Source organism: Vicia villosa, unplaced genomic scaffold (genome assembly GCF_029867415.1).
Source record: "Vicia villosa cultivar HV-30 ecotype Madison, WI unplaced genomic scaffold, Vvil1.0 ctg.000775F_1_1, whole genome shotgun sequence".
Taxonomy (NCBI): domain Eukaryota; kingdom Viridiplantae; phylum Streptophyta; class Magnoliopsida; order Fabales; family Fabaceae; genus Vicia; species Vicia villosa.
This window is the reverse complement of record NW_026705347.1, coordinates 595982-668070: the sequence shown is the minus strand read 5'-3', so window position 1 is coordinate 668070 and position 72089 is coordinate 595982. Positions and strand designations below refer to the sequence as shown.

At 35.9% G+C, this 72089-nt stretch overlaps 2 protein-coding genes across 2 annotated transcripts; both read left to right on the top strand.

The window, feature by feature from the left end:
* The first annotated feature begins 44293 nt into the window (after positions 1-44293).
* Positions 44294-48010, top strand: LOC131631122 (uncharacterized). Its single transcript, XM_058901900.1, has 3 exons — positions 44294-45065; positions 45244-45397; positions 47373-48010. Exons 1-3 carry the CDS (start codon positions 44331-44333, stop codon positions 47831-47833), a joined length of 1350 nt encoding a protein of 449 aa, XP_058757883.1. The 5' UTR covers positions 44294-44330; the 3' UTR covers positions 47834-48010.
* A 1498-nt stretch (positions 48011-49508) lies between these two features.
* Positions 49509-50156, top strand: LOC131631117 (uncharacterized). The gene has a single exon (XM_058901894.1). The coding sequence runs from the start codon at positions 49509-49511 to the stop codon at positions 50154-50156; it is 648 nt and encodes a 215-aa protein (XP_058757877.1).
* Positions 50157-72089: the final 21933 nt, after the last annotated feature.

Sequence of the window (72089 nt, the reverse complement as noted above, 5' to 3'; positions counted from 1 at the left end):
ACTCGTTCACCTAAAAAACACAAAACAAACAGAAATTAGTTAGCCGAGCTACGGTAGCTCTGATTCTGCAAAACAGATACGTAGGCAGCGGGGTAGGGCCCGTGCGAGCATAACTCTTTCTTTTCCCTACATTCTGCATTCATTTTAATCCAGATTAGCGCATTTTGCTTACACACCCATAGGTTTAGACACTAGCGTGGATACCATCGAGTACGATGGGCGCGAGGGGTGCTAATACCTTCCCCTCGCGTAACTGACTCCCTTACCCTTTTTCTCTGGTCGTGAGACCGTTGTTTTGTTTTGTGGTTTGCTGGCATTCCCTTCCTTTTCAGGATAAATATGTTAGTGGCGACTCTGTTAATTTTCGCGGTAGCGACAGCTGGCGACTCTGCTGGGGACGTCTTGACCTGTTGCTGGTCCGGACCTAGCGAGTCGATCCTAGCGCTTGTGTGTTTATCATTGGGTGTTTTTACTGCTTTGCATATTTACCTGTTTGCATTGCATTCTATGTGCGCTTTTACTTTTCTGCATCATATTCTGGACTGGCTGGATATCTGTCTGTTGGGTGGGTGTTTCAAGAGGTAAAAGGCCCAATACCCAGGCTATGTGTGAACCATAGGAACCCTAGGATAGAGTGGGAGCATGGTTTGTCTCGAGGTGTACGTCTCGGGATGAATTATGTGACCACGAGCAGAGTAGTGGTTTCAAACGGAGGTATTATCGTCACCCGCATCCGCGCTGTGATGATGCTTACCTTCGGGCGGACCGTATACTGCGTTTCATGACCTTACCTTGGCCTAGATTTTACCCGTGAGTGGGGCGGGAATCAATGATTATATAACAGGTACATTGTTGGTGACCGCTGTTCTTGTTCGTGGGTTACCGTTGTTCTTGTTCGAGGGTTACTATGGTTCTTGTTCGAGTGGTTTTGTTCCTGTTATGATGACTATGGTTCTGTTTCTATTGATTATGGCCCGTGATCTACGGGGAGTTCTGAATTGGTGTCGAACCTTTGAACCTGGATCGTATAACTTTGAGGATATCCAGACATGTCCGGTGGGAGACATCCAAAATCCCACCACCTTGCATCATTGCATGTTTACTTTCCAAAAAATGATGTACAAAAAAAATAACTAGCATACTAGCATGCATGTTCCTTCCATTTTCAAGGAATCATATCTTTAAGCCTCGTGTCAAGCTCTTTCATCTCTTGCTAAAAATCAAAACATGAGAATTCCTTGGAAATCGAATGAACATGGCATTGTATTCATACCATGCATCTCATACATTTCATGCATAACAGGTGTTCAAGCTCGAGGATCTCTTATTCAGACTTGGTACTCTCTTCAGGCTCACACACTTGACTTGTTACTGTTGTGAGCTCAAAGATTGGTCATGGAACAACTTTATGGGGATTTTATCCAAGGTGAAAACTCAATTGGGTTTCTTTTTGAAGACAGGTCTTATTCTCATTTGCTTCCACGGATGCTTTATTTGCAACTGGTTAAGTTTCGTACTGTATTGATGTTTGCAAGTTCTCTGCTTGATGATGATGACACTAGGTGTGAATTCTATCCTTGAGCACCTGGTCGTGATGTTAGGATCTACAAGTCTTTGAAATTGCTTGGGGCTCCCGCACGAGGGATAAGCAAGACACTGTCTATCTTGAGTATTGCACCATTTGCATTGCTCGAATCCCTAAAGCATTACAAATTCCGTGTGACTTCAACTTAATTTTCTGCCAGACAGTAATTAAGAGTGATCTGCAAGGGCACACCTCTCATTCTCAAGGTTCTGCTTCACATCCTGAGTCATCTCCTCCTAGAGTTTCCTTTTCAGCAACCTTTACTTGTCAACAGAGACGGAAGGTGTATAAGAAATAAGCTGATGTGATCCTAGTGCCATTATGTTCAGTTGCTTCTGTGCTTGATGGAATTTCAGTTGGTTAAAGATTCGTGCTTTGGGTGTTTCTCACCACAAATAGATCTCCTGATTTCGATGACAATACTCGGTGTTTTCCATTCTGAGGCACCTGATCATAATGTCAAGCCTTACAAGGTGTTGAGGTACAAAGAGTCCAGACTTGCTCGATACAGAGATGTTTGAGTTTATTCATAATGGTTTCTACTGGTCAACCTCATTTCATCTGCTGCAACTAGAATGTTTGTTCTTCCTCAAGGAAGTAACTCATGAGAATCACTTGCAATCTCTAACTCCAGAGGCTTCCTTCCCAACAACCATTGTGTGTTCCAAGTAACGACTTTGATGGCCAGACGGCAGAGGTTATGGTTGTTCACCAATAGTAATACAAAGTTTCTCCATTCATAATGGTGTTTTCTGTTTCAGCAACTATATTTGGGGCTCCCGACCGAGGGATAAGCAAGACACCTTGTATCTTGAGTCTGTGCACCATGTGCATGGCTCAAATCCCTGAAATCTGGACACTTGCAACTTCTGTATGACTTTGCCGAAATCTTCTTCCAAGAAGTGATCTAAAGTGTTCTGACGTAGTGCTTGGTGTGCTTTCCACCCTGGAGGCACTTGGTTATCTGATTGAAGGCTGTCAGCCATTCAAAGACAAGGTTCAAGACCTGATTGACATTGAGACTATCACATTCGCACTTGAGGTCCAGAATTGAAGTTTTCCTCCGACTCAGTGGATCTTCTGAAGCAATAAGTCCATACGGAGAGAATCTCCTCAACATTGGCAATTCCTAATTCATCATGCATGTTCATGTTTAAGCTTTCTTGCTTTGTTCAATACTGTTGCATGCAAAACTTGTTTATTTTTGAACTATAATCATAATGCATTGGATATGTTTGTCTTAAAAAAAAAATCCATTCGCTTTTGCTCTTATATGTTTTTTATGCTTTTTGTGATACTTAACTCTTGCTACATAAAGCACGATAACTCCGTAGGGAGAATGATGAACATAATACCAATAACCTCAAATGGTATGCTTTTGAGTAAAACCCTGTTGATGATGTACAGGCATTGTTTCAAATTCCCAAACACTGGAGATATAAGGGAGTGAAACCCTCGTTAACCCCTCTGAGCCTTCGAAGTAGGAGTTTCTTTTCTAAAAAAAAAACCCTTATTTTAACCCTGGGGCAGGGTAGTATTCAGTTAACCTGATCAAGCATTCAAAATTCATCAGGAGCACACATCTAAGGATACAATAATGGCTATCTTTCAAAAGAATGAGGAAAGTCAAATCCGCAACATTTATCCCTCACCTCATGAGGTCGAGACATCAAAATTATCCCTCACATCAGGAGGTCAAGACCAACATCCAAGCCGTTGTGGTTTATCCCTCACACCAGGAGGTCAAAATATGACGATACCACAATGGTAATTCTTCAACAATCAATGACTCAGGCAGTCACAATCACATCCAACAAATCTGAGATTCAGGATCACACGACTTGTTCAAAAGAAAAGAATGAAAAAAAAAGGAAAAGAAAGCCCGCTAAGTCAACAACTTGAAAACATGTGACTTAGGCAAAAATTAGGGCATCCCGCTGGACATCCAAATCAAAATTCAAAAGAATTTGTCCAGGCAAAAGTTAGGGAAATAAAAAGAAAAGCAAAAGTGAAAAACAAGGATTACAAAATAAGAATCCTCATCAAAAGAACAAAGTCGTGTGATCATACACCAAAAACAAAAGGTAAAGTGACTGCCGTGTCCAGAAGACCTCTTTGATTCCTCAATCATCTCGACCTCCTCTTGAAAGATGAATGCTCGTGTCAAGTTAACCGAACTTAGGACTGGAGAACATCACGAAGGGGGTGGGAACCAAATAATTTGAGCCTAAAAATCCTTTTTTCTAAAACCGTGAACCTGACCACGTTACAACCCTGAAAAGTCCTAACTGTGTGGTGTCGTTTTCTTTACCTCCCCGTTTCACTTGGGAGGACGGCACGCTAAACCCTTCACGCGAAATTTGGAAGGAGAATGCGCCCGTGGTGGGATGAATTTTATTTCAGTTCTTCCTACGATATCACACGAACTTTCTTATTTGTCCTACTAGTAGAAAAGGGGAAAAAAGATCTCAACTAAACCCTAGGAGTTTGCTAAGTGTGGGGATTTCACCTAGACTAGAAATTCTGGAGTCCGGGGGGTCGGTTATACATAGGGAAGTGTTTAAACACCCTACATATCTGTAGTACTCTACAGGAACCTTCTCTGTGTCATTTGTGATTGTGTTTGCTGCTAATGATTGGGAAAGTTTCTCCTTTGTGTTAGGAGAAGGAATTGAATTGATTTGAAAAGACAGACAGATAGACAGACTGACTATTTTTGGTGTTTTATTAGCTCGCTGAGATTCCTTGTGAACCTCATGCCTACATATCCCTAGTGGAAGTCAGAGCTTAATGTAGTTCAGGGAACTAACTAGGGAAATTAATTGTTTTTGATGCCTTGCTCGAAGCTCAAGGTTGAAGCTTGAATTAAATCTCTGTTTACAGTAAAGAGACATGAAATCATCTCTACAGAGAGGTATTTGTACTATTCTACCACAAACATTTTGAAAGAGTGACAGAATAACTGGATTCATTTCATTTAAGAGGGGAGTCTACTTGGTTGATCAAGTATGACAGCCATCGTGCCTCTAAAATGAAAGAAAAGATGCTCGTCCAAATTAAGGAAAGTGTACAAGTCTGGGGATGTGCCAGAGCATGTCTTTCAGAGTCCTAAATGGGAGACTTTGAATGAAATTGAAATTGAAATGTTTGTTTGTTTGAATGTGGTAGAGTAGTAAAAATATCTCTCTATAGAGATAAGCTATGTCTATCTACTGTATAAAAGATTGGACTTTAGCTGGCTTGTATGAGGCCCAAGCTTGAGGCTTTTTGATTGATTTATTAATATTATTGACTCTGGGAGATGACTCCACTGGGGATTAATTACAGGGTATTTTTGTGTTCTGTACAAAGCCCAGAATTGAGGCTGACTCTGTTTAGGGAGACTCTATTTATGTGCCTTGTATAAAGCCCAAGGTTGTGGCTGACTGCTGAGGATAATTGAATGAATGACTCTATTTTGTGTGCCTTGTACAAAGCCCAAGGTTGTGGCTGACTCTAGCTAGGGAAAACATTATTTTCTGCCTTGTACAAAGCCCAAGGTTGTGGCAGACTCTTAAATAAACTGAGTATGGATGACTCTATGGGGAAAAGATCCTAGGTGTTAGGAATCTTTGACACATGAAAGTATGGTTTATCTGCCTTGTACAAAGCCCAAGGTTGTGGCTACTGAGTGATGAAGAACTCACTGGGGAGACTCTATTATCTGCCTTGTACAATGCCCAAGGTTGAGGCTGACTCTTGACAGGGGAGTTTTATTGTTTGGGTGCCTTGTATGAAGCCCAAGGTTGAGGCTAACTGTTTTTGTTGGTTTTGACTCTACTGAGGAGATTTTATTTATTGAAAGACTGTTTTTCTTTGGAAGCTAACCCTTTCCAGGGATTTTGACTCAGCTGGTGAATTTGTCTACTAAAAGACTGATTTTATCATGTTTTTTGGAGGCTGACCCTTTCCAGGGGTTTTGACTCTTTTGGGGAAATTATCTCCTAAGAGAAATGAATCTTCATTTTTTTTGACATTTTTATTAATTGACTTTGGAGGCTAACCCTTTCCAGGGGTTTTGTTTGCATGAAGGAATGATTTTAATTGACTTTGGAGGCTAACCCTTTCCAGGGGTTTTGATTGAAAATGATAGAATGTGTGGAAGCTAACCCTTTCCAGGGATTTTGATGTTAAAATGAATGGCAGAAAGATTATCTAATGGAGACTTCTTGTTTAAAGCCCAAGATGAAGGCTGACTCAATGCTGAGGATCACCCAAAACATGGATCCTAGACTCTGCTAAGGAAGATTGATGAAGATAAGGGTGACAGAGACTGTCCATGTCTCTCATTCCAAAAATGTACTCAATGTAGAATTGAGACAAACTTAGCTTGTTTAAAGTCTGGTTTAAATTGGAAGAAACTCACCAGGGTATGTTAAAAGGTGACTAAAGACCTGTTCCTATGTTTATAAGAAACCTGATGGGTCCTTGTATACAAGCTCAAGAGGAAGCTGGAAATGCTTTTAAGAAGCCTGTGGGTCCTTGTACAAAGCCCAAGAGGAGGCTAATCGAGGGTCCTTGTTATAGCACAAGAGAAAGCTATGTGGTTTTGAACTTATTTTGGCTTTAAGCAAATGGGTAAGAGGTTTCACCGGGAATAATTCCTCTTTGGGTGGATGTGTCCTATTATCTTTGGATTCTAAGGTTTTTGCCAAGATGTTTCACCGGGAATAATTCATCTTGGGGGTTTGAACTACAGATCTCTAATTAGGAAAGAGCCTTCACCGGGAAGACATTCTCAATCCTAGGTCATATTCCTATAATATATATATAGTTTAACTGTCCTAGGGTTTATACTCAAACGTAGTTCTAAACTAATATATGCACAATTTATATTTGACAGTAATTTAAATAAAGACTGTAAATTGAAAGCTTGTAAAGCCTAACCTGGATGGAGTGGAGGCCTTTGGAGAAGTATGTACAGAGCCTCAACAATATTTTTGTTGTTTTGTTGATAACAGTTGAATATTTATTATAAACAGTTAATGGTTTTTTGAAAACAGAAGAAGTGAAGATGGACAAAGGTCACATAGGTATCTGAAGAGTTTCACCGGGAATAATGCCCTTCAAATACCAGAAGAATGTTTTGAAAACAGAAAGAAGATTTTGAAAATACAGTTTTGAAAACAAGCTAAGAAGAGAAGGTTTTTGGGACTTACACTCTATTAGAGGCCCAGTACTTTACAGTACTGGTGTAAAAGCAATTTGAAAATGATTTGGAATGATACAAGGTTTTGTTGTTTGAAAACCTTAATCATTTGATTTAATCAGAGATTGAAAACAGTTTTGAGAAATGACAAAAGTCAACTTAATTAAAGTAAAAATAAAGATTTTTTACTTAATTAAGACCTAAACAATTAGGGTTTTATCATAAACTTTATTTACAAAATGATTTAGGTTAAAACAAAGTGAAAATATGTATTAAAGTATTTAAGAAAACACCTAAAACATACTATTTTAAACCTAATAAAAATACATGAAATAAATAATATTTTTATGATTTTTTTGATTATTCACAAAATAGATATGTTAAATAAAAAGTGTGTGAAAAATGAAGTGAAAATGATTTAATTTGATAAGTGAATTAATTATGTGAAGTTGTGAAGAAAATGAAAAGGAAAAGTGATAAAAAATAATATTTTGGCCTCACCATGGTTTGAACCCACGCCCTTGAAGCCAACAATCAAAACACACACCAACCAGCCAACGCGCGCATGGTGTTATAGAGGGCATTTCATTGCAATATGTGTGTTGTCTAGTGCATAGAGTGGAAAAAAGAAAATAAAATCAAAAGGTCTGAGGCGAGGGGGATTCGAACCCCAGACCTTGGGCATGAGGAGACTAAGAGCGCATGTGTGGCCACTAGGGCAAGTTATTCATTCGTTAAGGAAACGCCTATCATTAAAAATAAAACAAACTTCGCTCAGAGATTTGAAAAATGGCGCCACCCTCCATCTTCGTCTTCAACCTCAAGCTCCATCAATTCAAATTTCTGAACTCTCTCAACTCTCAACCATTTGCAATGATGTAAACATGAAACTTGCTATAAATTCACTCACGATTCTAAATATGTAACTAACATGAATTAATATTAACTACATCTAACTAATTTACCAGAAATCGTGAAGAACCCTAAAATTTCAAAATCAAATTAAATGACTATACTGAAAGATAAATGGATGATGATAGAGGGTTTTCAATCCTCTGATGATGCTGAACAAGATAGAATCGAGCTATTTCACAAAGAGTACTTAAATTAGAGAAGTGAGGTTCAGAAACTTACCTCTGAAAATGGAGGTCGTGAGGATGATAGAGACCACCTGGGCTTGATTGAATGATCTCAATAGCTTCCCTGAGACTCAATGATGCTAACTGGATGCTTATTGTAGCCTGAATCCTTCTGAATTGTTCTATGGACCTCCCTCGATTTGAGCTTCAAGTGGACATGGAGGTTGTCGAATCCTGAGTTACAGGTGAGCTGCAGCCATCTGGTTAGCTTCACTATGACCTGAGGAGTGTGTCTGGATGATTGGCTTGGCTTGGAACCTCCTGAATTACTCCATGGACCTCCAACTGCAAATGCTCCAAAGTGAGAGCAACAATGGTGTTCCTCCACTTACAGAAATGATCCAGGTGCTTGGATCACCTCAAATGACCTCCCTTGAGATGTTAGAATGTTCACTTCCCAAAGATGAGCTCTGGTTTGAAGAAATCGATTCTTCTTGCCAAAGAACTTTGAAAAACAATGAACATGAGAAGAGAAAGAGAAAGCAAGGAATATGGTTGCTTTGGTGTGTTTTTTGAATGAGAATGAGGCCTCTATTTATAGGCAAATGGATGCAGATCAATTGGCTGTGGTGAGCTTGCTTAGTGTAGTGAGTTTGGTTTCTTAGCCATGAAGAAATTCAAAGAATCTCCAAAATGCAATGACGCATTTTCGGGCTAGCTTCCCCTATCCATTGATTCTATCTGATCTTAGGGGACATTTCAGATGCAAAGTGAGCTCTAATTGGTTGATGAGAAGATTCCTTGGGTGATTCATCAATTTGCCATAAATTCACAAATGTAATCATTACATAATCACATGTTCTTGTTTTTAGAATCTTCTTCAATTCTTATGGCATGGTGAAAATGAATGCATGGTATTGTTTCAGACATGTTATGGGTCGTGTAGCATCCATTCATGAAGCAAAATGCACAAAATTGCAAAGTTCCAAATTGCACATGACCTATAATTTTACTTCATGAGGCCAACTTTGAACAAGCATAACTCCTAGCTCAAATTGAATTTGGAGAAGGTTGAACACAATTTGGAAAGCCCTAAACATCTACTTCAAATCATTAGTTTATGTCTTCTTCAGAATCATTTGGGAAATTTGTGAAAAATGAGCCCAAAGTTGGATGAAAACTAGGTTAAAACACTTAGAAAAATTTCTAAGTGTTTATGACCTAAACTTCAAAATTTCCAAAACTTCATAAATGGTTGATCTTTTGAAAAAAGTTCCCTTGTAAGATGTTGTTTTATTTTGCAAGATCTACAACTTTCATGTTGGAAGTTTTTTGAGTTGTGTAGGTGAAATTTTGAGTTCTCACCATGCCTTCAAAAACCCTAATTCCCGACTTTTTGTTCCTTGATGAATTTCTTTGAATTTCTTTGGTCAAATGACTTTGACATCCATATATTGATGATATTGATCTTTGAAAGTCATTATTTGACCAAAAACCTTAAAAGTCAATGATGATCCTTCACAGTTGACTTTTCCCTGACAAAGTGAATTTTTGGGCTTTTGTGTAGAAACAAGATCTTCTCCTCAAATGAATGATGTAAATGGATTATATTGAGGTAGTAGAGATTTTTGAATCATGTCTTGAGTTTTGGATTCATGCCCTGATTAAAAGTCCACTATCTTGGTGAATTAGGTCAAAACCCTAATTTGTCGACCATGTGAAAATAATGACTGTAGACTTTGAATTGAAGTGTGATGTCTAGTGGATCTTGTCATATGAGTTATTTGAAGATGATTGATGTCTTTGAATGGTTTCCTGGGGCTTTTTAGGGTTTCCCAAAGGTGATCCCTGATTTTAGTCCTTGATAGGCTCAAAACCCTAGTCTGGCGACCTGAGTAAACCTGTACTCAGATGACTGGATGTCTAATCAATCATAGATGAGAAAAATGAAGTCCTTGAGCCCCATGATTGTATTAGGGACTAATCCTTGTATTGATTGATCCTTTGCCTGAGCTTTCTTGTCTTTGAGCATCCTCGATTAGATACCAGATGGAGAAGTAAATGCTCTGGGAACTTGTCTTGACCTGATGAAAAATCCTGAAGATATGCCATCTCAGGGGGGTCAAAAATTAGGGTATGACAAACTGAAGCATGGGTTAATTCGAAAGCAGACTATACACGAGAATACGGTAAGCTGACTCCTAGGAGATCCGCTAAACGCTTGGGTTGGTATCACACCATCTTTCTTAAAAACTCGATGTTACGACATCCTTTCATAAAGTTTCTTTAAACTTCAAGACAAACATACTCTTTGCATTAGAATTATATTTCTCATAATAAACATTCTTTGCATATGAACAAGTGCTCGACATCAAGAAAGTTTCCATCATGAACTTCAGATGAAAAGTTTATTCCTCCCGAAGGGCAAGTTGTCTTCAGAACTCCGTTGAGTTGAAGCAAGAATATCTCAAAGTCCGATCACCCTCAGGGGCACAAAAGCGTTTGAATACTCTATCGAGCAAGTTTTCAATCAATCTGAGGCAATCAGGTCAAGATTCGAAGATTCTCTCAAAATGCTAAGCAATCAGGGACATTCACCCAAGTGCATTTGAAGCTACCTCCAACACAGGCCATGCAGGGGCATGATTCCAAAATTCATGATACTGGGGCAAGACACTATGCATCGGCATTTTATCCTCATCAGGAGGTGTTCAGTTTAAAGTTCGGGTGTGAGCTAAACAAGTTATGAGCTTGAGAACCGTCAGGGTCGTCATCCTCAACAGTCAGAACCTGAAAGTCCATTACTTGATTGGCATCTTTAAAATCAATACGAATATGCAGAACACTATGAAAGCCAATGCCTGTTTGGTACCTTTGAAGTCAACACTTGCTTGACCTCTTTAGCCCACTTCCTGGTGGCACTCTCTCGGAAAACCAATGCATGTTTGATACTCCGGCCTATGCATGTTTGGTGTTCTAATCATTGCTTGCCTATCAGCTCATTGAATCCATTGCTTGTTTGGAAAGTTTCAAAGCCAGGATGTCTCATAATCTGTTTGCTCTTACATTTGCCCATTGTGGGTGAGAATCACTATCCTCTGCCATGTGAGGAAATCCCGTGGATGTCATGCTATATCTTGAGGCATTTTCATATGTTTATCTTGCGGGTACATCCTTTTGAGCGCACTATGTCAACGCCTCGGTGGATCTAGTCAAGTGATTGATCCTCATTCCCCAGCTAAGTGCATTTAGATGAGGTTTTCTTTGTTCCAAGATTCTCATCTCCTTAGCAAAGCACATCTCAATGCAATCTTCGTGCTCCAGGAGCCCTTCTCCCCGGTAGAATGTCTTATCCCCAGTTGAATCATGATTGAATGGTATCTGATTCCCCAGCAAGCTCTTAATGAGGTTCCTTGCCCGAGTTCCTCATTCTCCCCAGTAGAGCATTTATCTCCTCAACAGATTGACCTATTTCCCCCAGGAGAGTCATCTTATTCCCCAGTGGAGTTGTCTTAACATGAGATTCTTATGCCGAGTTCCTTATCCCCAGCGGATTCCTTATCTCATCAGTGGATCGCTATGTAGAAGTATTCATCTTCCCCACTGAATTCTTTCCTCAGCAGAGATTCATGTGCATCCTCAGTGGAATTTGCGTCCTTCAAGGATTTCCCCAGCGGAATGCTTCATGCACCAGCAAGTTTGTCACTCCCCATCAGAGTTGTCTTCATGACTTGCTCACATCTCCATATCCCCAGAGTGTCGAGAATTTGCTTCTCCAGTGAAGTTGTCTGGGTATCCCCAAGCAGGATTTATTCCCCAGTTAGAGCTCGCATCTAGATTTGATCGTCTCCAGCAGATTTCTGATCCATCTTTGCCAGCTCGTAGTTTGTGACTTCTAGTCACTCATCTTGTCCTCCCCGCAGAGTTCTATACTCTCTCCAGGACTGCTTCAGCAATTCAGTGCTCTTCCGTTGTTGATCGCGACTTTGCGTGTCTATTAGTCGGGATAACTGCAAGTGCACAGTCGTGTCGTGTAGTTTTAAAAGATATCGAATCCACAGGGACTATAAATCGACCTACCGTTATCTAAAGTTACTATGTAAAGCTAAGGCTAATGATATTTGGGTTTTTTTATAAATGGGGAAACTAAAATCTTAAATCTAGGTAAAATATAATAACAAACAGATATCAGTATGTATTTCATCTAACTTAGGTGATCCGAAATTCCATTGTCCAGATTCTAATTAAATCAAAGATCTTTACTAACTATGTTATTTAAAAGTCCTCCTCTCAAACTCTCGCTCTATTAATTCAGACTACGATCCTAACTCTTAATGTACGCTTTCGCCATCCCACCAGATTTAAAAACTCTTTTTGAAAACAACGTAATTAATAAAATGCTCGTTTTATGAAGTTGTTATCTATTTAAATCTCCTAATCTCAAACTTTCGCTCTGTTGACTCGGAACATGCTAATATCCCTAACGTACGCTTTCGCCATCCCGCTCGGGTGTAAAAACATTTTTTTGAAAGTAAATAAGTTCTAATTAGTTTTAATACGCTTTCGCCATCCTTAAAACTAATGTCCTATGTCTACTATCCAGTTAAAGATCTCAAACTTTCGCTCTATTGATTTTAACCTTTGACCGTCTTAAGACCTCAAACTTTCGCTCTATTGGTTTTAAGACTTACTAATTAAATTAGACATACAAACCAAAAACAAGTGATATTTAATAAAACATAATTAAGCCAATTTATTTCGGATCCCTACGGTTAAATTACTCTACATACCGACATCTAAATAAATTAGCCAGACATACTTAAAGGAACAAACATGAAATTATAATTACTAAACATGAAATTATAATTATTAAACATGAACAAGCGCATATTTAGATTTGTAATGATAAAACAATATTATAAGAACAATAAACTAAAATAATTGCAAATAAATAAACCTGGAAGTAAAGCGGACAAAATGGACTTGAATTAAATTACGAACAAAACAAATCTTGAAACTTGAATGAAGCTTTGAAATAATGTCGGCAAGATTGTGATCCAAGAGTACATAAATTGTAGGCCTAAAACTAATGGTGTGGTAGTTCCTCAATGTGAGAAACTACCACTTTTACAATGTGATAATTTATGCCTAAAACTATGAACAGCGCTTCCGCGCCTAAAACTTGGATGCCTTCAAATGAATGCTAAGACCCTTTATATAGTGAATGGCAATGGAAGTTACATTCAGCATCACGTGAGAAGTAGTGGAGATAGTGGAGTGAGAAGTTGAGAAAATATAGGAAGACTTGGTTGGTGGAGTATAGAACGGAGACGTGGGCCTTCAAATTTAAACTATCTTTGAACGAGTCTTGAGACGTGGGTCTCAAAGTGGCTGGATTGTTGGAGACGGACGTCTCCTTCATGTGATGTGGCCTATGAACGTGGGTGAGCTTGGGAGACGGACGTCTCCTTTGATGACGTGGCCCTAGAACTTTGGAGACGGGCGTCTCCATGCAATTGGGCCCTTAGACGGGCGTCTCAGCTTCTTCATAGTGGGAGCTTCAGCTCCTTCGTGGGCTGGGCTTCCACACTTGATCCATCGTATTTTCACCCTTCACATTTGATTCATTCCATTTGCACCTCCACTTCACTACAGTACCTCTTTTCCATCTTTTAGGCACAAATAGTAGTGATTTTAGCTCAATTTCTTTCCTTTTCACAAATAGTCTCAATATGAGCGTAAAACTTGAAACAATAGAAATACCAGCATAAAACCAACATAAAACAACATAATTAAGATAAAATAAGGAAATAATTGATATAAGTCGAGCCAAATAAACGATACATTTTTGTGTTATCAGTTGTCTCCCTAAGCAACGTCCGAATCATGCATCATTCGCATTGCATTCTCTAAGCGTGTAGCGTCTTCCTTCTCGGAAACGTTATTCCATACACATTCATACATGTATCATGCATAAATCATATCATATCTGTTTCTTTCTGCAGGAAAGTCATCAAGATATTCTAAATGCTCCCTAGAGAGCAATATTCGCCTAGTCATTACGGGCGCTTATCCTGATGTTTTGAATCAGAAGAGGATTGTTCTACTTATTTTCTGGCATAGCTCAGATCAGTTCAAAGACATTCCTATTCCCGATGCCCCCAGATCGGTGGAAGATATTTGTTCCTATCCTGATATCCAGCTCAGTTGAAGGAACCGCCTCCGGATCTCCCAAGATCTTCCGAAGGAGCAAGCCCTCTGATACATCAGATCAGTTGGAAATATCTACTCCCTGACGATTTAGTTCGTTCAGAAGAAGAAATTCGTTTGCCCAGTCCTGATGCCTAACCATCAGTTGAGGACGTTTTCTTTACCCGGCGTACACAGTTCGGAAGAAACATCTGTTCCTATCCTAATATTCAGATTCAGATTAGTTGAAGGAACCGCCTCCGGATCCTCGTGGTCTTACGAAGGAGCAAGCCACTGATATCATCAGATCAGATGGAGATGTTTGGCTGATTGACTTTTTCATTCAGATGAAGATTGTCCTACTTATTTTCTAGCATCATGTCCAGATCAGTTTAAAGGCATTCTTTCCCCGGCGTACACAGTTCGGAAGAGATATTGTTCCTATCCCGATTACCAGTTCAGTTGAAGGAACCGCCTCCGGATCCCCGTGGTCTTACGAAGGAGCTAGCCGCTAATTCCCAGATTAGTTGGAATATCTACCTGATGATTTAATTGCATCAGAAGAGATGTCTGCCCAGATTCCCAGATCATGATTCCCAGATCAGAGATACCTATTACCCGTTGATTTTCGATTTAACCGATGTATCTCCCTCAATTCCCAGATCAACTTAAGACATCTATCCCGATGCATGTTCGGAGACATCTGCTACGTCTGATACTCAAATCATTCGAGATGTTCCTTCTCTTGATGCCCAGATCATTTGAAGTGTTTTCCCCTGCCTGTGGGTGCCTGTTCCTTCTTATCGCAAGTTGGAGCTTATTTAATTATCCAGATCAATCGAAGTTTTTTCTCTCTGCCTGCGGGGTGGTACATTCCTTCTTATTGCAAGATGGAATCTTCTATTGATCAAGAGCGCAAATTTTCGAGTTCATTCTGGTATTCAATCTCCTTCCACCTTAACGGTTCGAAACTTATGTTTCTCACTCGTCAGGTTCAAGAAGTTTGAATAGGGGCAGCTGTTGCACCCCAAAATTTGCCCTCTTTCTCTGTGCTATAAGTTATGGGTGACGTTTATTTCGTCAATTGAAAATCGAAGAAAAATAACAAAGAAGTTTCTCTATGGTCTGAAGCATGTCTTTCGTCTCAACATTTATGATCAGTAATGCAAGGGTCCAGGTTGCAAATATCATCCATTTCTATTCAAGGATCCAAGTTTACGGGTTGTCATTGTTGGCATTACAAATTTATCACCGGATTCAAGTTGGCGTTACAAATTTATCACCGGATTCAAGTTAAGGGTTTGAGATTTGTATTTGAGCATTGGAAAGAGGAATTGAATTTCAAGCTTCATTTGAAAAAAAAGATAACCTTACGATTTTCAAAGTCGAGAAAGGGTGCTATTACAAGAATTCATCTCACGACCAAATATTCACTATGAAAATCACTTGTCCATTATTTTTCAAATACTCATTCAAAATTCCAAATTTAAATGTTCAAGTTCATCATAAAATCTCAAAGTCCAAGCCCTTTGTTAATTACAACCCATGTTCAAATTACAAAAGCCATAACATCATTCCAAAATCCATACATTCTAATATCCAAATTTCCTTTTAAATATCCATTACACATTCATTCAAAAGTTCCAAATATTCAATACCCATATTATACAAAAGTTCATGTCCATTACAAAAAACCTATATCATATTCATTACAATCCATTAACTTGCAAATACAAACATTCAAGACAAAATCCAATTCAAAGTGAACAAAGGTCACCGACCCTGCATTTCAAAGCCCATGAATCGGTTCAAGAAGTTTGACAAGAACCGAGCTGCACCGCAAAAACTCTCGCAAACCGGTTCAAACCTGCAACTATAATCAAAACTACAGCAAGAGGAAAAGGTTGAACCGCTTCGGTGAACCACAACTAAACCGACCCTACACTTCTCCAAAAAACGGTAGCAGCAATAGATTCAAGAGATCCCTGCATAACAAAAAGAAAACAGGAGGAATTCAGAACAGAAGGGAGAAAAACCGAAAAAGACTTCATAACAGAACCTAACAAACTTTTTCTCCAATCTTCACCCATCTTCTTCATCTTCTTCACGAAACCATTGCTAACCTTCCTCCATTCACCACAATCATTCAAAAAGAAAATTCAGAATCGAAAGAACTCTTGAATCTACCATAACCTCAATCTTCACACTGCAACAGAAAAGATTGGGAACTGAACCTGAACAAACTTCTAACCGAATTGCACTCTTCTCTCTATCTTCAACCTCATTGCTCATCTCTCTTCCCACTGGATTCACTGGTTTTTGATTCTCCAAACCCTCCACTCTCAAGAATTCACATAGAAGCTTCTTCAACCTCTTCATTCAAGATAACCTTTTCCAATTCAATTGCAAGAAATCAGGACAGAAATTCACAGAAGAGATTAGCAGAAAAAGGAGGGGATAACAGAAAACCAAAAATGTAACAAACCTTCTCTCTGAATCGCCATCATCTCCATACCTCTTCATCCAAAAATCTGCAGAAAACTCTTCATCAATCACCTTCAGAATCCTTCAATCCTCTCTTGAATTTTCTCTGCACATAACCACGATAATCTTCTTCAAACCTTCAATCATTTGTGTAACAGAAATTTCGATTTTCATCTTCAACGCTTCATTCACACGTTCGCCTTGCATCTCAACAACGCTTCTGCATCATCAGCTTCATCACGCACAACTTTAACACTGTAAGCCTCAAATCTTCGCCTCACCTTCGCGCACAAGAACCATCACAGCAATTTCAACCTTCATCATCTTCTTCCGCAACATTAACATCAGCGCTATCGTGTCAGAATTACCTGAAGCACATCGCACTCGCCGCTACCTCAACGGATCTGCAATTCAGATTGCAGTTGTTCATCAATCGTCACCGTCACTGAGCAACAACAACAATAATTCATTGAACGGAGAAGATATGAGTGGAAGAGAGTGGCCGGTTGGTGCTATGAACTTGATCAGAGAGGGTGAGGATTTCCGCCGGCAACGTTGCATCGATCGGAGAGTTTAAGGACGAAATCAAAACGAAGAGGTGAGAGTTGAATCGGGGAAGTATGTGATGGCGGAGACGGAGGAGTTTTCGCCGGAAAAGGAGGTACGGCCGCCGTCTATGCATTCACGAGAAGGAGGTCTGAGCTTCACGTAAGAAGGTGATTAGCCCCAAATGTTAACCCTAATTCCCTTTTGTATTAATCCTTTATCTTAATTGAATGTAAATTGTTTGTCTAATGGATAGTTAATTGAGAATCTGAATGTTTAATGGATTGATTAGCACTAATTGAGATTAACAACACCTGATGCAAATTGGATCAAATAAAAACTGGGCTAACTCCCTTTGGGCCTTTGCGCCTTAATTTCTATTTGAACCACCGGATTTCAGAATAAACCCCCTGTGTGTATAGCTTTCTATTTTAGATTTGTTCTTTTATCTAGTTTGTTTTCTATCATTTTTTAGTATAACAAAAACCTAAAAATCGGATAGTTTTGTTAGCTATTTGCATAATAAAAAAATAATCAAAAACATGTAATATTTTCTTTGTTAGATTTTAAATGCTTTTGTTACATAGTTTTGTTCTATTTTTTTTTAGATGAAAATGTCATAAAAAACAATTTAATCTTGTTAGATTTTGTTTTAGAATTTACTTAGAATTTAACTTCTATTATTTTATATGGCGGGTGCGTGTCTCCTTGTTATTACTGATTTGTTTGTTGAGATGTGCGAGGTACTTTGAGAGGATTTGATTGTGATTTGATTGCTTCGTGTTCCACTTTATTTGTGGGACACAAATTCACTTCTGATGCGACTTGATTTGCATCGTGTTCTACTTTATTTGTGGGACACGAACTTATTCCCGAGGCGATTCATCCGATCTCTCATTCATTGAGATGTATACTCCTGTATTGTCTGGATTGTATTTCTTGCAGGTTGCTTGTGTGGTTGTGTTTTATACGCACCACATAGCGGTTGTGATTTATTTTCACACCGCATCGCTTTGACGCTTATGCTGGGCTCCTGGCTTTGATGGATGTTAGATTACGTGAAGTTTCTTCTCTACTTACGCCTGCTAGCTCATTGCGGATTTGCTATCCGTTCGGTATTGTCTCCCGTTTCATTTTATTTCTCTTGCACTTTATCGCTTTCTCGCATCATCCTTTAACATGAGAAGTAGGACTTAGACATACATCTGGCCAAGCCCTCGATAGAGGCTCTGTTTTTGTTGGTGTGTTTACATTTGTGCTTTGCGGCAGGGAGTCACGGTGTAATAAGTCCTATATGGCACTCCGTTAAGTCCTCATGGAAGGCATGCGGTCAAGGGTTCGTAATCAACCCCCGCCTAGTCTCATCGAGTCTGTTTGGTATGCGCACGCCTCGCGTTGCTCGCTTCCGAACGTGCAAAAGATCTTGTTATCGAGTATGTCAGGAAAAGGGTTCATGTAGCCGGACCCCCGCCTTTCCTATAGCTCATGTCACTCGACGTTGATGCTCGGTGTACGCACGCACCGTTTTCCTTTACGATTTGTGACGGCTTGGTTGCTGAGAAGGGTCCGCCTTCTTGTCTATGGCCCGATCATTTTCGCGAGGTCTAATGCTTGGTTGACTTGGGTTGAGCTGCTCCCCTTGGCTATGGCGGGACCGCTTTTCTACCATTCGGTCAGTACCGTTGGTTTGTTTGCTTTACGAGTGGATGCTCGTTTGTGTGATTATTGTGTGCTTCCCCGTTTCTCATAGGTTGTTAGTTTAGTTTAGATTTGCACCCTTTGTATGATAACATTAGGTAGCAAGCTTTCCCCCTTAGCTTAGGTCTTCCTCATGCATTCTTTTAAAACACAAACCACACTCTTTGATTTTCTTTTCTTAAGAGCTTGTTATTTCCGCTCCATTCCCAAGCATAAGCCTCCAAAGGTCGAGCAGCGGAGTGTGAATGTAACTCGTTCACCTAAAAAACACAAAACAAACAGAAATTAGTTAGCCGAGCTACGGTAGCTCTGATTCTGCAAAACAGATACGTAGGCAGCGGGGTAGGGCCCGTGCGAGCATAACTCTTTCTTTTCCCTACATTATGCATTCATTTTAGTCCAGATTAGCGCATTTTGCTTACACACCCATAGGTTTAGACACTAGCGTGGATACCATCGAGTACGATGGGCGCGAGGGGTGCTAATACCTTCCCCTCGCGTAACTGACTCCCTTACCCTTTTTCTCTGGTCGTGAGACCGTTGTTTTGTTTTGTGGTTTGCTGGCATTCCCTTCCTTTTCAGGATAAATATGTTAGTGGCGACTCTGTTAATTTTCGCGGTAGCGACAGAAGGTCACTGTAGTCCTCGAAGCCTGTAGGTAAGAAGAGTATGTATTGTTCTTGGGGGAAGCTTTGGAGTAACTCCAAGGTAGTGTTCATAGTCAAGAGTCTTGGATAGGGATTGTCATGGAATTGTGTCTTCCAAACTGTTTGTCTGTGTGATTAGAATGTGTTGGGTATCAGGTCGTTTCTACAGCCCTTGAGACTGGAGAACTATACAACATCACCGCGGTGATTGGAAGTGGGATGGGGATATTCCATATTGAAGGATAGAAAAACACTTAGAAAGGGGGGGTTTGAATAAGTGTAGCTTTAAAAAACTTGACAGATAAAAATAAATTGCACAGTTATTTTTATCCTGGTTCGTTGTTAACTAAACTACTCCAGTCCACCCCCGCAGAGATGATTTACCTCAACTGAGGATTTAATCCACTAATCGCACGGATTACAATGGTTCTCCACTTAGTCAGCAACTAAGTCTTCCAGAGTCTTCTGATCACACACTGATCACTCTAGGAACAACTGCTTAGATACCCTCTAAGACTTTCTAGAGTATACTGATCCACACGATCACTCTAGTTACAACCTGCTTAGATAACCTCTAAGACTTCCTAGAGTATACTGATCCACACGATCACTCTAGTTCCTTACAACTTAATGTAATCAATTCTAAGAGTTTTACAATTGCTTCTTAAAAGCTATAATCACAAACTGTGATATTTCTCTTAACGTTTAAGCTTAATCTCACTAATATATTACAACAGCAATGTAGTGAGCTTTGATGAAGATGAAGATTCTGAGCTTTTGGTTTAACAACGTTTCAGCAAGTCTTTTTGAATAATCTTGTTCAGAGTCGTTAACCTTGCTTCTCATCAGAACTTCATATTTATAGGCGTTGGAGAAGATGACCGTTGAGTGCATTTAATGCTTTGCGTGTTCCGTACAGCATCGCATTTAATGTTATACGCTTTTGTCAACTACCTCGAGCCTTGTTCACGCTGTGTCTACTGACGTAGCCTTTAATAGCTTTTAACGTTCCTTTTGTCAGTCAGCGTAGCCTGCCACTTGTACTTCCTTCTGATCTGATGTTTGTGAATACAACGTTTGTATATCATCAGAGTCAAACAGCTTGGTGCATAGCATCTTCTGATCTTCTGACCTTGAAGTGCTTCTGAGCGTGATACCATCAGACCTTCAGTGCTTCTGATCTCATGTTCTTCTGATGCTTCCATAGACCCATGTTCTGATTCTGCTTCGACCATCTTCTGATGTCTTGCCAGACCATGTTCTGATGTTGCATGTTGAACCCTTGAGACAAAGCTTCTGAGCGCTGAATTATGCATACTCTTTATATATTTCCTGAAAAGGAAATTGCATTGGATTAGAGTACCATATTATCTTAAGCAAAATTCATATTATTGTTATCATCAAAACTAAGATAATTGATCAGAACAAATCTTGTTCTAACAATCTCCCCCTTTTTGATGATGACAAAAACATATATAGATGATATGAATTTGCGATCAGAAAGAGCAGACGGCAAAAGACAAATTACACAGCTATAACATAAGCATATGAATATGTATCCCCCTGAGATTAACAATCTCCCCCTGAGATAAATAATCTCCCCCTGAAATAAATACTAGAAGAACTTTAATAAAAGACTTCCCTGATTATTTCGGTAGAGACGATCACATAAGCTTCTGTCTTTAGAGAATTCATAGCTTCTGACTTCTGCTTCCATTGGACAGCTTCAGAACTAGAATTTCTTTAGATCCCTAGAACACTCACAACTTCTGATTCCTGCTTCCATCTAGGACAGCTTCAAAACTTGAATTTCTTTGATCTTCAGAACATTCACAGCTTCTGATTTCTGCTTCCATTTAGGACAGCTTCAGAACTTGAGTTTTCTGGATCTTTAGAACATTCACAGCTTCTGACTTCTGCTTCCCTCGGATAGCTTCAGAGCTTGAATTTCTACCAACCTCACTTCATGCTAGATTTGTATCAGAACATTGTTGAATGTACCAGAGCATCATCAGAGCATCTCTACATCCTGAAATGTTACAGAACAAAAACTAAACGACAAAAGTCAGCATGAACGAGTCAGAACATAAAATGTATATTAAAACACATGATATGTATCAGAGCCATATAGGCTAAAATAATGTTATCAGAGCAAATAGAATTTTGTCAGAGCAAATAGACAAATATGGATCAAATTCTATTATCAGTGCTTCTGATTCATTCTTCTTTCTTGCTTCTGATTTCTGAAGCTTGACAGCACTCAGCTTGCTTCAGTTTCCATGAGTTTATTCTTTTCAGAATAACACTTCTTATGGTTTTGCTTCTTGTGTTTGCTTTGAAGATTCTCTTCACTTCTTTATACCTGCAAAACACTTAAACCATATAGAACTTGCAGTTCTTGTTAGTAAATGTGTGGGAGCTTTACCCAGCAAATCATTTATCATTTATCTTTCTCCCCCTTTTTGTCATAACATCAAAAAGAATATTTCAAAAGATTCAGATGAATAAAACGACAAATAAAAGCACTGGAATGTAAAACCAAGAAACTTTCCATTGTTAAAAAAAAATTACAAGAGAGGAATGCAGGAAAACAGATGCAACAAGGAAAGAAAACTACAAAGACCAAAAGACTAAGATCCTAGCCTACGCAAAATCCGCGCCAGAACATCATGAATCCCGTCAGTGCTTGTAGCTTGCCTTTCCATGAAGGAGCGAAACTCAGCATTGGCTACTTCTTGCGCGTCCAAACGAGAAGCCAGCATAGCTTGATTCTGATGAAGGGCTTCCAAGGTCTCCATCAGAGCTGAGGTTTCACCAGAAGAAGAGGCACCTGAATTTCTGCCAAAAGAGACAGCAACCTCAGCAGGGTGATCTTCTGGGAGATCTTCAGCTTGTGCATCTTCCATTTCCTCATCTGAGTCTGACTCAGAAGTAGCCTTAGCATATTCTGGTTCAGGCAGCTCAGAAGTTCCATCTTCCAACGCTTGAAGAATAGCTGCTAGGTTTGTTGGAGGAGTAGGACCAGCAACTTCAGCAGGATAAACCACTACTGGAAAGACCATGTGAGGTGCTTTGATAGAGGGGTTCATTCTGAACCAGTTAAACAACCACTGAAAATCTCCAGTCAGCACAGGGAACCATGGTTTCCACACCACGATGTCTCTGCAGAGATTTTCTTCTTCCAACTCATCTGCAGGTATCTTCTTCTCAAGAACACTTCTGTTCCTGATGAGATGGTGATAGCTGCTTTCACCAGCTTCCAACCGAAGACCACGAATACCAGGAGCTTCAGACATGATCCTTCTCTGAGTGTCTGTAGCCCTAACCAGAAAATCCTGACGAAAGGTATCCCAAAGGTTGCTTGTAGCATACTCATCCAGATGGTTAAGGTGAGCAGCACCCAGAATCTCCAGCCAGCCATTTACATCAAATTGTAAAAGCTCCAGATATGATTGAGTGGTAGGGGTTGGAGGGTTGACAGTGAACCTGGAGTCGGGAAGAACAACACTATAGGGATTAGGTGTTCTGGTGGGAAAAGGGTGTGAGAGAGATGAAGAAATATCTGATGGATGGGTTGAAGGAGAGGAGATATCAGATGGTGAAGAAGGTGGTTCCGAGAGGATGAATGAGGAGGAAGAGGTGGTGGAGGTCTTTGAAGAGAACGGGTTCACTTTGAGAGGGTCATAGGTGATCCTTACTCTTTTAGGTTTGGTTTCTGGTTCAGCAGTTGCCTTTCTCTTTTGTTTCCGATCATTATCTTGATTTCCAGAGCTTGACGATGGATTCATGATGAAGTTGTAGATATTGGAAACTGCTAGGGTTTATGATATGAGTGCAAAGAGAGAGAGCGAAAAAGAAACTTAATGCAAAGTGAGAGAAATATAAGAGGGAAAAGAAACGTTTGAAGAATATAAAAAGAAAACTGAAAGAGAGTAAATGATGAAAAGCATTTAATGTTACGTGACGTGAGGAGAGATAATAATGACAAAAGACGTGATTTGCACAGTTACCTAAGTAGACGTCCCCTCAACTGCACGCACGCTTGTTCAGGAATAGTGAACATGTGTTTACCATCTGGATAGCCAGTTACAGCTGTTTTGCTTTTAAAGAGATTCTGAATCAACTTAGACAATGAAACGTTAGTAATAACTGAATCACAAATTTCTAATTGATTTCAATCAGAACTTCTTAAAACAAATTTTATTTCAGAAGATACCCATACATAAGAACTTCTCATCTTCACATTCTGGGCTTGTTTCTGAAGACCCATTTTGTACCTATTATATTGAATCCATCTGGTCTAGGAACAAGATCCCAAACATCATTCCTTGTAAACTGATTCAGTTCTTCTTGCATAGCAATTATCCAGTCTGGATCTTCTAGAGCATGATCAACAGAAGTTGGCTCGATCAAAGATACAAGACCTAATTGACAGTCTGCATTGTTCTTAAGGAATGCTCTTGTTCTGATTGGATCATCCTTCTTTCCAAGAATGACATCTTCTGAATGACCAGAAATGAGTCTGGATGATCTTCTGACAGATGGTTCTTCAGAAATGCTTAGATTGTCCAGAGAAGCTGATACTTGATCTTCAGATTCTTTGCTTCTGAGAAGCTCTGCTTCTGATGCGTTGCTTCTTGGCTCAACAACTTCTGATATATCAATATCACAATCTGCAAAATTATCAAACTGCTTTGGTTTTTCAGAACCAAGCTTATCATCAAACCTGATATTGATTGATTCTTCCACAATCAATGTTTCAGTATTGTATACTCTGTAGCCTTTTGAGCGTTCAGAATATCCAAGAAGGAAACATTTTTTAGCTTTGGAATCAAACTTACCAAGACGATCTTTAGTGTTCAGAATAAAGCATACACATCCAAAAGGATGGAAATATGAAATGTTGGGCTTTTTATTCTTCCACAATTCATAAGGAGTCTTATTTAGAATAGGTCTGATAGAGATTCTATTCTGAATATAGCATGCAGTGTTTATTGCTTCTGCCCAGAAATGCTTAGCCATATTGGTTTCATTGATCATGGTTCTGGCCATTTCTTGCAGAGTCCTATTCTTTCGTTCTACAACTCCATTTTGCTGTGGAGTTCTAGGACAAGAGAAATCATGGGCAATACCATTTTCTTTGAAGAATTCTTCAAAGAATCTGTTCTCAAATTCACCACCATGATCACTTCTGACCTTTATGATTTTACACTCTTTTTCAGATTGGATCTGAATGCAGAAATCAAAGAACACTGAATGAGTCTCATCCTTGTGTTTCAAGAATTTTACCCACGTCCAGCGGCTATAATCATCTACGATGACTAATCCATATTTCTTCCCTCTGACAGATGCTGTTTTGACTGGGCCAAACAGATCAATGTGCAAGAGTTCTAATGGCCTTGAGGTAGAAACAACATTCTTGGACTTGAATGCAGGTTTGGAGAGCTTGCCCTTCTGACATGCTTCACAAAGAGCATCTGATTTGAATTTCAGATTAGGGAGTCCTCTGACAAGATCCAGTTTGTTAATCTGAGAAATCTTTCTCAAACTAGCATGACCTAATCTTCTGTGCCAGACCCACTGCTCTTCAGAAACAGACATAAGACAAGTCACCTTCTGACTCATAAGATCTTGCAGATCTGTCTTATAAATGTTGTTCTTCCTCTTGCCTGTAAATAGGATTGAGCCATCCTTCTGATTTACAGCCTTGCAAGACTTTTGATTAAAGATTATATCATAACCATTGTCACTCAATTGACTGATAGATAAGAGGTTATGTGATAATCCTTCTACAAGAAGTACATTAGAAATGGAAGGAGAGTTACCAGACTTTATAGTTCCAGAGCCAATTATCTTGCCCTTCTGATCTCCTCCAAACTTGACTTCTCCTCCAGACTTAAGCACCAGGTCTTGGAACATAGACCTTCTTCCTGTCATGTGTCGTGAGCATCCAGAGTCCAGGTACCATGACATGTTGTGCTTTGTCCTTTTTGCAGCCAAGGATATCTGCAATAGGAATAATCTTTTTCTTTGGTACCCACATCTTCTTGGGTCCTTTCTTGTTAGTTCTCCTCAAGTTCTGATTGAACTTGGGTTTAACATTGTAAGCAATAGGAGGAACAGCATGATAATTTTTAATGTGAGTTTCATGATATTTCCTAGGTTGTGTCACATGCTTTTTGGTGTGTGTTATGTGAAAACTTTGGGCATGTGAAGTGTGCCTAATATCATGGGAGTGGCCATACTTGAACTGATCATACAATGGCTTGTATGTGAATTTCATTTCATCAACAGGTTCAAGTTTGTATGGGGTTTCACCCTCAAAACCAATGCCGACTCTTTTGTTTCCAGACACAGCATATATCATAGAAGCTAGCTGACTTCTGCCAATACTTCTAGATAAGAACTTCCTGAAATTTAATTCATATTCTTTCAGAATATGGTTTAGACTAGGAGTGGATTTTTCTGAATCAGAAGGAGATCCAACATTATTGGATAATTTTAAAAGTTTTTCTTTTAATTCAGAATTTTCCAACTCAAGCTTCTTTGTTTCAAATTCAAATAGCTTTTTCAGCTTTTTGTATTTGAGACTAATCTGAGACTTGAATTCCAGAAGTTCTGTTAGACCGGAAACTAACTCATCTCTAGTAAGTTCAGAAAATACCTCTTCAGAATCTGATTCTGATGTAGATTCTGATCTGTCATCTTCTGTCGCCATCAGCGCACAGTTAGCCTGCTCATCTTCAGAGTCTGAATCATCTTCTGATTCATCCCAGGTTGCCATAAGACCTTTCTTCTTATGAAACTTCTTCTTGGGATTTTCCTTCTGAAGTTTTGAACATTCATTCTTGAAGTGTCCTGGCTCATTGCATTCATAGCACATGACCTTCTTCTTGTCAAATCTTCTGTCATCAGAAGATTCTCCACGTTCAAATTTCTTTGAACTTCTGACGCCTCTGAACTTCTTTTGCTTGTTCTTCCAGAGTTGATTTAGCCTTCTGGAGATCAAGGACAGTTCATTTTCTTCTTCAGATTCTGATTCTTCAGGATCTTCTTCTCTAGCCTGAAAAGCGTTAGTGCATTTCTTGATATTGGATTTTAATGCAATAGACTTACCTTTCTTTTGAGGCTCGTTTGCATCCAGTTCAATTTCATGGCTTCTCAAGGCACTGATAAGCTCTTCCAGAGAAACTTCATTCAGATTCTTTGCAATCTTGAATGCAGTCACCATAGGACCCCATCTTCTGGGTAAGCTTCTGATGATCTTCTTTACGTGATCAGCCTTTGTGTATCCCTTGTCAAGAACTCTCAATCCAGCAGTAAGAGTTTGAAATCTTGAAAACATCTTTTCAATGTCTTCATCATCCTCCATCTTGAAGGCTTCATACTTTTGGATTAAGGCGAGAGCTTTAGTCTCCTTGACTTGAGCATTTCCTTCATGAGTCATTTTCAAGGACTCATATATATCATAGGCCGTTTCTCTGTTAGATATCTTCTCATACTCAGCATGAGAGATAGCATTCAGCAAAACAGTTCTGCATTTATGATGATTCCTGAAAAGCTTCTTTTGATCATCACTCATTTCTTGCCTTGTCAGCTTTACGCCACTGGCATTTACTGGATGTTTGTAACCATCCATCAGAAGATCCCATAGATCACCATCTAGACCAAGAAAGTAACTTTCCAGTTTATCTTTCCAGTATTCAAAGTTTTCACCATCAAATACCGGCGGTCTAGTATAACCATTGTTACCGTTGTGTTGCTCAGTAGAGCCAGATGTAGATGCAGGTGTAGACTTTGCAATTTCATCAGCCATCTTTTACTGAAGCGTTTTTCTCTTCCTGAATCTTTTCTAAACACGGTTAAGTGCTTGCACCTTAGAACCGGCGCTCTGATGCCAATTGAAGGATAGAAAAACACTTAGAAAGGGGGGGTTTGAATAAGTGTAGCTTTAAAAAACTTGACAGATAAAAATAAATTGCACAGTTATTTTTATCCTGGTTCGTTGTTAACTAAACTACTCCAGTCCACCCCCGCAGAGATGATTTACCTCAACTGAGGATTTAATCCACTAATCGCACGGATTACAATGGTTCTCCACTTAGTCAGCAACTAAGTCTTCCAGAGTCTTCTGATCACACACTGATCACTCCAGGAACAACTGCTTAGATACCCTCTAAGACTTTCTAGAGTATACTGATCCACACGATCACTCTAGTTACAACCTGCTTAGATAACCTCTAAGACTTCCTAGAGTATACTGATCCACACGATCACTCTAGTTCCTTACAACTTAATGTAATCAATTCTAAGAGTTTTACAATTGCTTCTTAAAAGCTATAATCACAAACTGTGATATTTCTCTTAACGTTTAAGCTTAATCTCACTAATATATTACAACAGCAATGTAGTGAGCTTTGATGAAGATGAAGATTCTGAGCTTTTGGTTTAACAGCGTTTCAGCAAGTCTTTTTGAATAATCTTGTTCAGAGTCGTTAACCTTGCTTCTCATCAGAACTTCATATTTATAGGCGTTGGAGAAGATGACCGTTGAGTGCATTTAATGCTTTGCGTGTTCCGTACAGCATCGCATTTAATGTTATACGCTTTTGTCAACTACCTCGAGCCTTGTTCACGCTGTGTCTACTGACGTAGCCTTTAATAGCTTTTAACGTTCCTTTTGTCAGTCAGCGTAGCCTGCCACTTGTACTTCCTTCTGATCTGATGTTTGTGAATACAACGTTTGAATATCATCAGAGTCAAACAGCTTGGTGCATAGCATCTTCTGATCTTCTGACCTTGAAGTGCTTCTGAGCGTGATACCATCAGACCTTCAGTGCTTCTGATCTCATGTTCTTCTGATGCTTCCATAGACCCATGTTCTGATTCTGCTTCGACCATCTTCTGATGTCTTGCCAGACCATGTTCTGATGTTGCATGCTGAACCCTTGAGACAAAGCTTCTGAGCGCTGAATTATGCATACTCTTTATATATTTCCTGAAAAGGAAATTGCATTGGATTAGAGTACCATATTAGCTTAAGCAAAATTCATATTATTGTTATCATCAAAACTAAGATAATTGATCAGAACAAATCTTGTTCTAACACATATCTAGAGAGGATCTAGGTAGAAGGGTCATTGGGTAAGGATTAAGTGAGGGGTTGTAAATGGGGATGTTTAGCTCTGAATTAATACTGCTGATAGTGAACTTCATTATTTGCTTGGTATGCCCCCGTAGTAGGTGTGTCTGTCACCGAACTGGGTCAACAATTTCTGGTGTCATTTATCTTTCAGTTTGGCATAAATCTGTGTATATACCTAGCTAATGTTTCATGACAGATCACATGTCTCCACATCTCTCAAGACATCTGGATCTGTTACACCAGAATTTCAGTTATAAATTTGCATTTCAAGATCTTGGACATACAATCCATTATTCATTTGTAAAATTGCATATAATACATCATTCAAATAAATAGAGCAACAATTGTTCTTTATTATGAATGAAAAGTCAAACTTGTGCAAACAAGAAACAGAAATGATATTCCTGTTAATTACTGGTACATAATAACAGTTCTTTAACTAAATTATTAAACCACGAAGTAAAGTCAATACATAAGTTCCTATGACTAAAGTAGCAACATTTGCTCCATTTCCAACTCGTAGATCAGCCTCATTTTTTTTCCAATTCTCTACTCTTTTTTAGTCCTTGCACATTAGTACAAATGTAAGAAAGAGATCCAGTATCCAATACCCATGATGAAGAAATAGATAAATTAATTTCTATAACAAAATACCTAAGTTGAAGTCTCCTTTCGATTCTTCTTATCTTCAGGTACTTTGGGCAGTTTCTATTCCAGTGTCTAGTCTTACCACAATGGAAGCAAGTGCCTTCCTATGTTATACCTCTGCTAGGTTTTAAAGCATGAGCAGTAGGTTTAGGTCTGGAGACTTCCTTGCCTTTCTCTTTACCACCCTGCTTGGTGGGCTTTATATTATGTTTGAGGACAATCCTTAAGTTACAGTGTCGATCCAAAAAATGTATCCCAGACAATTTTTATTTGTCAAGAATTGATTGTAAAATGTTATCAAATATGTTTATTGACATAGTAATCTACATAAAAGGATTGTGAAGATATCAATATCATTAAAACATATTTAATTAGGCCTTTAAATAAATATGGTCTCACTATTTTACTCAAACCAAATGAACCTTTACCATTTAATTCGGAAAATCCCGTTGGAAAATTTTCTAAGGGATCGAGATCCATATTTCACTTTGTTTTAAGTCAGCGTTAGGCTAATTACACCAAACTTGATTATTTAGGTAGAAACTCCTTTCAATTGTATCTAATACAATTCTCGAATATTACCAGTTGGATGAATAACTCCTTATTCTAAACCATCGTATGGAGTGTTCCCAAGTCTTGCTTCTAAATGTATATAATCTTATTATAATAATGTTTTAGAAATTGGATATAACATTTATCCCATCACACCTTACTAATATAGAACATGTGACTCGCATTAGACAAAACCTCCATTATTTTATACTAGTCATAATGAGTGTTAAAGTTTAGAAAGCATAAATTTAATATTCATTTTGAGAGAATTTATAATTAGTTTGATCTCACCAACTTATTTATTATATAAATCGTCCCTCGCATGTATCAACACACATGCACAGGCATCAACAAACATAAACAAAAAGAATCAGTTATGGACCCTAGCGCAATTATTCTCTTAAGCCAATGAGAGAATCAAAGCTAAACTTATAACGATCTTCGTTTCTCCAAGCTAGATCTCCAAGGTTGTCATCATTTGATCTTGTCTGCTTATTTTCTTCATTACATTAAATTACACCAAAGAATACTCGTTTTATATACGAGGGAGTGAGATGAGAAAAGAAATTACATAAAGATATAGAGAAAGACTCGGCACGTAGGTCTTATTTAAAATTCCCAAAACAAAATAAAAGAAAACTAAGGTCATAACCGCTCACCACAAGGCAACAATTATAAACACAATTTATTATTATTATTAATTTAAATTATGTTAATTAAATAAGTTAAATTAAATTTTAGCCATTAATCATATTATGTAGAGTTAGTCAGGGTTTCCGCTGCCGATTATAGACGTATACAAATTATTTAAATAAATAAAATAATAAATTATTAATAAAATAATTAAATAATAACATGAAAAATAATTAGGGTTAAATATTATAAAAAAAACTGTAATATAGGCGAAATTCGTTTTTTTTCTCTATAATTTTTTTTCAAACATGCACCTCCCTGAAATATAAAAATACTATGTCTTTTGCCGCTAAGTGTAAAGTTTACCCCCTTGTAATATTTTTTTGTTTGATTTTTCCCCAGATTTGGTGTTAAATTTGCACGCGTAAGGGAGTAATCCAAACAAATATATATTACCAAAAAATAAAACGAATTTCGCACATATTACAAGGGTGAAGAGTAATATTAACCCAAATAATTATCATACAAAGTAACAATAACTTTCATTCCGCACAGTAGTTACCACGTTACTAATTTTTATCAATTTGCATTGCAGTAAGCCGGTAACAGTAACGTATCACTGACAATAATTGAATTTAATGTTACAGTAACATATCACTAACAATAAATAATTTGGCATTACTAGCATTGTGGTAACAACGTATACTTACGAAAATAAGTTATTTTCTTTTAAATTAGTAATTATTATTATTATATTATAAAAAGAAAACTTATAATAATAATAATAATAAAAAATTATTATTATTATTATTTTATAAAAAATTTAATCCTAAAAGTACTACTCTTGTGCCGTTATAAACTCTTGACAACACAATTTTTGTGCTGTTATTAACTCTAATACTACACATTCATCTTACAAAAACGTAATGATCGATTATTCAATTCGAATGATCGAAATATCATTGCATCACTATACAAACGTTGAATTCTAAAGTAGAATAAACATTGATCATTCATATGAAACACAATCATCACACTAACTGAATTGATGAAATAAAAGGCATATTAAATGTACCACTGTTGCATCCATATTATTCATATCTTATATGAAGTTGATCGATCACTTTTGTGTAACTTATGGATGATCAATGTAAAGCTGCTTCATCATACAGAAGTTGGATTCCAAAGCATAACCAACATCGATTCATCCAGTGGCGAAGCTAGAAAAATTATGAAGCCTGAGCAAAAAATTTAAAGACCGCAAATTCAATATTGTATAAAATTTAAAGACTGCAAATTCACATTGTCAACAAAATTATTGTTTAAAATAAAAGAGATAAAACATAACCTTACAATAGCGTGTTAAATAAAATAAGGAGTTAACTGTTCTTTCCAAGACTTCTTTGCGGTGAATGTTCGAATAATATCGACATCATCAAATAACTTGAATATCTTCCGCTCGGTGTAACATATCATTAAGTCATTGAACTACACATCCTTGATCTTATTGCACAATTTAGACTTAATAATCTTCATTGCTGAAAATGCTCTTTCAACAGATGTTGTCGACACCAGCAATATCAAAGCTAACTCAATAAACTTATAAACCAATGGAAATACCAAATATTTCTTAGTTTGAACCATCTTCGTATAAAAAAATTTAAGTCAATTGGAAATTAATGGTAAAGTCCAACACAAACTCAATTAAATTTAAATACAAACAAAAAAATTAAGTATAATAACATAACATAATAAAAATAGTAGTAAAAAAAACAAGACAAGAAAACTTGCAGCGGTGTGTAGAAATCGTGGAGTACCATAGTTCTTTTCATTCTACAGTAAAAACGCTTGTGTTTTATGAGAGAATAATTTTCAAATAATAAGAACAACAAAACAATTAATAAATAAAAAGAAGAGCACGCGGACTTTTCAACATAATATAAACACGTGACTCGAACATAAGAACAACAAAACTCTTCTTTCTCAGTATCACCACAAAACACACAACAAAGGTTTCACAAATAGGAAAATGAGAAGTCAAAAGGCCATGAGATTCAAACCTGACCGAAAAAAGCAAAGAAGAAGGAAGCGGCCCTGTGTTTTGTTGTTCTGTTATTTTTTCCCTTTTATCTTTTTTTCTCCCTTTTAACGTTTTATCTTTTTTTACTTAAACAAATATTGGGCCAGATAAAGAGCTCGGGCAGTTGCCCGGGGTGGCCATATGGTGAAACCACCCATGGATTCATCCAAATCATACACAATATGATGCCAAAATTTAATTACTCAGTTATCACATAATACATTCTGTGTTTTAATAGTATTAAATCAGAAAGTACATACAATAAACACCTATCTGATTCATGGTTTCATAAGTGGCTCTGATACCGCTGAAGGGAAATTGTGATATAACGTGCAGTAGAAAACAAAAATTTCTCTTAAGTCGATCATTACATATGAGCATGATCATTGATTGAAACAGTTACCTCTCATGGCGATTAAAACCTTTGATGCAGAATCAGATGAATGATCACAAGCAATAAACGATGATCAAGGCCTCTACTCAGTCCACACGAACAGAGTGCCTTTAATCTCACTGCTAGTTGTTACGAATGAAGACTTAGAGAGAGAGAGAGAGAGAGAGAGAGAGAGAGAGAGATTTCACAGACAAAATTTCATTAAATATCAAAGCTTCTACACAATGGTTTTATTCATAGAACCACATGTGTAGGGCCTGTGGGCAATAAACTGAAAAATCCCAACTTAAGTGCACCTTAGGTATAAACACTTTTATTATTATTATTATTACTATCGTTTTAATAATTAGTATTATTAATATTATGTAATAATTATTATTATTATTATTATATTATACGGTGTTCCATATTCCACTTAAGTACATCGTACCTTACGATGTTTCATAATTCTCACAAGTACATTGTACCTCATACTATTCCTTATTTATACTATCTCATCAATTTGTCCTTATGTGTGTGACCCTATAGGTTCTCGTGACGTTGGAAATTATATTAAATCAGACATTTAATATAATAAATAGTGAACGGTATCTAGCAACACATCACTGCTACAGAAGTAACGAAAGTGTCATGTGATCTGACAAGACCTTTTAGTAATAATGTTTGTGAATACAATTACCTTTTTTCCCTGATGTTTATATTGAACACAAGGCATAGACTGTGTCACTCTTGTCCAGTTTAATATTTGGCTCTTAGACATTTATCTTGTTACGCATGATGGACAAATTCCATCTAGGTCACTCATGTCCCTCAACATGCTTTGTGGAGTACCCATCAACTGTCTTTATAGTCATCTAGTTGCGATAATTGTTTATCAGCAATAAAGTATTTGACTCCATATCTAAGTTCCATAGTGGTTTTAGGTCAAAGGATGGTATACACCACTATCACTATGAGAATAACTTATGAAGCTTTGTATAACATTTTTTGTAGTATTCTTATAGCAGGTCAATCGTGTATAAAAATTACTCTTGATATTCATATATATATATATATATATATATATATATATATGTGTGTGTGTGTGTGTGTGTGTGTGTGTGTGTGTGTGCGTGCGTGTGCGTGTGTGTGTGTGTGTGTGTGTGTGTGTGTTAAGACTTAATAAGTCTTTATCCATTATCCATGAGATTTGATCATCAGTATATCCATAGAATAGTTTTAATGCTTTAATGTTATCCCACTTCATAGTAAAGCTCGACTATGAATACTTCAAGAATAATGTCCTTATGTTTAATGAGATTTCATGATTAAGTCACACTTAACATTTCACTAAACAGACTACCTATTTAAGGAACTTTATTATTTTGGAAAAACAAACAATAGTAAAGAAATTCCTTTTAATTATTAATAAATAATTGGATACAAGTACCAAGTTCTAGTAAAACAATTGGTCTCTAGGGTTTACACCAAGACTCTAGGTAGTAAGCACAAGTGAAAGGCTTCACAATACTGAAGACCACATTTGGAGTGTGGGAAAACCCAAGGAGGTCAATATTAGGTATCTGGTTACAGACTCAACTCTTCTTATAATATGATTATAGGACGACCAACTTTTAATCTGTTGGGTGCCGCCTTATATACTTTATATTTGTGCATGAAATACTCACTCTCTAAAGGGCGTGTCATAGTCGTCCAAGAAGACCAAAAAATAACTAAGAAATTTTATGTGGAGAGTCTTAAGTTGAAAAGAGTTCAAACTCTAGGCGTGAATACAAGGAAAGTTGATGAGAGAATAAAGCCGCTAGAAGTATCCCTATAAAGTGGAGCATCTCCCCCTCCAAATAGTGAGAAGATAGGAGACTGAAGCCTCAACGGGAGAATGCATTTTTTCTTTATCCTTTTTTGTTTGCTTCATTTTTAATGAGAATCCTAAGAGGCGAAGGTTTTTAATGAGGCTCTTCGCGCTTTTTCAATTTGTCTCGTAAAAGACAAAGATTTTTAAAGAGGCTCATTGCTTTATTATCTCTCAAATATTTTCATTTCTCTCTCCCTTTTTTATTTACAATAAACCTAAGGACGCTAAAGGAAATCACTCTTAGAGGTAATTGAAAGCTTTGAATCCCTACGAGGGATCCATGCCGTCTTTTGAGGCAATTAAAATGCAAGATCCCTACAAGGGATCCTTGTTGCCCTTTAAGGAGATTAAAATTATAGATCCCTACGAGGGATTCTCGCCGCCCCTTGAGGTGATTAAAACGGTAGATCCCATCGAGGGATCCTTGCCATTGTTTGAGGCAATAAAAAACGTTGGATCCCTAAAAAAATAATCTTTGTCACCCATCAGGGCTATCTAAAATACTCGATCCTCTTAGACGGGTCCTCACTATCCTTTAAGGTGATCAAAAGCACTATAACATCAATGAAGGGCTCAAATAGGGATCCAACGCAATCATACAAAGATGTATAAAAGAACAAACAAAACAATTAAAGTAAAGGTGCCTAAAAGGCACAATAGTTCGAGTTTTTACTAAAAGCCCCATAGGGGAAAATGTACAGGAAAAACCACAAAGTCCAAAGAAGCAAAGAACAAGAAACTCACTCATTGGCCCTCCTCCACGGGTACTTCGTCCATGTGGGAAATCGAAGACTCACCTCCCCTTGTCATCATATCATTAGGTCCATCTTGAGCGCCTGCGAATAAGGGATATCATTCATGCTCTAGCAAGGACACCTCCTCATCATCCACAAACTCGCCATCACAAATAACTTTAAAAACATCCAACATGCCCAGGTCCAATTAAGGATAAAAGAAGGACACATGTTTATTTGCACGACTGAGATAAGTACCAGAGGTTGTCACCAAGCTGTACCTAAGGTATGACACCATGTACTCTAATTACTTCTTAGAGTGGAGGGCATCCTCCAAAGATAACCTAATAGACTCTTCTTTGGCAAAGATTTCCTTGGCTTTGGTCTCCTTAATGGCCAGCTTGTTCGCCCAGGATTCTTTATCCTTTTTCAAGGTCTCTAATAGCTTCTGGCTTTTGGATATTTCTTAAGATTCTGCCTAAAATCTTTTCAACCTGGTCTTGCCTCTCTCGGTCGGCACATTCTAGCATCACCCTCCCATCAAGTGAATCTCTTTCACGTTAATAAGCCTGGAGGACGTTTTAGTTTTGAGGGTCTAGTAGTCGCCTGCAAACTTCTCAAGAAAACATGGTGAGAGACAATAAAATGGATGACGTCAAAACTAGATTCAATCCACAAAGAAGGTTAGGACGGGGGAGCCTCGCCACCAGGGAACTTCTGAGCATTCGCCTCCTCTAGGGTAGGCATAATAAATCTTCCCGTGCAAGCAAGGAAGGGCCTCTCTCATTCTTCTGGGCTTTAGCGTTGGGCATGTTAGGAAGTTGTTTTTTAGCCTGTCTTTTCTCTCCCTTGACAATAAAACCCTCACGATGGCTCTAGGGGTTATCGGTTTCCCTACACACGACCTAGATTTTATCCCATCTTTTCTCCGCTTCTCTAAGGAAATATTCCCCATATGACCTGTAAAATAATACATAAGGATCACATACCAATTGAGGATACTTATAAAAGCACCAAAGTATTCAAGCTTACTCAAATATTTATCAAGGGAGTCATCGCCGTCCTACCACCACTAAATCGTTGTACGATAATCCATGACCTCAAAATTCTCTAGGAGATAAACTATCTTAGCCTCGTTGGAAGTAAGGTACTTATAATCGACACCCATCAATGGTTGTGTGTTTTTCCTTCCAAGACAATGGGAAGAAAGGAGCGCCATCTGCCCCCATAACAATGTGAGATTGCTTAAGTGCTTAGTGAAATGCATGCAGATGCATTAAGTGCTTTTGAGATAATTTATCTCCAAATAAAAATTATTTCAAAAATTGAAAATGAGATTAATGATCTTAATAATGCTTTATACTCTTTAAAGGAAGAGCGTGCATATCTCTATGATGAACATTTTAACGTTTATGATACTTTACATGAAAAGGTAGTAAAAATGGATTGCATTACTTGTGAAATTTTGAAACTTGAAAATTAAAAACTTAAAAAACAATTAGAACAAGCTATTTCTCTATCTACTAATGGTTATACTTCTTAAAGTGAAAGAGGGACTAGTTTTAACAAAAACCCTCGCTTTGCTAGGAGAAATAGAAAGAGCACTTCATCTACAGTAACATGTCACTATTACAGTGACAAAGGTCACATTTGGCCTCTTTGCAACATAAGGAATGTCAAAGTTCCTAATGGTATCATGGCTTGGATACCCAATTGTTCTTTAACTAACCCTTCAGGACCCACTAGTTGGGTACCCAAATTACTTGTTTGATTTTCTGTAGGAACGTCTTGCCTTCACAAAAAGGTTGTGGTTCCTAGATAGCGGATGCTCAAGACACATGACGAGATATGCTTCTATGTTTATCAAGTTCGATCACAAAGAAAGCAGTCACGTCACTTGTGGAGACAAGACAAGAGGTAAAATATATAGGAAAAGGTGTTGTAGAAAATGGGAATGGTGGTGAGTTTTAAACCATCAATTTGAAAACTATTATAACAAAAATGGGATTACTCATAACTTACCATGTCCGAGAAGTCCATAATAGAATGTTATTATTAAGTGCAAAAACCATTTTTTAGAAGAATTGGCTCGGACCATGATAAGTAAAATGAGTTTTAGTAAGTACTTTTGGGAGGATACGATTAATATCGTATGCCATTTCTTAAATAGGGTGTTCATTTGACCAATCCTAGAGAAGACACCCAATGAGTTACTCAAAGGCTCGAAACCTTTACATTTCCTATTTTTTCATTTTCGGCAACAAATGTTTTATTTTAAATAACAGAATGGATAATCTTGGTAAGTTTGATGCAAAGTCTGATGAACTTATATTTCTAGGGTACTCGTTTTTCAATAAAGTATATAGAGTTTATAATCTTAGAATGTCATATGTTCAAGAGTGTGTTTGTTAAGCTTTTGATGAGCCCTCACCCAAAAAAATGGAGAAAGGTATTTGTTCTGATGTTCCAGCTGTGCAAATGGAAAACTTGATCTACTGTGACATTCCCAAAGAAGATCCTCCTCCAATAGTGGAAGAAGACATTATTTAAAATAAAGAGAAAATCAAACACGAGAAAGATAAACAAGAGATCTCGATTGAGCTACCTCCATATTAGATTATTGCAAAAGATCATTTGTTGGATCAAATACTTGATGATATGATAAATGGTGTAAGTACAAGATCTCAAATTAACAATTTATGTAAATATTATAATTTCATCTTCCAAATTGAACCTAAAACTATATATGATGCTTTACTTGACGAGGGGTGCCTCTTTTCTATGCAAGAAGATCTTATTCAATTTATACAAAATGACATTTGGAACCTTGTTCCACGTCCAATTGGTAAACTCGTCATTAGAGTTAGATGGGTGTTTAGGAACAAGTTGGTTGAAAATGGCATAAATACTATAAATAAATCTATGCCGGTGGCCAAATCTTATAGTCAAGTTGAATGAATTGACTATAAGGAGACTTATGTTCCCGTAGCTCATCTTGAAGTATTATGACTGCTTTTGATATTCGCCTGCTGCCTGGATTTTAAGTTGTATCAAATGGAAGTTAAATATTTTTTTTCTTAACGACTTTATAAATGAAGAATTTTATGTCTCTCAACCTTTTTGGTTTTGAGGATCATGAAAATTTGAATTATGTTTTTAAACTTAAAGGAGCCCTTTATGGTTTCGAACAAGCTTCTAGAGTTTGGTATGAGCGCCTTAATGGATTTTTAATTAAACAAGGATTTAATCATGGTAAAATAAACACTAATTTGTTTGTTACATGTAAAGCAAACCATATTATATTAGTTTAAATTTACGTTGATGATATTATATTTGGTTCCACTAATGAATCCCTTTCCAAGGATTTTGTAGGTTTGATGTAAGGGGAGTTCGGAATGTCTCTAGAAGAGCTTACCTACTTCTTAGGATTGCAAATAAAGAAAGTTGAAGTTCAAACTTTCATAGGCTAAACAAAATATTTCTCCGAGCTTCTAAAGAAGTTTGATATGTAGAATTGGAAAAGCATCTCAACCACATGGCTTCAAGTGTGCTGATAGATAAAGATGAGAAAGGCGTAGAGATCGACATTACCAAATATAAAGGTATAATAGGATCATTCCTCGATATAATTGCAAGCAGCCCATATATTATGTTTAGTGTAAGTGTGCTAGATTTCAGGCATCGCCTAGGGAATCCTACTTTAAGACCATAAAGAGAATTTTGAGGTATATTAGCGAAACCTCACATTACGGTCTTTGGTTTCCCAAAGGTAGCGAATGTAAATTAGAAGGTTTTCCCGATTATGATTTTGTTGGTTATAGCTTAGAACCTTGCACTAGTGGTACTTGTCATTTGTTTGGAAACTATTTAGTTTCTTGAAACAATAAGAAGCAGTATAGCATTGCTCTTTCTACCAATGTGGATGAATATATAGCCTCCGGTAATTTTTGTACACAATTCCTATGGCTAAAGGAACAATTATTTGATTATGATTTAAAACTCGATTGCATTCCAATCAAATGCGATAACACTAACGATATAAACCTTTCTAAGAATCATGTACTTTATTCTCGTACTAAACATATAGAAATTCGACACCATTTCCTTAGGGGTCGTGTTGAAAAAGGTGATGTTGTTTTTGAATATGTAGATACAAAAAATCAGTTGGCTGGCATTTTTTAGAAGATGCATATGGAATTGGGAATCTTGGATTCTTCGTGTTTTAATTAGAGTTAGACTCTTATTTCATTTTAATTCCTATTTGTATTATGTTTTACACTTACATTTCCTTGTAGCAAATTATACTCTCACCAACATTATTAGTATGATTGTACAACTCTTATCTTTTATAATACCATTTTTGTATATTATTCTATATGTTTATTTGTTTACTTCTTACATTCTTTATTTCAGTCATTTCTAAGCTAATGTATGACTGTTCGATTTTGCATTTAAAATCTTTTAAGTGCATCATGTTAATTATGTGCATTTGAGTATTGTTTTTTATTGTTCATGTATTGTTTAATCTTTCATTCATGTATGTTTTAATCACATATTTATTGTTGTGTAGTTACATGTCTATTTGCGCATGATATTGCATTTAGCAAGTCTATTTTCATATATCTAAAATATATCCCCAGATGTTGTATATTGTTCTTATTTATGTATAACAAATTTGTTTCTTTGGATTATCACTCATTTCGCTTGTTATTTTGTATTTAGGCTCATTAGAAATCTATCTCCTTTTGATCTTGTCAAGGAGGAAGAAGTTGTAATGTGAGTCTATATTTGATTTATGCTTTTTATGTTATTCGTGCTTTTGTGCAATGTTTCAGGGGGCACAGGCAAATGGGGGAAATATTAATCATGCTTTTCGTTTTCTTAAAGTCGAATCAACTCTAATTGCAAGCTTTCCAAGCATAAAAAGGGGGAGAATGAAGGTTTATTTCATGTCTCAGATACCTCAAGGGTTATTATTTTGACTGCTTGTCTTTTAAACTTTTGGTTTTGTTTATTTATGTCATTGAACCTCCTTATCAATTGCACATTTTTGGATTATAAATTCATTTTAGCATGCATTAATCAAAGTGTTTGATTATAGGTTAAGCAATATGATTGAAATCAATCTATTGAGATTTTGAATCAAGAACTATGTTTGAGAATGATTCAAGTCATGACTATAGTAGAACCTAAAAACACTTTAATATTTTAAAAAAATGATATTATGCATGTGTGATTCGAATCACACAGTTTGTATGACTCGAATCAGACTCACAGAGAGCCTAAGAACCATTTAGTTTTCATGATTCGAATAAACAGACTTCATGATTCAAATCATAACATTATTCGAATCATAAAAATTCTTGATTCGAATCACATTGAATTGAAAAATTCTACTAGTTTTTTCTTGAACTCTGATTCAAATCACCAGTTTGTATGATTCAAATCATGAGCCTCGAATCAAAGTTCTTGTGACTCTAATCACACGAATGTGTTTCATAAAGTTCTTTATTCTTGATTCAAATCACTTGGTTCTCTAACTCCAATCATACACCAATTTTCACTCATTTTTGTGCTAAATCTCTAGCACATCTACCATTTTCTCTCAAAACCTTCAACAATGTTAGAAAATATACACTTCCAATATTGATTTGAAAATTCATACCTCTCTTGATCTCTCACTTTCAAAAAGAGTTTTGAATATTTCTTAAACACTTGCAAATAATTTCTTTCATTTTCTACCACATTATTTTTTTTCATTGTCACATAGATCTAAATGTAATCTTTGAAGATTTGTGATGGTTGAAGAGATTATGTTATTATATTTAACATTTCTTTGAAGATTTGTTTAAGATTTCAGAGATTCGTAAGGTCTGTAGTGTTATGGCTGGTTTTTTACTATTCTAGTGGAAAGGAAGGAGGTTCTTCTCTCCATATTCACTTTGGTTGTGTTGTGTGGAAGCCTACAGACATGGCGGAAGTTTTTCTCAATCTTCGGTTAGACTAACACTCAATATTTGGTAGGATCGAGGAAAGATCGCGCAGAGTGGAGAATTTTCACCAGAATTGTTGGGGCTAGAAGATTCAAGATGATTTTGCGCGAAGATTTTGCAAAGAAACCAGTTCGAATATTGTATACCAATCAAGGGATCCAGATAGAAGATTTTTATATTTTTAGTGTTGTTTGGATATTTTGATTGTACTAAAACTCATGTAATTTGTCACAAATTATATTGGAAGACAAAAAATTTCAATGGAAAACCATCGGATTGTGGATTAAGTTTAGAGAGGAGATAGTTGAACCACTATAAATCCTAGTGTACATTTTTTCGCTCTCATTTTGATTTCATTGAAATTGTATGTTAGGTTATTTTATCGTTTTCATAGAATCATATGCTTTTAGGTTTTGCCTTAGTGGCGATTAATTTGTTATGTGTATGTTTTGTTAGAATCAGAATTTTCAATTTGTCTTGTTGGTGATTAAGCTGAAAATTGTGATTATATAATACATATCGTATTGATATTGCACAAATACACATGTTGTGTAGTTTGATATTGTTCTGGATTAGCCCAATTGTTCCAATTGGCCCAATCCACTCTTTGGCATGAACCGGCCTAATAAAGTGGTAGCCCAACACATAAGAGCTGATAGGAAGGACATCTCCCCTTCGACCGAGCACAACTGAGGATTAGCCGAGCACGTTGGGACCCCGTCCCCGGCAACAGCTAGTATCCTGAGCACGACTAGTCAAGACCTAGTCAACGGTCTACTATATTCTGGGTCGAAAATCGCGCACAGGCCCACAAAGATAGCGTGACCTAATCTACCTCCACGAGAACACTATAAATAGCCCTCTACCTCTAGAGGGAAATGCAATCAAAATTTTGCCCAAAACCCCATACTTTCTATTGTACATTGTTATTCTCTTACTTACTTTGACATCAGAGTGCCTTGCATGTAAACCCCTTTTTTTTCTCAACCACCACCGAAGATCAAGCCTATTGTTGCTGGCCACCTATTCTAACCGTAGCGAACAGATATAAATTCAATACAAAACATTGATTTGTTCATTTTAGTTAATTCTTCAATTCGGTCTTTATTGTATTGTGTGCCAATTAGGCCGATATGTGCAAATTTCAATTTATAAGTATAATCAATTTCAATTTATAAGTATAATCTCTTTATACGCAAAAAAAAAAGTATGCCGCACAAATCCTTTTGTTTTTCAAACTCGAATAAAACATTTTTTAAAACTATTTTCAACTAAAGTTTTATTTGGGAGGCCCATTCACCCCTCTAGACCGTTGCATACTCTGTATTCTTGCCAATAAATATTGGTGCCTTTGTTCCACAACAACGCCATAGTATATTGGTATAAGAAATTGGAACAAAGGAGCATGATGGACATGCTTGTGTTATTGTACGAGGCATCGGTCTGAGACATTATTTTGAATCATCTTCAAAGAGTAGTGCATTTTCAATTTTTCACTTCGATCAATAGTCCGAGACATTATTTTGAATCATCTTCAAAGAGTAGTGCATTTCCAATTTTTCACTTCGATCAATCATCTTCAAAGAGTAGTGCATTTTCAATTTTTCACTTCGATCAATAGTCCGAGACATTATTTTGCATCATCTTCAAAGAGTAGTGCATTTTCAATTTTCCACTTCGATCAATAGTCCGAAGAAATAATTAGTATACTTATCTCGCTCATCCAACAGACCGAGATAAATTTTCAATTTCAACGAGGCTATTTCCTTGATAGTAGTAATAGACAGTGAAGGTTCAACATGAATTAAGATATCTCGTTTATATCATAACAGCTACATACACTATACTTTCATATGAAACCAAGAGAGTTTCCAACAAATTTAACAAGAATAATTAATGAGAAACGTGTATTTAGTTAAAACATATTTTTAATTTCAAAATACTTAAATAATATGATAAGTATAAAAATTTTGATTCATTATATAAGTAATATTACTTTACATTGTTTAGGCTCCTTTACATTTATTCTCAAAATTTTGTTATAATTTTTTCCTTAAAATTGTTAGGATTCGTTTGAAACAATTTTTAAAGAGAAAATGGGTGATGCACTGACAGTGTAAAATATTTTTACACTGTCAACCAATCACCACCCATGTATCCAATTAAACCCTTTTTTTATTTAAAAAAAGAGTTAAAAGGTAGTGCACTGACGGTGTAAAAAATCTTTACACTGTCATCCAATAGAAACATTTTATTCTGCCATATCATATCAATAACTTAAAATTTACAGTATGACTTGGCGCTTAACAAGATCGTGATTGGTTGACAGTGTAAAATATTTTTACACTGTCAGTACATCATCCCTTTTCTCTTAAAAAAAACTTAATAACATGGCACATTTATGATTTTCTATTAGATGATAGTGCACTACCTTTTAACTCATTTTTAAAACATACAATAGACCAATAAATAATGGGTTAAATAAGTTTTTGGTCCCTATAAATATTGCAGTTTCATTTTTAGTCCCTCCCTGCCTTTAGGCAACGGTTTTAGTTGGTTTTGGCAACGGTTTTCTTGTAAAAACCGTTGCCTAAAGGCAGGGAGGGACTAAAAATAAAAATTGGAATATTTATAGGGACCAAAAACTTATTTAACCCATAAATAATTAATGAACAAGTGACATGTTTTTTTGCATTCGGCTCATATATATATATATATATATATATATATATATATATATATATATATATATATATATATATATATATATATATATATATATATATATATATATATATATATATATATATATAGGCATGAAAAGCAATATAAATACTTGCTCATCAAGCACCCTTTCAACCATTCATCTCTCCACCCACCATGACCGAACCCAAAGGCCGAACAGTGGGCGGCACAGAATACAGTTGGTGCAAGGCTGCTTACGGCGGCACCGGCGTCGCCGTGGTTGCATTACTCACTTTAAAACCTCCAAACACTCACCGTCTCCAAACATCCCTCCACAAACTCCAAAACTCCCACCCCATCCTCCGGTCCACTCTTCTCCATCACACTTCCACCTTCTCCTTCCTCACCTCCCCCGCACCTTTCCTCCAACTAACATCCCACGACCTCTCATCAAACCAAAACGACACCGCTTCTGTCTCTCCTCTCCAACAAGTCCTCGAACTCGAACTCAACAACGACACCCCATGGCGCGACACAACACGCGACACAAACAACATGTTCTTCGGAAGCGTCTACGCTCTCCCGAACAACACTTGGGTCATCGCGCTGCGACTCCATGTCGCAGCGTGTGACCGTACAACCGCAGTGCTTCTTTTGAGAGAGTTACTCGAGTTGATGGAAGAGAAAGAACAAGTAGTTGCCTTAGAAAATGATGAGAAAGTTAGTGATGAGATTAGTTTGGCTATGGAGGATCTTGTTCCTCGTGAGAAAACAAAGAAAGCTATGTTGTCGCGTGGTTTCGACATGCTTGGTTATTCACTTAACTCTCTTAGGTTAACGAATTTGAAATTTCATGATACGAAAGCGACGAGGTTTTCCCAAGTTGTGAGGTTGCAACTTAGCCAAGATGAAACCAAAGGGGTTCTAGCTGTAAGTATTAATTGTAACAGTGATAACAGTATCGGTATTGATGTCTGTTTTGTGACCGTCGTTTTTGCACTTGGCAACAATTTTTTAAAACCATGCACCATAATAATGTTCTATTTTTAGTATAATGTTTTTTTTATAATTATTTTATTTTATGGTGATTTGAATTTTGAGTTGACAGGGTTGTGCATGGAATGGAATAAAAGTGTGTGGAGTATTGAGTGCTGCGGGGTTGATGGCTGCTCATTGCTCAAAACGTGGTTCTAAGAAGTATGGAGTTGTTACTCTCACTGATTGCCGATCAATTTTTCAATCTCGTCTAAGTGACAATTATGGTATGAGATTATGATATTAATTACAAATATTTACAAGTTAATAATTTCTTTTTATATATAAATCAGATATCTTTTGCACACAATTTGAATTGAAATGCACAAAAATTACATAATTGGGCTATTTAGACTAGACTGGAGTTCTAGCCCAGAATTTCTAGTTAAACTAAATAAGTTAAAAAAACGGAGACAACTTCTCTACCAATCACAAAAAGTTGGATAGTGTACCTTCAACCAATCATAAGATTACAATTAATATTAACTCATTTAATTAATTATAAAATAATACAATAATTTATTGTTTCCAAAACATTTTACATTGGAGGTAACTTTACCCCACTTTTTGAGTTGGATAAGTAAGAATTCATTTAAAAAACAGTATCTACCTTGGAAAATATTTAATATACTGAAACATAGATTCAATTCTACAAATGTGGAATAGAAGAAACTAGGAAGAAGTAGAATTTAAGATTACGTAACTTTCTTCGTACAATAATATTAAATGGGCATTAATAAGTTGTGGTGAAATTGTAATTGAAATCACTACACGTAGTTCTGTATTAAATGTGTGAATTCACCACACATAGTAAATGGTAAATTAGGACCACGTGTGTCTGATTAAAAATAGAAGATACCAAATAAAGTAAAATAGAAGGTGCATCGTTCTTTAAAAAAAGTAAAAACTTTTTAATAAAGTTTACAAGTACTATCAAACAAAAGTAATAAATTGGTCCAAAAAAAGTCATAAAGTTACTTTTTTACCATTTATGTTTATAATTATAATTAACTTTAAAAAAGTTGAAAAAAATTGATTCATTTATTAAAGAGTAGGCTCGTACTATTTGTAAGAGTGAACAAAATCTAACTACTTAAAGTCATTTAATGCTATGGAGAATCAAACCGTAATCTTCACTATTAAATTTAGGATTAATTACGATTGATTAATAAACATCTTTTTCAATTCAACTATTTTACCCACCATAATACTATACTTTCATATATATATATATATATATATATATATATATATATATATATATATATATATATATATATATATATATATATATATATATATATATATATATATATATATATATTTCATCTCATAAAAAACACTATGTTAAACTATAACACGAGTCAAACTTGACTCAACCTAATTTAGTAAAAATTGATTAAAGTTATTCAAGTTTGGTATAATTTTCTTTAACTTAATTTCAATTAATTTAAAATTCATGAACACTTAGATCAACTAATTAGATTTAGTTCATTTATTTTAATGACATTATTTTAAGTTTATTTTTAATTGTTTGGTTAAACCATCTCAATTAATAATTAGGTAGAAACGAGACTCCATAAACACAAATTTGAATATGAGACATCTGATTAATTTATATTTAAAATAATAAAATCCATTCACTAAAAAAAGTGATCTTTGATTTTGACTTATCTTAAACATAGGTTTAAAAAAAGTTCATGCTAAAGATTGCCCGGGGACACTTTTTAAGGTTTTCAAATAAATAAATAAAATCTAAATAAATTAACCATTTCTATTTTCAATTCATTAAATATAAGAGTTTAATTGTTATGTATTCTCAGTGTAAAACTTTTTATATTATCAATGCATCACAACCACTCAATTATATTATTTTTTAAAAAATTAAAATAAAAGTCAAACACTTTCAATAGATTAACGATTGTGATTTACTGACGGTGTAAAACTTTTTTATACCGTCAGTGTATTCCAATTAAATTCTTAAATACAAATATTTCCAATAAAACATACATTTTGTTACTTAAAAGAAGTCAATTATTTCTATTTTTAATGCAATGAATATAAGTATTAATAACAAAAAATATATTTTTAAACTCTTAACCACTGCCCCTAGAGCACTAGTTAGCATTGCCCTTTTAAAAAAATACAAACTATAATATAATCCAACAAAATGTTTCCTAATAAATTTCTATGAATATTCAGGTTTTTACCACTCTGCTATTCTCAATTCCCACGAGATAAAAGGAGGAGAAACTCTATGGAACCTTGCAAAGAAAACCTACGGAGCTTTTTCAAACTCAAAGAAAACCAACAAACATTTCTCCGACATGGCAGACCTAAACTTTCTAATGTGCAAGGCCATAGAGAATCCAGGATTAACCTCATCTTCTTCGCTGCGAACCGCGTTCATGTCGGTGTTCGAGGACACGGTTGTGGACAACAGTTGCAAGAAGCAAAGAGAGATTGGTGTTGAGGACTATTTGGGATGTGCTTCTGTTCATGGAGTGGGACCATCTATTGCCATTTTTGATACCATAAGAGATGGAAATTTGGACTGTGTTTGTGTGTATCCAGCACCGTTGCATTCTAGAGAACAGATGAATGAGGTTGTTGGGAAGATGAAGGATATACTTGTTGATGCTTCTAAGGCATTCAATGAATGAAGTATTTGTGTTTCATGGATGAGTGTGATTTAAATTAATTAATGTTGTATTATAGCACAAGTTAATAATATGTTGTAGTATATATCTTCATCTATTGAAGACTTATGTCCATACAGTAAAATATGATAAATGTATGATTATTTGAAAAGAAAAGGACAAATATATATGATATTGGATGTCTTCGTTTTTACATATTTATTTGCAAATTGAGAAATATGCATATTAAAGTTGAAAGAGTATTCATCGGTTATGTCATCGGTTATATATATATATATATATATATATATATATATATATATATATATATATATATATATATATATAGCATATCAAGTGAGAGCATTTTTAAATGAGAGATGAGAGGAAGAAATATCAACCATTGGATTCATCAAGAGAGAGAAATTAATAGCCTCATTAATGTAGTAACATTCTCTCTCTCTTGATGAATCCAATGGTTGATATTTCTTCCTCTCATCTCTCATTTAAAAATGCTCTCACTTGATATGTTCCATATATATATATATATGGGGACGACTCAAGTGAGAACACTTGGTTATTATGAGAAATGAGAACAATGAATCACGGCCATTAAATTTTGATTTTGTTGATTTTAATGGAATGGATTGGTTTCTCTTTCTATGATCCTTAGTATTTATTTTAAATTAACATAGAAAGAGAAACCAATCTAATTCATTAAAATCAACAAAATCAAAATTTAATGGCCGTGGTTCATTGTTCTCATTTCTCATAATAACCAAGTGTTCTCACTTTAGTCGTCCCATATATATATATATATATATATATATATATATATATATATATATATATATATATATATATATATATATATATATATATATATATATATATATATATATATGGGTGTTATGGTTGGTGGCAATCCAAGGAAGGTTGGTATGTGGAAGGAAGTGCTTGATGATGTTAGAAGAAGACTCGATAAATGGCATGGGAGATTTTTATCAATGGGAGGAAGGGTGACGCTCATTAACTCCAGTTGAATGCTATACTTATCTATTCCCTTTCTTTTTACCGTGCTTCTAAGAAAGTCTTAAACGAGATAAGGCGAATTCAAATAAGATTCCAATGGGGAGGGGTGGATAGAGGTAAGCGTATAAACTGGGTCAGCTAGAGTAATGTGTGTAAGCCGAAAGAGGAAAGTGGTCTGGGCATTAGAGATGTTTGCTGCATGAATATATCTTTACTCATGAAGTGGAAGTGGCACATTTTTAAAGAGGAAGAAGCGATATGGATGAATTTGCTAAAGCGCAAATATTATAAACCGAAGGTCAAGATGTTCGTTAACGATAAACATGTTATATCAAAGGGTGATTCAATTTGGTGGTATGACCTTATCCTAATTAACGAGTGTGTGGATTCGAATGGCATTTATGTTTCTCACTTGATAAAATGCAGGATCCAAAACGGAGAAGATACATCTTTTTGGTTCAGTAGATGGGCGGGGAATCAATCAATCTCAGAGGCTTACCCGGAGCTATACAAAAATGCAACATGTCCTTTGATGTCTGTAGCGGAAGCCGGTCGGTGGGAAGAGGGGAATTGGGTGTGGGATGTGGAAACTTGGTTCAAAGAGCAGCATGAGGAGTGCACCTGATGGATGATCTTATTTTACAAATGCAACAGTACATTCCGGAAAATGATAGCAGAGATGAGTTTCTCTGGGCAGCAAATGAAGAAGAAGGATTTTGTCAAAAATTATGCTATAGCAATAAGAGGAAGAGGTTCAGGTGTGGTGCTGCAGGATACTATTTTACGCAAGTTGGGATTAATATGGAGGCTGAAAGTTCTATCTAAAGTAAGCATATTTGCTTGGAGGTTAATTTTGGGAAGGCTCCTTACTCGAGAAAATTTGAAAAACAGAGGCATTTTGGTAGAAGATAGGGACTGCTGCTGTGTTTTCTGTTTCAAGGCTTTGGAGAGTTCTAACCACCTTTTCGAATCATGTCCTTTTACGACAAGAATTTGGAATAAGGTGGGAGATTGGTTGGGTAACTCGGTTAAGATAACGATTGAGGAGTTAAAGAATTTTGGAGAACATCTTGAGAAAATTAAGGCTTTAGAAGAGCAATTAACTGTAGGAGTCATTTGGTTAGCGATAGTGTGGAACCTTTGGTTGTCGAGAAATGCTATTTTATTCAAGGGTAACATCTTTAACTTTAATAATGATTGTTATAGTGTGATAGTTCTCGTTTCTTGGAAGTGGTTTAGAACAGTTAATGCCTCATCTATGACATGTAATTTTCATTATTGGAACACTTTTCCTCTATCTTATATAAAGAGGTAAGTGGTTCGATCGTGTAACCTTCTTGTGATTAATATACCATTACTTATTGAATATATATATATATATATATATATATATATATATATATATATATATATATATATATATATATATATATATATAATTCATGGATCGGACGAATAACGTAAATTGAATCAGTAACAAAATTAATAAATAAGAAATTTTTTATTAATATATTGTTTAAAATATCATAGTTAAAATAATGAAATGTAAAAATATAATTAATATAGACAAAGACATTTTATTTTAAAAACTTACAAGAGTTTTTTGCTCAGGGAAACTATAATTGTTGAACAAGTATGTTCTCCAAATTTTCGAATGCCCTAAACAAACCCACAAACCTCCTATGTATAAGAGTAAACTAAGAAGTCCGGACTTCAAACTTATTACAACCGTCAACCGAATTTCAAAAAGAAAATACACACACAAGTGGCCGACAAACTTAAATGGCCAAAAGCAAAAAAATAAAAGAAAATGCCAACATGGCTTCTTAATACACTTAATAACACCAAGAGGAATAATATACTGGATTCATTTGAGCTATAAAGTAACAATAATATCATCTCTTTTTAGATGATTCCAAAGAAGCTTTATTTCCTTCTTATCTTCATTTCTTTTTAGGCATAAAGACCATAGCAACTTTATTCCTTCTTTATCTTCATCCCTTTTTAGGCATAAAAGGCAAAGTAACTTTAATGTTGGACAAAGACAACTCTTATCTTGAAATTTAATATCATTATAGTAATATTATCGTGGTAATAATATCCTAGTTCCTTCTTAAAGATCTGGAATAATGTAACAGTCGTCTTCATTTTCCGGTGTCAGTTCGGATGTGTTGGAGGCACTATCACTTTCAAAAAAGGCAAACATAACATCTTTTAATTTCTCTATCTTGGTTCCGCAGTAGAAGATAGTGCGGCTAATACCTTAGATTTGTTTGCTAAAAATGCAGTATCTTCAAAAGTAGACAAATTCTTGCATAATTTTGGATGATATTTAAACCAATTTTGTAATGTTGTTTGTGATAGTGATTCAGGGTTAAACCTAACCCACCATTTAATAGATATATTTTTAACTCATTATTGGGTTGGACATTCTGGCCATATTTGTTTAGAGGAGAATGTCCAAGAAGTAATCCATTTAATGCCAAAGATGGTGCAAAAAGCCATTAAAGATTTGTGCTTGAAGCACGTAATAGTGGAAGTAAATTCTCTATAGGCTTTGGAGGCATAATCTGGAAATATATTTTCATTGAGTCCATTCACATTGAACCATAGTATGAACCAATTAGGAAAAGATAATGAAATATTCTTATTAAACCAAATAAACCAGGTGTGTTCAAAAAGTTAACACAAAGAAAATTGGACCAAGCGTTCATGTAATCAAGATAGCTGTAATGTTGAGGAGTGTATTGCCTTGAAAATGATTTAACTGCTGTTGGAGGAAGATTCTAATCAGCGGGTGATAGGAACTTATTAATTTTAAACTTTGAAAATTTAATAACTGAGTTATCATATTCATGAATGAGAGTAATGGAGTCTGAGTCTATTAGTATAAACTCATAAAATTCTCTTGTTTTTAATGTATCTTTTGGTAAGAAGAAGAATCCTTGAGGAAATATTTTTGTAATAACATGTGTCAAATAAGAGCCCTAAGGGCATAAATGTTGTTCCAGAGGAATAATAGGCAATGAAAGAAATTTGTAATAAAAGTTGTCCTCTCCGTAGGAGGAGAAGTGTAATATGCTAACTTTGGTGGCGAAGCCTTCTAGGGAGAAGGGGATGCCGTAATCTTCTAAGTGAACTGCAAAGGAGAAACCAATGCATTTTTTACTCCGGTCTCCTTTGAAGAGGAACTGGGAGGGCTAATCTTTGATAAGTAGGTGGGCGAACCCATAATAATATGCTTATCATTTGATGGTAATAGGGGGCCATGAGACGATTTAGTATTCGTCTTTTTGTTGTTCATGGTTACCCTGAATAAATTCTCTTGTCAAAAAATCAGGCAAAACATTTTTAATTCCTTCAATATGCATGATTTCAAAATCAAAACATGCAAATAAAGATTGCCATCTGGCAAATATATGTTTAGAAACTAAATTTTTTACATCCTTTTGTAAGAAATTTTTTGCAAATTTGTAATCAGTTTTTAATAAAAATTATTTTGAAAATAAATCATCTTGAAATTTTATAATGCATAAAAAAATTTCTAAAATTTATTTTTTAATAGTGTTGTGATTTAATTGAGCAGAAGACCAAGTCCCAGAATAATATCTGACAACTTGTTCGTTTTCTGAACCCGGAAGTATTTGTTTTAAAATTCCTCCAAATCCAAGGTCAGAGGCATCTATTTCAATTATTAATTTGGCACTAGGACATGGGATTCCTAGACATGGTATTTTTTTGACTATTTTCTTTAAGTGAACAACACTTTGAGACATAGAGTTATCCCAAGGAGGAGGATTTTTCTTGAGACATTTGAGTAATGGTGCACAAATAGTTATAAAATTGGGAATGAAATCCGAGACATAATTAAGACAACCTAGAAAACTTTGTAATTGGTTTTTATCTTTTATTTTATTTGAAAAATTACTAACAAATTCTAAAGACCGGCTAATAGGAGTATACATTTACTGGCTGATATCAAAACGTAAAAATCTAATCTTTGATTGAAATATTTTTAATTTCTTTTCTAATAGAACTAGACCATTAGACTTAATTATTTCATAGAATTTATTCATATGGTATATATGTTGATCAATAGAATCTGAAAAAACTAAAATATCATTCAAATAAACTATGGTGAAGTGAGAATAATCATTAAATATATTGTTCATAATATTTTGGAATTCCAAAGTCGCATTCTTTAGACCTAAAGGCATAACATTCCATTCATAATTTCCAAAAGGTGCCACAAAAACAGTTTTATATTTATCTTCTTCTTTTAATTGAATTTGGTAGTATCCAAAATTAAGGTCAAATTTAAAAAATACACTTTTATTATGTAATCTATTAATCAAGTCTTTCTTATTAGAAATAGGATAGCTAATCCATTGTAATGCAGTGTTTAAAGGTTTATAATTAATTATCAAACGAGGACTTCCTCGCTCTAATTTAGAGGCATTGACAACATAAAAGGAAGAGCAACTCCAAGGAGACTTGCTTGGCCTAATTATACGCTTTTTTAAATAATCTTGTATTTCAGTTTTACAATAATTTGTTAGAACAAGATTTGTTCTGATCAATATTCTGAGTTTTGATGATAATAATGTATATGAATTTTGTATGAGATAATGTGGTACTCTAATTCTATGCAATTTCCATTTCAGGAATCACATAAAGAGTATGCACAAAATCAGCGCAAGAAGCACTGACTCAGAAGGTTCAACATGCAACATCAGAACATGCTCTGGCAAGACATCAGAAGATGGTCAAGCAGAATCAGAACATGGTCTTTGGAAGCATCAGAAGAACTTGAGATCAGAAGCAGAAGCACTGAAGTTCTCATGGTATCACGCTAAGAAGCACTTCAAGGTCAGAAGACAAGAAGATGCTCTGCACCAAGCTGTTTGACTCTGATGATATTCAAACGTTGTTTACACAAACATCAGATCAGAAGCAAGTACAAGATGGCAGGCTACGCTGACTGACAAAAGGAACGTTAGAAGCTATTAAAGGCAACGTCAGTAGACACAGCGAAAGCAAGGCTCGAGGTAGTTGATAAAAGAGTGAAACATTAAATGCAATGCTGTACGAATCACGCAAAGCATTAAATGCTCCCAACGGTCATCTTCTCAAACGCCTATAAATAGAAGTTCTGATGAGAAGCTGAATACACCACTTTGCGTAAACTTACAGAAACGCTGTCAAATTCAAAAAGCTCTTAAACTTCATCTTCAACCTCACTACATTGTTGTTGTAATATCTTAGTGAGATTAAGCTTAAACTTAAGAGAATAATCACAGTTGTGATAATAGCTTATTAAGAAGCATTGTAACTCTTATAAGAATTTGTTTACATTTATTTGTAAGAACTAGAGTGATCAAGTTGTGATCAGTATACTCTAGAAAGTCTTAGAGGGTATCTAAGCAGTTTGTTCCTAGAGTGATCAGGTTGTGATCAGAATACTCTAGAAGACTTAGAGGTTATCTAAGTGGAAAACCATTGTAATCTTGTGTGATTAGTGGATTAAATCCTCAGGTGAGGTAAATCACTCCAAGGGGGTGGACTGGAGTAGTTTAGTTAACAACGAACCAGGATAAAAATCATTATGCAAATTGTTTTTATCTTACAAGTTTTAAAGCTACACTTATTCAAACCCCCCTTTCTAAGTGTTTTTCTATCCTTCATAATTCAGATGTTGTTTATTCATATGAATTGGCCTAGCTTTAGTAGGTATATTAATTTCCTTAAAGTTGGATTTGTAAGATAAAGATACAACATGAACTTTCCTTTTCCAAAAAGCGTTAGGCTGTTCTGAACAAAGGTCTTTAACAAATTTGTCTTGTATTTCCTTAATTTTTTCTTAAATTTTCTTAGATTGTAATTGTTCATCTATTCTTTACAAATTCTATTCTTTTCAAATGAATTTCTTTATTAATAAAATTAATTTGTTTTCTTTTTATATCTATTTGATTTAGATGGAATATAATTTTTTCTTTAATGGAACTAAGATCCCTAATATTTGTTTAATTTGAAAATTCAAATTTAATTGTTCTTCCTAAATCATTTGTTTGATTATGCTCCAGATTTTTGTTTGGTTTAAATCATTTGTTTAATCCTTCTTGAATAGAGTTTAAATTTGCTCCAGAATCTATGGACGCAATTAATTCATAAGTTTGATTTTGAATAATTAATTGGACTCTTGTATACCTTTTTATGGGATATAATCCTAGCAATATTATCTATGTAATTCTCAGAATTATTAGTATTTGATGTAGAAGAAGTCTTTGTTGGTCTAATATTTTTTTCTTGACTTATTATAAAATTTCCTTGTAGCTTCAAAAAATTTAATTCTAAATTATCTCCACGTTCCTTTCGATATCTAATTCAGTCTTTAATATCTTTATTTCATTATTTAAATACTACCTCCGTTCCTTTTTATAAGAGACAACTCACTTTTTAGATTCATTGAATAATCAATGTATCTAGTCTATAAATAGACCAAATACATTGATTATTCAATGAACCTAAAAAGTGATTTGTCTCTTATAAAAAAGAACGGAGGTAGTAGTTAATAGTAACTATTTTAGGTGGTTCAAATATTTTCATAATATCTTTAAATTCTATTTTATGAATGTCATTTTTACGAACGTCGTTATCGTTAATAATATCTTTTTTTTGACGCATGAAAGCTTCTTTACTTTCAACATTTTATATAATATGGTGATTAATGTATTAGCTTGACTATTGGTAAGGACATTAATTCTTTTAGAACCGTTGTTACAACTATAAAAGTCTAATCCAAAGCATTTATCAGAGTCAGAGGCTGACTCTTCCGAATTATTTAGTTGATTAACATCATCATACGCTGATTCATAGGATGATTCTTCGGAAGACAAAGAATTCCCATTGTTTAGCATAATATTTTCAAAAGTGCTAATAAGGCTTTCTTTTAATTCATCAGAAATATCTAAAATTACCGATTTGATTAATTTTTTCTTTAACATTACATTTATTAGAGTAATGACCAAAATGACCATATTTAAAACATTTTACATCTTTATCTTTATTATGAGGTTTTTTGAAAGCTCTTTTATGCTGTAATTTCTTTCCATAATTTCTTTTGAAATGCTTGTTATAAAATTCTTGATTATCTTTTTTATAATATTTTTTATGGTAATGAAAGTTTTTTCTTTTGTTACTAACTTGCTTCTTTCCTTTGGGGTTACTGGGAGCCCTTATAGGGGCAACTCTATATTGTTCACAAAATGTTCCCATTTCGCGCTTACTATTCAGTTTTTCATTTTTAATTTTATTTTGTATTTTATAATCAGTACATATTTGTATACCTGTTTCTATTATATAATTGGAAATTTATCCCATAGACAAAGCATTGTAGGGAACAATCCCATTACAATTTTTTTTTAATATTGGTTTAAACCTTTTCAGCGATTAATCTAGGTAAGCCGCTAATAAATCTTTCTTTCCAATAATCTGCCGCTCCATCCGATCTAAGGAAGAGTTTAGAAAGAAACACGTCTTTATACCAACGATAATCAGACATGGTAAGGCAATAAAGGTTCATTAATTGATCAGAGGCTCTTTGTTGAAGTTATAAGGGTTCTCCTAGAAAGAATTTAGTAATGGCGTAAAGGAGAGTTGTAACATAATTTTCTTCATTATTTTCTCCTTTAACTACCATATCAATTTTTAACTTATCATCCGGGGCAATGATGTTATCCCACCAACCCTTCAATTGACCAGTAAAGCCCATGACTATCATGTCTTTGGTCTTCTTATCGCTTTCTTCTAATTTTGAAAGTTGTAGCAACCATTGTCATTTGTTGAATGGTATTTAGAATATGTTGTTCTGAGGCACCATCTATATTCCATTCAACTATAGATTCTCCAAAGTAGCTATCTCCTATAAAGCTACTTCTTTCTTCAAATTGCAAGTTAGCAAATGAAGGTCTAGGATAATAATATCTAGTTTTTGGCCTATGGCCTCTATTCCCTAATTTATTTAATGTATTACAACTTTCTCCTTCGTGAGAGAGGGTGTGTAAAGTGGATATTGATCCTAAATTTAAACCATTTAATCTTTTAACTAATTCATTAATTTTCTCATCAGACTCTTGACCTAGCAACATACCTTGTAGTTTATCTTTCGAGGGAATATCATAACGATATATTGGTCTAGTAGGATAAAGTTTGGTAGAAGGTATATCAGCATTTGAAGGAATTGTCGTCGAGACTGTTAGCGAGGGAATGACCGTTGTACCATGAGTAGAAGGTATGGCTTCGGTTGTAGTCGCATCAACCATGCTTCCTCCTATTGGAGGAGGAGTTTGTTCTGCATTATTATTGGGAGGGTTAACCATATTCCTATTGTATCTCCTTTTTTGTATTGGTTTGTTGGTGTTGGCTAATTTTCCACCCCTCAATCTCATACAACTATAATAAAAAAATGATAAACAAGTAAAAAGAAAAGAAAAAAGAAACACAAAGTGAATTTGTGACTTGAAAACTTAGACACGGCCCCACTGGGCGTGCAAATTTGTTTACGCTGGAAATTTGTAAACAAGCGCTAGTCTTCCAAAACAAAATGTTTTTAGGTTACTCACAGGATCGACTAGATTGATCCTAGGACATGGTTTAGTTTCGAGATTTTGACGTTTGTTTGGTACACATTCTTTCGATTGTTGTGGTTAATTTGTAAGTAAAAGGGTTTGTTTAAAAGACAAAGTAAATGTAGAAAAGTAAAGATAATTAAAGGCTTTGACTCGAAATGTAAAAGGAATTTAAAGGACTTTTGATAAAGTAAAGGTAAAACTTGTAAGAAATTGGTAATTGAAAATGGTGGTGAGTCATACGTATATTTCTCAGCACTCGTTTCTCGATATATGTTGGTACTTTGAGTATAATTGAGTATTTGTACAGATTGAACAAACTTAAAATCTAATGCTACGATTCTAATTTATATTAGTTCGACCCTAACAGCCTTTTCCTAATGGAATGCCACGTTCTTCATTTGCATGCTCCTCGATCTCCAAGGCCTCCACGCGTCTTTTTTATAAGACTAATCATTTTAATTTTAATTTGTTTCCTTCGAGGCGCCAAACTCAACTAACGTGACCGTTGAAGTTTATTCTTCTCAAAAGCTCCAAAATATTCCAAGTATTTATCTTCGTTTTGATGATACTTCCTTCATGTTTACCGAGAAAATTGGTAAACAAGCGCTAGTCTTCCAAAAGTAAAAAGCTTTTGGTTACTCCTAAGATCGACTAGATTGATCATAGGACATATGCTTTTATATTCCAAATATTCTCATAGAAAACAAAGAACAATTTGACATGAATTGAGTTCTTATTTTAGAACTCGTCTAATCTATGTAGATTTCGTTTAAAATAACACTGTGGTTTGTAAAATAAAAAATGTAAAAGCAATTGAAAGTTAAATTGCAATAATGTAAATGACAAGAATATAAAATTCAGGAAATGTGAAAACTGTATAAAACTTGTAAAAAGGAATGTAAAAATGGTCTTTTTATCCGTACATTATCAGATTGACTCGTTTCTCACACACAAGTACTTTGAGTAACTTATTGAGATTTTGTATAAAATGAACACACTGAATCTAAACGCTAAGACTCCTATATATACTAATTCGAAATAACCGCTGCAACGGTCTTTCGATCTGAGATTTCCACGTTGCGCTTGGCATGCTTTCCTTTTGCCTTGAAGCTCCACGTGTCCCTTTACACAACAGATCAAGACAAAAAGCGGTTACGCCTTTGTCCAGACTTAATCTCCTGTCGAAGGCTCATTTCTGTCGAACTAAATATCAAAAACTTAGAAAATATTTCTAAGTCCAAGTCCAACAACTTTTCTTATCAAAAAGACACATCGACAAGCTTTTCTCAATGATATCATCTTGTCGAACATTTCTGATCCTCTCAATATTCATTTGATTTTCTTCAACAATAATGTGGTGTCAAAATTCCAACTAACACTTTGATAGCACTTGACAAGATGAAAACCTTTCAAACACTTGATATTTTCGAATAATATAGGTAAGCTAGATCTTGAATCTTTCTTCGAAATAACTTCCTCTTCAATAATCTTTATCTTACTTCACCGTCGAAATTTCCAGCTAACACCAACACACAAGCAGTAATCACGAAATCAGTCCAACCATAAAATCAATCTCGTTAGAGTCTTATGAAAGAGCTTTGAAACTAGAAAGGCACACAATATTCTACTCTACATGGTTTCAACTTCTTATTCGTCCTATAACTTGAATGTTGAAATGTTACCATTCATCCATTTCATCAACCAATAGAGTCACTAGCTCGCTCATCATAATTTTAGAGCATGGTGGACTAAAACGAAGTGGGCAGATGAAACACGATGTAAAGGAATGGAGCGGAGCATGATAGAACAAATATTTCATTCCAAATTTGTATATTTTTTATAATTTGACAGAATCAAACATAACATAGTATTAGTTAATTTCACTGCATACACTCCAAATTAGATAAAATATAATTGAAAGATCAAATAAAATAGAATGAAATGAATTCATCGTGTACTATTCAACTCCGTTCATTATATACAAATCTAAACAATAAAATCGATATATACAATGACGGACCTACTGCTACAGTATTGTCGGCACTGGCCCCCACTTAAGTCCAAATTGTTTTCTCTAATAAATTGATTCTATACATTTGGATGAACATAGATTAACATCTTATATATGTATAAAACTAATGCTATTAAAGGGCATTCTTAAACAGAGATATCTTAATACATTATTTATTTCAATAATTTAATAATTTTAAATTTTATAACTGTGAGTGATAAAATGAAAATTATTGTTTAGTTCAAAATTATTAAATTTATTAAAAAAAATGATGTTGTATCTTTACATTTGATAAAAATGAGAAATTATTATTTAGTTTTAAATTATTAAATTTATAAAAAAAAATTATGATATATATATATATATATATATATATATATATATATATATATATATATATATATATATATATATATATATATATATATAGGGGCGGAGCCAGGAATTTTAGGTAGCCTGGGCAAAAACTTTACACCATTAATTATTTATCTATTTTAATTTTTCACACCCTATTTTTACTAATTTTATCCTAATTTTGTCCCTGAGTTTGTCTAAAAATCGACTATTAAATTGGGGAGAGTACAAAGAAAATAGGGGTTGAGCCCGGGCGCCTGCCCAGGCTAGCTATATATATATATATATATATATATATATATATATATATATATATATATATATATATATATATATATATATATATATATATATATATATATATGGAGCATATCAAGTAAGAGCATTTTATAATGAGAGATGAGAGGAACAAATGTCAATCATTGGATTCATCAAGAGAGAGAAATTAATAGTTACATTAATGTATTAACATTCTCTCTCTTAATGAATTCAATGGTTGATATTTGTTTCTCTCATCTCTTATTATAAAATGCTCTCCCTTGATATGCTTATATATATATATATATATATATATATATATATATATATATATATATATATATATATATATATATATATATATATATATATATATGAGGGTATATCATATGAGAATTGTTAGAACAAGATTTGTTCTGATCAATTATCTTAGTTTTGATGATAACAATAATATGAATTTTGCTTAAGATAATATGGTACTCTAATCCAATGCAATTTCCTTTTCAGGAAATATATAAAGAGTATGCATAATTCAGCGCTCAGAAGCTTTGTCTCAAAGGGTTCAGCATGCAACATCAGAACATGGTCTGGCAAGACATCAGAAGATGGTCGAAGCAGAATCAGAACATGGGTCTATGGAAGCATCAGAAGAACAAGAGAACAGAAGCACTGAAGTTCTGATGGTATCACGCTCAGAAGCACTTCAAGGTCAGAAGATCAGAAGATGCTATGCACCAAGCTGTTTGACTCTGATGATATTCAAACGTTGTATTCACAAACATCAGATCAGAAGAAAGTACAAGTGGCAAGCTACGCTGACTGACAAAAGGAACGTTAAAAGCTACTTAAGGCTACGTCAGTAGACACAGCGTGAACAAGGCTCGAGGTAGTTGACAAAAGCGTATAACATTAAATGCGATGCTGTACGGAACACGCAAAGCATTAAATGCACTCAACGGTCATCTTCTCCAACGCCTATAAATATGAAGTTCTGATGAGAAGCAAGGTTAACGATTCTGCACCAAAACAACTCATATTAAACTTGCTGAAACGCTGTTCAAATTCAAAGCTCAGAATCTTCATCTTCATCAAAGCTCACTACATTGCTGTTGTAATATATTAGTGAGATTAAGCTTAAACGTTAAGAGAAATATCACAGTTTGTGATTATCGCTTTTAAGAAGCATTTGTAATACTCTTAGAATTGATTACATTAAGTTGTAAGGAACTAGAGTGATCGTGTGGATCAGAATACTCTAGGAAGTCTTAGAGGTTATCTAAGCAGGTTGTAACTAGAGTGATCGTGTGGATCAGTATACTCTAGAAAAGTCTTAGAGGGTATCTAAGCAGTTGTTCCTGGAGTGATCAGTGTGTGATCAGAAGACTCTGGAAGACTTAGTTGCTGACTAAGTAGAGAACCATTGTAATCCGTGCGATTAGTGGATTAAATCCTCAGTTGAGGTAAATCATCTCTGCGGGGGTGGACTGGAGTAGTTTAGTTAACAACGAACCAGGATAAAAATAACTGTGCAATTTATTTTTATCTGTCAAGTTTTTAAAGCTACACTTATTCAAACCCCCCCTTTCTAAGTGTTTTTCTATCCTTCAATTGGTATCAGAGCGCCGGTTCTAAGGTGCAAGCACTTAACCGTGTTTAGAAAAGATTCAGGAAGAGAAAAACGCTTCAGTAAAAGATGGTTGATGAAAGTGAAAAGTCTACACCTGCATCTACATCTGGCTCTGCTGAGCAATACAACGGTAACAATGGTTATACTAGACCGCCGGTATTTGATGGTGAAAACTTTGAATACTGGAAAGATAAACTGGAAAGTTACTTTCTTGGTCTAGATGGTGATCTATGGGATCTTCTGATGGATGGTTACAAACATCCAGTAAATGCCAGAGCGTAAAGCTGACAAGGCAAGAAATGAATGATGATCAGAAAAAGCTTTTCAGGAATCATCATAAATGCAGAACTGTTTTGCTGAATGCTATCTCTCATGCTGAGTATGAGAAGATATCTAACAGGGAAACGGCCTATGACATATATGAGTCCTTGAAAATGACTCATGAAGGAAATGCTCAAGTCAAGGAGACTAAAGCTCTAGCTTTAATCCAGAAGTATGAAGCCTTCAAGATGGAGGATGATGAAGACATTGAAAAGATGTTTTCAAGATTTCAAACTCTTACTGCTGGATTGAGAGTTCTTGACAAGGGATACACCAAGGCTGATCACGTAAAGAAAATCATCAGAAGCTTACCCAGAAGATGGGGTCCTATGGTGACTGCATTCAAGATTGCAAAGAATCTGAATGAAGTCTCTCTGGAAGAGCTTATCAGTGCCTTGAGAAGTCATGAAATAGAGCTGGACGCAAATGAGCCTCAAAAGAAAGGTAAGTCTATTGCATTAAAATCCAATATCAAGAAATGCACTAACGCTTTTCAGGCTAGAGAAGAAGATCCTGAAGAATCAGAATCTGAAGAAGAAGATGAACTGTCCCTGATCTCCAGAAGGCTAAATCAACTCTGGAAGACCAAGCAAAGGAAGTTCAGAGGCTTCAGAAGTTCAAAGAAATTTGAACGTGGAGAATCTTCTGATGACAGAAGATTTGACAAGAAGAAGGTCATGTGCTATGAATGCAATGAGCCTGGACACTTCAAGAATGAATGTCCAAATCTTCAGAAGGAAAATCCCAAGAAGAAGTTTCATAAGAAGAAAGGTCTTATGGCAACCTGGGATGAGTCAGAAGTTGATTCAGACTCTGAAGATGAGCAGGCCAACTGTGCGCTGATGGCGACAGAAGATGACGGATCAGAATCTACATCAGAATCAGATTCTGAAGAGGTATTTTCTGAACTTACTAGAGATGAGTTAGTTTCCGGTCTAACTGAACTTCTGGAACTCAAGTCTCAGATTAGTCTCAAATACAAAAAGCTGAAAAAGCTATTTGAATTTGAAACAAAGAAGCTTGAGATGGAGAATTCTGAATTAAAAGAAAAACTTTTAAAATTATCCAATAATGTTGGATCTCCTTCTGATTCAGAAAAATCCACTCCTAGTCTAAACCATATTCTGAAAGAATATGATTTAAGTTTCAGGAAGTTCTTATCTAGAAGTATTGGCAGAAGTCAGCTAGCTTCTATGATATATGATGTGTCTGGAAACAAAAGAGTCGGCATTGGTTTTGAGGGTGAAACCCCATACAAACTTGAACCTGTTGATGAAATGAAACTCACATACAAGCCATTGTATGATCAGTTCAAGTATGGCCACTCCCATGATATTAGGCACACTTCACATGCTCAAAGTTTTCACATAACATACACCAAAAAGCATGTGACACAACCTAGGAAATATCATGAAACTCACATTAAAAATTATCATGCTGTTCCTCCTATTGCTTACAATGTTAAACCCAAGTTCAATCAGAACTTGAGAAAATCTAACAAGAAAGGACCCAAGAAAATGTGGGTACCAAAGAAAAAGACTATTTCTTTTGCAGATTCTCTTGGCGACAAAGAAGATAAAAGTCAACATGACATGTCTCCTGGACTCAAGTAGGTCTCAACACTTGAAGGGAAGAAAGATTGTCTTCCAAGTTCTGGTTCTTAAATCTGTTGAAGAAACTATGTTCGTAGGAAATCAGAAAAGAAAGTTTATTAGTCTTGGAACCATCTATTTTGTTTGTCTCTAAAGCATTGATGTTTCGTTCTTGATTATTCTGAATGCTCTAAATGCTACAGAATATACAATATTGAAACATTGATTGTGGACGAATCAATAAATATCTGGTTTGATGATAAACTTGTTTCTAATGAAACAAAGCGCTTAAGAATTTCTGCAGATACAGTTTTGTCTTATCAGAAGCTGCAGAACAAAGTAGTGAACCTCCAGAAGCTGTGTATATCAGAAGTAATGGATCAGAAGATCATTCAGATTTATATCAGCACACTTCAGAAGGAGTGTTTCCTGAAGAGAAACTTGATCAGATCAGAAGCAGTGATCAGAATCTGAAGGCGTAAAGTCTATTCTGAAATTTACAGCTGTCATCTATTATCTGATGGTGAACGCGTGTCTGTACGGTTTGTACTAAGCGTGCAGTTGAAAAGACGCCGACCTAGGTAACTGTATTTAATCATTTCATTTACCATGCTATCTCTCCTAATGTCATTTCTCATTTAATGCAAAATGATTTAAATTATTTTCAAATTTTTTAAATAGTCTGCTTCAACTTCATTCTTTTCTCCGTTTCTCTATTTTGTCGTACATTTTTTTTCGCTGCATCTGTCTCTTTCTTTTTCAAACCCTAGTCCTTGATCTAATCTTACGACATAATCATCATGGACTCTTCCTCTTGTTCTTCTTCCTCAAAAGAAAGACTTACTTCTTCACAAATCCTTCGGCGAAATTATGAATATACTCCTTTGAAAACTTGCTTGATACCCACGAAGGACTTGGAGGTTTTATGTGAAACTGCTGTGGACTTAAACAATCTTAAAGCGAATGGCTTTAAGTGTGATGCAAGAATCCTTGAGCAAGGATGGTCCAAGTACCTAAATAGATTGGTTGGTCCAATTTATCCTGATCTTGTGAAGGATTTCTGGGTACATGCAACGGTTACCCCAACGGCCATCATTTCATTCGTGCTAGGGCATGAAGTGGTTATCTCTGAGAAACTGATCAGAAAGCTATACAATCTGAATGATGAAGAAGGTTGGTCTGGTTTTCGACATACATCTGTTGATTGGTCGATAGTTGAAAAACAAATCTCTCAGACTTCTGGGATTGACTCGAATAACACAGGCACCTTGAAGCCATTTTATAGAGTATGGGCTGAGATTATTCTGGGTTCTCTTCACCACAAAAAAAGAATGCTCTCCTCTTCTTACATCAGTCCAGATCACAAGCACACTCTTTTCTGCATTGGCAAAAAGACTGAGATCAACATTTCTCACATTCTGTTTGAGAATCTAAAGACTTCAATCCTTGAGTCAAGAGAAGAGGAAAGGGCGAAGTACCCTCATCTTTCAAGAACGACTATTCCGTTTGGAAGAATGATTTCAGACATTCTTACTGAAAGCAAAGTGCTGGACTCCATCAGAAAACTCAATGCATCCCATTTGCTTGGAGTAGTTCAAGGTCCCATTTTTAATGGTGTGGATTTGTTCAGATTAGAACTCATTCAAAATGTACCTTCTGTGTGCCCAAGCTTTCCTGACATTCTCTCAAGAAGAGTTGCTGTTGAAGGTTTTGCCTCCGTGTTTCAAGAAGAACTGCATCAGGTTGTCAAGTCTTACCTGGAAGATTGTGTTAGGAAGCAATCAGATATTGATCCTGCTTGGATCCGTGGCAGAGTACTTCCGTCCAAGGCTGATCTTCTTAAGAAGGATCAGAAGGAACTAAAGGCTAGGCTAAAAAGAAAAGCCCAAAAAGATGAGGCTGAGAAAGCCAAGAAGTTGAGGGTCACCTATGATCCTGACAAGGTGGACTCTGAAGAACGAAGAGATAAAAGGATCAGAGATTCCTTTCGCAGAACCAGATCTTCTTCTTCTGTACAAATCTCCAGAAAGGTTTTTACTCCACCTCCTTCTGTCCCTAAACCCTCTCCCCAATCACCTCCCTCTGAACCAAAAGTAAACTTCACCTTACCAAATCCTTCTCCATCATCCTTCTCCTCTCCCATTCTAAACCCCACACCTTTAAGTATTCTTCCCCCAACTCCTTCTGATAAATCTTTCTCACCAATTCCCTTTACAAACACTCCATCCTCGTCTCAATCTATCATTTCTGATATTCCATCCTCATCAATCATTCTCTCAGATATCCCTTCTTCCTCATCCACCGTACCTCCACCTTCTATATCCCATCCCTTACCTACCAGAAAATCCAAACCTTACTGTCTTCTCTACCCTGACTACAAATTCACCTTCAATCCGCCTGAACCTGAACCCTATACCTACCTGGAACTTTTCAGACATGAGGTGATTAGCAGTCTAGACCTTCTGAAGGATGCATTTCTAAATGGTCTAGATGATGTTTCTACAAGAAATCTCTGGAGAAGATTTCGCAAGGATTTTCAAGTAGAAGCAATGGGAGTACAGAAAAGACTAGTGGCTGCTGCCCCTGGTTACCCTGGTTACCTTCTGGAGGAAGATAATGGTATATACTACCATCCTCTCAGAAATTGTGTTGCTGCTGAGGAGAAGCCCTTTGTGGATGAATTGGAAGTAGCAAGACTCGCTGCTGCATTGGAAGCCAATCCTTGCAGGGAGATCGTGGTCTGGATACCTCAATATCCTGTTCTACTTGGGGATTTCAAGACTCTCTTTGACTTTCTGAGGGAAAACCCATCTAAGGAAGACCCAAGCTTGGTCATTCCAGAAGTTGTTGACCCACCAGAAGTTGAAGGTCCTTCTGCTCCCAGGAATCTAGCTGCCATTCTTCAGGCACTTGAAAATGGAGACTCGGAAATTCCTGCTGCAGAATATGGAGATGCTTCTATGCAAGAAGCAGATGCTGAAGATCATGTTGCTGAATCAGATCCTGTTGAGGAAATCCCTGCAAATGATCTATCTATGGAAGCTGCAGATCAACATGTCATCCCTGTGGATAGAAGCTGTGAAGCTTCTTCTGATGAATCTTCTCGTCTTGCAAGGACTCTGGAAGAAATTCAGAAGAGACAGGATGAGCAAAGCTCACTCAATGCTGAGTATAGCGCTTTCATGGTGAGGCAAGAAGGACACAACAATAAGGTTCAAGAGATGCTGACCAAGATCTTGTCAAGACTAGGGCCATCTTAGATTGAGTCTGTGTTGTTTCTTTCTTTTCGTTGCATCTGTCTTTGTGCATCTGATCTTTCTTATCTTCATGTACTTCTGTTCCTGCTGTTTGAACTTCAATGAAATCATCTTCTTCCTCCGTGTGTTTCGTTTTGTTTGTCTCTGAATCTTTTTTGCTTTTTGATGATATGACAAAAAGGGGGAGAAGATAAATGATAAATGATTTGATTAATCTATCAGTTGCTGGGTAAAGCTCCCACACATTTACTAACAAGAACTGCAAGTTCTATATGGTTTAAGTGTTTTGCAGGTATAAAGCAGTGAAGAGAATCTTCAAAGCAAACACAGAAGCAAAACCATAAGAAGTGTTATTCTGTAAAAAGAATAAACTCATGGAAACTGAAGCAAGCTGAGTGCTATCAAGCTTCAGAAATCAGAAGCACTGAAAATAGAATTTAATCCATATCTGTCTATTTGCTTTGACAAAATTCTATTTGCTCTGATACATTATTTTAGCCTATATGGCTCTGATACATATCATGTGTTCAAAAATACATTTTATGTTCTGACTCGTTCATGCTGACTTTTGTCGTTTAGTTTTTGTTCTGTAACATTTCAGGATGTAGAGATGCTCTGATGATGCTCTGGTACATTCAACAATGTTCTGATACAAATCTAGCATGAAGTGATGTTGGTAGAAATTCAAAGCTCTGAAGCTATCCGAGGGAAGCAGAAATTCAAAGCTGTGAATGTTCTAAAGATCCAGAAAACTCAAGTTCTGAAGCTGTCCTAGATGGAAGCAGAAATCAGAAAGCTGTGAATGTTCTGAAGATCAAAGAAATTCAAGTTCTGAAGCTGTCCTGAATGGAAGCAGAAATCAGAAGCTGTGAATGTTCAGAAGATCAAAGAAATTCAAGTTCTGAAGCTGTCCTAGATGGAAGCAGGAATCAGAAGCTGTGAGTGTTCTAGGGATCTAAGGAAATTCTAGTTCTGAAGCTGTCCAATGGAAGCAGAAGTCAGAAGCTATGAATTCTCTGAAGACAGAAGCTTATATGATTGTCTCTACCGAAATAATCAGGGAAGTCTTTTATTAAAGTTCTTCGAGTATTTATTTCAGGGGGAGATTATTTATCTCAGGGGGAGATTGTTAATCTCAGGGGGAGACATATTCATATGCTTATGATATAGCTGTGTAATTTGTCTTTTGCCGTCTGTTCTTTCTGATCGCAAATTCATATCATTTATATATGTTTTTGTCATCATCAAAAAGGGGGAGATTGTTAGAACAAGATTTGTTCTGATCAATTATCTTAGTTTTGATGATAACAATAATATGAATTTTGCTTAAGATAATATGGTACTCTAATCCAATGCAATTTCCTTTTCAGGAAATATATAAAGAGTATGCATAATTCAGCGCTCAGAAGCTTTGTCTCAAAGGGTTCAGCATGCAACATCAGAACATGGTCTGGCAAGACATCAGAAGATGGTCGAAGCAGAATCAGAACATGGGTCTATGGAAGCATCAGAAGAACAAGAGAACAGAAGCACTGAAGTTCTGATGGTATCACGCTCAGAAGCACTTCAAGGTCAGAAGATCAGAAGATGCTATGCACCAAGCTGTTTGACTCTGATGATATTCAAACGTTGTATTCACAAACATCAGATCAGAAGAAAGTACAAGTGGCAAGCTACGCTGACTGACAAAAGGAACGTTAAAAGCTACTTAAGGCTACGTCAGTAGACACAGCGTGAACAAGGCTCGAGGTAGTTGACAAAAGCGTATAACATTAAATGCGATGCTGTACGGAACACGCAAAGCATTAAATGCACTCAACGGTCATCTTCTCCAACGCCTATAAATATGAAGTTCTGATGAGAAGCAAGGTTAACGATTCTGCACCAAAACAACTCATATTAAACTTGCTGAAACGCTGTTCAAATTCAAAGCTCAGAATCTTCATCTTCATCAAAGCTCACTACATTGCTGTTGTAATATATTAGTGAGATTAAGCTTAAACGTTAAGAGAAATATCACAGTTTGTGATTATCGCTTTTAAGAAGCATTTGTAATACTCTTAGAATTGATTACATTAAGTTGTAAGGAACTAGAGTGATCGTGTGGATCAGAATACTCTAGGAAGTCTTAGAGGTTATCTAAGCAGGTTGTAACTAGAGTGATCGTGTGGATCAGTATACTCTAGAAAAGTCTTAGAGGGTATCTAAGCAGTTGTTCCTGGAGTGATCAGTGTGTGATCAGAAGACTCTGGAAGACTTAGTTGCTGACTAAGTGGAGAACCATTGTAATCCGTGCGATTAGTGGATTAAATCCTCAGTTGAGGTAAATCATCTCTGCGGGGGTGGACTGGAGTAGTTTAGTTAACAACGAACCAGGATAAAAATAACTGTGCAATTTATTTTTATCTGTCAAGTTTTTAAAGCTACACTTATTCAAACCCCCCCTTTCTAAGTGTTTTTCTATCCTTCAATTGGTATCAGAGCGCCGGTTCTAAGGTGAAAGCACTTAACCGTGTTTAGAAAAGATTCAGGAAGAGAAAAACGCTTCAGTAAAAGATGGTTGATGAAAGTGAAAAGTCTACACCTGCATCTACATCTGGCTCTGCTGAGCAATACAACGGTAACAATGGTTATACTAGACCGCCGGTATTTGATGGTGAAAACTTTGAATACTAGAAAGATAAACTGGAAAGTTACTTTCTTGGTCTAGATGGTGATCTATGGGATCTTCTGATGGATGGTTACAAACATCCAGTAAATGCCAGAGGCGTAAAGCTGACAAGGCAAGAAATGAATGATGATCAGAAAAAGCTTTTCAGGAATCATCATAAATGCAGAACTGTTTTGCTGAATGCTATCTCTCATGCTGAGTATGAGAAGATATCTAACAGGGAAACGGCCTATGACATATATGAGTCCTTGAAAATGACTCATGAAGGAAATGCTCAAGTCAAGGAGACTAAAGCTCTAGCTTTAATCCAGAAGTATGAAGCCTTCAAGATGGAGGATGATGAAGACATTGAAAAGATGTTTTCAAGATTTCAAACTCTTACTGCTGGATTGAGAGTTCTTGACAAGGGATACACCAAGGCTGATCACGTAAAGAAAATCATCAGAAGCTTACCCAGAAGATGGGGTCCTATGGTGACTGCATTCAAGATTGCAAAGAATCTGAATGAAGTCTCTCTGGAAGAGCTTATCAGTGCCTTGAGAAGTCATGAAATAGAGCTGGACGCAAATGAGCCTCAAAAGAAAGGTAAGTCTATTGCATTAAAATCCAATATCAAGAAATGCACTAACGCTTTTCAGGCTAGAGAAGAAGATCCTGAAGAATCAGAATCTGAAGAAGAAGATGAACTGTCCCTGATCTCCAGAAGGCTAAATCAACTCTGGAAGACCAAGCAAAGGAAGTTCAGAGGCTTCAGAAGTTCAAAGAAATTTGAACGTGGAGAATCTTCTGATGACAGAAGATTTGACAAGAAGAAGGTCATGTGCTATGAATGCAATGAGCCTGGACACTTCAAGAATGAATGTCCAAATCTTCAGAAGGAAAATCCCAAGAAGAAGTTTCATAAGAAGAAAGGTCTTATGGCAACCTGGGATGAGTCAGAAGTTGATTCAGACTCTGAAGATGAGCAGGCCAACTGTGCGCTGATGGCGACAGAAGATGACGGATCAGAATCTACATCAGAATCAGATTCTGAAGAGGTATTTTCTGAACTTACTAGAGATGAGTTAGTTTCCGGTCTAACTGAACTTCTGGAACTCAAGTCTCAGATTAGTCTCAAATACAAAAAGCTGAAAAAGCTATTTGAATTTGAAACAAAGAAGCTTGAGATGGAGAATTCTGAATTAAAAGAAAAACTTTTAAAATTATCCAATAATGTTGGATCTCCTTCTGATTCAGAAAAATCCACTCCTAGTCTAAACCATATTCTGAAAGAATATGATTTAAGTTTCAGGAAGTTCTTATCTAGAAGTATTGGCAGAAGTCAGCTAGCTTCTATGATATATGATGTGTCTGGAAACAAAAGAGTCGGCATTGGTTTTGAGGGTGAAACCCCATACAAACTTGAACCTGTTGATGAAATGAAACTCACATACAAGCCATTGTATGATCAGTTCAAGTATGGCCACTCCCATGATATTAGGCACACTTCACATGCTCAAAGTTTTCACATAACATACACCAAAAAGCATGTGACACAACCTAGGAAATATCATGAAACTCACATTAAAAATTATCATGCTGTTCCTCCTATTGCTTACAATGTTAAACCCAAGTTCAATCAGAACTTGAGAAAATCTAACAAGAAAGGACCCAAGAAAATGTGGGTACCAAAGAAAAAGACTATTTCTTTTGCAGATTCTCTTGGCGACAAAGAAGATAAAAGTCAACATGACATGTCTCCTGGACTCAAGTAGGTCTCAACACTTGAAGGGAAGAAAGATTGTCTTCCAAGTTCTGGTTCTTAAATCTGTTGAAGAAACTATGTTCGTAGGAAATCAGAAAAGAAAGTTTATTAGTCTTGGAACCATCTGTTTTGTTTGTCTCTAAAGCATTGATGTTTCGTTCTTGATTATTCTGAATGCTCTAAATGCTACAGAATATACAATATTGAAACATTGATTGTGGACGAATCAATAAATATCTGGTTTGATGATAAACTTGTTTCTAATGAAACAAAGCGCTTAAGAATTTCTGCAGATACAGTTTTGTCTTATCAGAAGCTGCAGAACAAAGTAGTGAACCTCCAGAAGCTGTGTATATCAGAAGTAATGGATCAGAAGATCATTCAGATTTATATCAGCACACTTCAGAAGGAGTGTTTCCTGAAGAGAAACTTGATCAGATCAGAAGCAGTGATCAGAATCTGAAGGCGTAAAGTCTATTCTGAAATTTACAGCTGTCATCTATTATCTGATGGTGAACGCGTGTCTGTACGGTTTGTACTAAGCGTGCAGTTGAAAAGACGCCGACCTAGGTAACTGTATTTAATCATTTCATTTACCATGCTATCTCTCCTAATGTCATTTCTCATTTAATGCAAAATGATTTAAATTATTTTCAAATTTTTTAAATAGTCCGCTTCAACTTCATTCTTTTCTCCGTTTCTCTATTTTGTCGTACATTTTTTTTCGCTGCATCTGTCTCTTTCTTTTTCAAACCCTAGTCCTTGATCTAATCTTACGACATA

What these genes read in the sequence shown, in the direction of transcription:
- LOC131631117 (XM_058901894.1), top strand. Translation starts at nt 49,509, where the DNA reads ATGATAGCAGAGATGAGTTTCTCTGGGCAGCAAATGAAGAAGAAGGAT.
- LOC131631122 (XM_058901900.1), top strand. Translation starts at nt 44,331, where the DNA reads ATGACCGAACCCAAAGGCCGAACAGTGGGCGGCACAGAATACAGTTGG. An exon ending in AAACCAAAGGGGTTCTAGCT is followed by an intron (nt 45,066 to 45,243) that starts GTAAGTATTAAT and finishes TTGAGTTGACAG; the next exon opens with GGTTGTGCATGGAATGGAAT. An exon ending in TCGTCTAAGTGACAATTATG is followed by an intron (nt 45,398 to 47,372) that starts GTATGAGATTAT and finishes ATGAATATTCAG; the next exon opens with GTTTTTACCACTCTGCTATT.